We start from the raw sequence: 71782 nt of genomic DNA on the forward strand, positions 1-71782 counted from the left end.
ATCCTCCTTCCAGCCCTTCTTGCAGATGGGTGTCACATTTGCTAGCCTTCAGTCCACAGGGACCTCAATAATTAGCAAAGACAACTGAAAAATGATGGAGGGTGGCTTGGTGAGCACTTCTGATCACTACAATCATTGCTCAGTTCCCCTCTCTTCCATCTTCCTGGTTGAACTCTGTGATGGTTTGAAACTGTCTTTTTATTTTTTCCTTGCAAAGTTCAGAACAGAGAAAGTGAAAGAATGTAAATAAGTCACTATTGGGTGTAAGAAAGCAAAATAACGATTGTTCTAAACACTTCCATTGGATAGATAGAAATGTTTAAGAACTATTACCCAAAACAAAGTGGGCACTCTGCACATTCTGCGTCCTGCAGTCGGGGCAGTTGCTGGGCTGTCTGGCTGCTGTTTTCTTCTTCTTCTCTTCTGGCTGAAGATAACACACACTGACCTTGGCAGCTAAGTTAACAACTTTCTGTTCTAACTAACTCTGCTTTCTGTCCAAGGGGAGTCTGGGGGGGAGGCTCCTGGGAGAGGGAGGCCCCTTTGGGAAGGGTCCCCTTTGGGGGGAAGCAAAGGGAGATTGGTTGTGCCTTTCTGTTGATTGTATATATTTGTAAATGTTGTGAATTTTGTATATTTGTACATATTCACTGCATTTCATTGTAGATTGTAGACTCTGCTTGTAAATACAGCTTTCATTTGCTTCCAGACTGGGCTAGCCTGGTTATTGTTGGTGGGTGGGGGGGAATTTCAGCTCACACTGACACAAACTCTCTACATCTTCCTGCCCCTCTCCTCCAGGAACAAAACAAGGATCAAAAATCCACAACCAAAGGCCACTGAATTCCCCAATGAAGACGAATGGCAAACAAGCACAAGTGGATATGACAGAAAAGGAAAACACAGTTTACATAGGAAAACAAATCTGAAGTTTATAAGACTAAGAATTATATATTTTTTAAAAAGTAGAAGAGCACAATTTGTTTCTCTACCTACTAGAAAAAAATGAGTTGTTTTGGGATTCATAGACCTATGCTCAGATACTCAAAAGGGGTGAAGCAAAAGCTGCATTATCCCCAGGTTTTGACTCAAGTTCTGTATTTGGGTCATAAAAAAACCTGACAAATAGAAAACTTAGGTATGTCCTTGGGCATAGGATACACTGATTACAAGTGGATACCCGGTCACAGTTCTGTTTAAAACCGTTATCGATGATCTGGATGAGAGGATTGAGTGTACCCTCAGTAAGTTTGCAGATGACAATAAGCTGGATGGGAGTGTTGACAGGAGGAAGGCTCTGCAAAGGGACCTGAACAAGCTGGAATGATGGGCTAAGGCCAACTGTATGAGATTCAACAAGGCCAAGTGCTAGGTCACTTGGGTGACAACAACCCCATGCAACGCTATAGGCTTGGAGCAGAATGGCTGGAAAGTTGTCTAGCAGAGAAATACCTGGAAGTGTTACCTGCAGACAGCTGAATGTGCGCCAGCATGTGCCCAGGTGGCCAAGAAGGCCAAAAGCATCCTGGCCTGTACCAGGAATAGCGTGACCAGCAGGAGCAGGGCAGTGATTGTCCTGGACTCAGCCCTGGTGAGGCTACATCTCAAGTACAGTGATCAGTTTTGGGCCCCTCACCACAAGAAGAACACTGAGATGCTGGAGCATGTCCAGAAGACAGTGAAGCTGGTGAGGGGTCTGGAGGAGCAGCTGAGGAAAAGTGGGGCTTTTTAGTCTGGAGAAGAGAAGGCTGAGGAGAGATCTTCTCACTCCCTACAATCCCCTGAAAGAAGGTTGGAGTGAGGTGGGTGTTGGTCTCTTCTCCCTAGTATCAAGTAACAGAACAAGAAGAAATAGCCTCAATTTGTGCCAGCAGAGGTTTAAACTGGGTATTAGGAAAAAAATGTGTACTGAAAGAGTGGTCAGGCTTTGAAGCTGGCTGCCCAGGGAGCTGGTGGAGTCACCATCCCTGCAGGTGTTAAAAATACATACGGACATGGCACTTTGGGACATGGTTTAATGGCCATGGTAGTATTAGCTTGAAAGTTGGACTCAATCTTTGGTCTTTTCCAACCAAAACAATTCTATGAATAAGGCTTTTCCCATGACTGCAATAGTTAAGCCATGGTGGCCCAAAAGGTGCCCTGCAGTCAGCTCTTCTCATCACCTTTTAAGGAAGAAGGTCTTCTCAAGCTCAAGACAGAGCTCCTCAGAATTTTGTTCACACAGTCATTAGGCTCCATAGAAATGTTTCATGCCCTTGTACCTGTGCCACTGCTCAAACTGCACCCAGTGACAGTGGCAAGGCCTAAGCTCACCTCCTCTTTGGTGCTCTGGGTATAGGAAGTTAACCTGACACTGCTTGAAGAGTATTGCAAACTTGTGTTCCAGCAGCAGCGTGTCACAAAGGGTGTGCATCACCTCCTTGCAGTCTGTCAGGTATAAGCCCCTGTTTTTAAGGCTCTGGTGAGTTGAACCCAGCTGGATGTCAGGTGCCCTCCAAAGCTGCTCTACTGCTTGCCTCCTCAATTGGACAGGGAAGAGAAAATACAACAAAAGGCTTCAGTGTCAAAATAAGCATGCGGAGAGATCATTAACCAGTTACCATCGTGGGCAAAACAGACTCATCGTGGGGAAAAATTAATTTATTGCTAATCAAATCAGAGTAAAACAACGAGAAAGCAAGCCCATCAGTTGCAATGTAACTTGTGAGCACAAGCAGCTAGCAGCAGCTTCTATTGCTCCAAGTTTCTGTTATTTGGAGCAGTCAGAATCACACAGTCACAGAACACCAGAGGTTGGAAGGGACCTCGAGAGATCAAGTCCAACCCCGCCTGCCAAAACAGAAGCACCTAGGGTAGTTCACACAGGAATGCATCCAGGAGGGTTTTGAGTATCTCCAGCAGCTGCACCTCACTGGGCAGCCTGTTCCAGGGCTCCGTCACCCTCCTCATCAGCGAGAGCTGGGATACCAGGGTGGCAGAGGACAGGCTTGGTGTATGGCATAGTCACCATTTCCTGGACTCAAATCACATACGAGCCAGAAGTAACTCTTTGCATTTTGAGTGGGCTCTGCTGTTTGCTATTGAAAGCTGTCTATTCTTGCATTCACTGCAAGACAAGGTGTTGCAGTTTTAGGCTGATGCCTAGGAAATTTTCCACAGATCTTGAGTAGAAAGTGGCAGAATGTAAATAAATTACCATTGGATGTAAAGGGAAAATAATGATAAGGTCTAAATCATCCCATTGGTCTGATAACTAACATAAAGTTACTTGTATAAAATATTCTAACTCTTTTTCTTCTAACTAAAATATTCTAACTCTTTCCTCTAGCTGATACTAGCTGGTGGTTTTTGCTTGGCTGTTGCTGACCTTGGCTGCATTCTTATTGGGGCTACGTAACTAATAAGCTTCTCTCTGCTCTTCTCTCTTTTCCCTTGCACAGAGGGGAAGGCAGCAGAGAGTGGGAAGCTATTGGTAACCCCCTGGTTTTGTCCAGGGGGGTCCTTGTGTTGTTTATAAATTGTAAATATTGTATATTTTGTACATATGCATTGCATTTCATATTTCTAGATTTTAGTTTGCTTATACACACAGCTTCATTTGCTTCCATCCCAATCTGAGCTGGTCTGGCAATTTTGTTTTGGGGGGTAGTTCTCCAAATTAGTTGGGGGATAATTTCAACCCACTGCATAAGGTGTAACACAAATTTTTCACAGAAAAAAAAATGTATTTATTCTTCTTTAGTTGCTGCATAGTAGACACTTAGAGAGAGGGACATGGGAAATGGCACTGCAAAAGCTGTCACCAAAACTAGTAGGAAGTCAGGTCAGTCTGTTCTCTCAAATGTCTGGTTTCACATCCCCATTAAAAAAACAAAACAAAACAAAAAACCAAACACCATAAAACTACTCATCCTAAAAAAAAACAAATAAAAATTTAAAAAAAACCCTGAGCTTCATTCTTGCTTTGAGAACTGCAAAGCTCAGGCAAGCTTCTACCAGCAGGCAGAAGTTTCTCATGTATAGCAGAGACTGCAAAGTGAGTGGGTGAAAGCAGGCAGTGAGACACTGCTGAACCTCTAGGGGTCTTGGTCTTACATCAGCCTGTCAGACCACTGCATTGGTTTGGGAGTTTTTTTGCTTCTGCTAAAGCTCCAAAATTCCACAGATCACGATTAAGACTTCAGCTTACCGATTCTGAAGGCTGTTGCTTTTTCTCTGGAAAAAGTTGGTATCAGGTGCCAAGGAATTTTCCAAACCACACCTTGTAGCTTTTGCATGCTGTTTAGTATTCAGTTGCCCAAGATGAGTGTAGTGTATTGGATGAACCAATACAGTCTGAGAGCAGTTTCAGCCAGCTCCTCCAAGCAATTGGGTTTTGACCATTATTTCTCATATTAATAAGCAATGTGATACATGACAAAAGACATCTTTGCATGGCAATCTGGTAAAAAGTGTCTTGCAAGTAGACAGCATCATTCTGATAAACCCACTGAAGCTGCAATGCAGAAGGACACTTGGCTCAGGAGCTGTGACTCAGAAATAAACTCCGTATGTATAATAAATCACTTCAGGATAAAGATTATTTTGACAAATTACTTACATTTATTTGAAGTATAAATAAAAAGTGGAGGTCATCTCACAGAATCACAGAATCACAGAATCAACCAGGTTGGAAAAGACCTGAGAGATCACCAAGTCCAAACTATTACCTAATACCTAACACGTCCTGACAACTAAACCATGGCTCCAAGTGCCACATCCAAGCTTTTTTTGAACACCTCCAGGGACAGTGACTCTATCACCTCCCTGGGCAGCACATTCCAATGGCCAATTACTCTTTCTGTGAAGAACTTTCTCCTCACCTCAAGCCTAAACTTCCCCTGGTGCAGCTAGAGACCGTGTCCTCTTGTTCTGTCACTGGTTGCCTGGGAGAAGAGACCAACCCCTACCTGTCTACAACCTCTCTTCAGGTAGTTGTAGAGAGCAATAAGGTCTCCTGTGAGCCTGCTCTTCTCCAGGCTAAACAACCCCAGCTCCCTCAACCTCTCCTCATAGGGCTTATCCTTGAAACCTCTCCCCAGCCTCATTGCCCTTCTCTGGATATGTTCAAGTATCTCAATGTCCTTCTTAAATTGAGGAGCCCAGAACTGGACACAGTACTCAAGGTGTGGTCTAACCACTCTTGAGTACAGGGACAGAATGACTTCCCTGCTCCTGCCGGCCACACTGTTTCTGATACAGGCCAGGATGCCATTGGCACTACTGAGACAGAAGAATAGTGAAGAGGTGATTTGGTACAGTCAGCATGGCTTCACCAAGGGCAAATCCTGCCTGACAAATCTGGTGGCCTTCTATGACAAGGTCACAACATTAATAGATGAGGGGAGAGCAACTGATGTCATTTACCTGGACCTAAGCAAAGCCTTCGACACTGTCCCACACCACATCTTGGTCCCCAAACTGGTGACACATGGGTTTGATGGGTGGACCACCAGATGGATAAAGAACTGGCTTGATGGACGCACCCAAAGAGTGGCTGTGAATGGCTCCATGTCCCAGTGGAGGCCAGTGACAAGCAGAGTCCCTCAAGGATCAGTGCTGGGACCAGTCTTGTTCAACATCTTTGTTGGTGACATGGACAGTGGCATTGAGTGCACCCTCAGCAGGTTTGCTGATGACACCAAGCTGTGTGGTGCAGCAGACACGCTGGAGGGAAGGGATGGCATCCAGAGGGACTTTGACAGGCTGGAGAGGTGGGCACAAGCCAACCTCATGAGGTTCAACAAGACCAAGTGCAGGGTCCTATATCTGGGTCGAGGCAATCCCAAGCACAAATACAGGCTGGGCAGTGACTGGCCCTGAGGAGAGGGACTTAGGGGTGCTGGTGGACGAGAAGCTCAACATGAGCTGTCAATGTGCACTTGCAGCCCAGAAAGCCAACCAGATCCTGGGCTGCATCAAGAGAAGTGTGGCCAGTAGGTCGAGGGAAGTGATTCTCCCCCTCTACTCAGCTCTGGTGAGACCCCACCTGGAGTACTGCATCCAGTTCTGGAGCCCCTATTACAAGAGGGATATGGACATGCTGGAACGTGTCCAGAGGAGGGCCATCAGGATGATCAGAGGGCTGGAGCACCTCTCCTATGAGGACAGACTGAGAGAGTTGGGGCTGTTCAGTCTGGAGAAGAGAAGGCTCTGAGGTGACCTTATTGTGGCCTTCCAGTATCTGAAGGGGGCCTACAAGAAAGCTGGGGAGGGACTTTTTAGGATATCAGGTAGTGATAGAACTAGGGGGAATGGAATAAAGCTGAAAGTGGGGAGATTCAGGCTGGACGTGAGGAAGAAGTTCTTCACCATGAGAGTAGTGAGAGCCTGGAATGGGTTGTCCAGGGAGGTGGTTGAGGCCCCATCCCTGGAGGTGTTTAAGGCTAGGCTGGATGAGGCTCTGGCCAGCCTGATCTAGTGTGAGGTGTCCCTGCCCATGGCAGGGGAGTTGAAACTAGATGATCCTTGTGGTCCCTTCCAACCCTGACTGATTCTTGGCCACCTGGGCACACTGCTGGCTCATGTTCAGGCGGCTGTCAACCAGTACCCCCAGGTCCCTTTCCACCTGGCTGCTCTCCAGCCACTCCGACCCCAGCCTGTAGCTCTGCATGGGGTTGTTGTGGCCAAAGTGCAGAACCCGGCACTTGGACTTGTTGAATGCCATCATGTTGGATTCTGCCCTCCTAGCCTCCAAGAGATCGACACCTGCTCCCAACTTGGTGTCATCTGCAAACTTACTAATGGTGGACTCTATCTCCTTATCTAGATCAATAAAGATATTAAACAGGATTGGACCCAACACTGATCCCTGGGGAACACCAGTAGTGACTGGCTGCCACGTAGTCCTACCCCCTACAGGTTCACTTAGATCAGGTCGCATAAGAACACATCCAGGTGGATTTTTGAAGTCTGAAGAGACAGAGACCTCTAGCACCCTGAAAGGAAAGAAGTTTTTCTTTATGTACAAGTGAAATCTCCTGTGTTCTGCTTTATACCCATTGTTCCTTGTCCTATAAAAGGCACCACTGAAAAGAGCCTGGCTTTGTTCTGCTGAGGTCCACCTTTCAGATATTTATATGCATCGCTAGTCTTTAGTAAGCAACCAGCATTGCAAAGGCACTAAACATGCAAGGTTCATAGCTTAATACTGAAAACAGAAATATATAATGCATGTATGACCTTAGCTTTCAAGTTTTCTTTGCAGCCGCAATAATCCAAAAAGGTATTTTTTGCACTGAGGTTCTCTTCAGATAATGTGAAGTGAAAGCTAAAAGCCAAGACATAAAAAAGTGCAAAAAAAAAGAAAGGTTCTAGATAAAGAATCAGAAGCTTTGTTCCAGTTACAATGTCAACTCTTATCGGGACGTGATCAGTTTACCAGTCTTCTAGCAGCTGCAGGAGATTCTGGAGAGTATTCATCTGGTACACTGGAAACGCAGGGACCGAAGAATGAAGTGTCCTTCTTATGACCTGAAGAAAGTGCTAATTCAAAATCACATAGTAAGCCACTGAGTTTCTGTCTCTTGTGGAAGATCTGCAAGAGAAAAGGTAGCAGCAGCTCCTCTATGGCTAAATTCCTTCGGTTGCAATCCATTGTTGCTCAGCTCACAATGCAATTGCTTGCTTAAGACGTGAAGCAAAAGAAGAAAGAAAAACACACAGGTAAATTATGTCTTCTATTTTAGAAACTGAACTACTTATGCAACAGTACTGCAGACTTATGTGGTGGGTTGAGAATTCCCCCCACAACATTAACTTTGCCAGACCAGCTCAGTGGAAACAAACGAAAGCTGTATTTACAAGCAAAACTACAATCTACAATGGAATGCAATGAATATGCACAAAATATACAGTATTTACAATATTTACAAGTATTTACAATTAACAAAAGACCAGGGGAGCTGCAACAGCTTCTTCCCACCTTCCTCCTTCTTACCCCCCTGTACAAAAGGGAAGAGAGAGAAGCAGAGATATTAGACTTAGCCAAAATAAAAGCGATGCAGCCAAGGTCAAGCAGAAGCCAGCAGACGCACACAGTTAGTATCTCCCAGCGTGAAGGGAGAGGAGAGAGAAATTGTTTTGAGAACCAAACCTTATGGAAAATATCTCTCCAATGGAATTGTTTAGAATAATCATTACTTTCCTTTTTACACCCAATAGTGATTTATTTACACTTTTACTACTTTCTGCTCAAGATCTGTGAAAAATTTTAAAGGCGTAGTCTAAAACTACCACAACTTCAAATACTAGTGTGAAGATGAATTAACATATTGTTCACAAGATCCAAAGCAATCCAGTTATAGCAGCAGCTAAACGACCCACTGTATCCAACAGTCACTAGCTCTTCTACCAGAACTATCTGTTTACGGTTAGACCTTCCTCTGCAACTAGAACACATTAAGAGCATTTATCCCTTACTCCCAGCCCCTGCTAAGCAGCTGGTGACCTGTGAGGCTGTTCTGACCCCATGACTTTGGATCACACAATCAGGCACTTCAGACCTTTTATGCAAAGGTTCAGGTCTATAACCTTAATGTCAGCTGTGTACTATGCATGCACGTGATGTTGCTGCTGCTATTTCTTCCACAAAGTAACGCCAGATGCTTTTGGAGTCTTTCCTCTTTTGAGGAGTACAAAAAGAGCTCTGACTCAACAAACAAGGAAGCCCAAGATAAAGGGAAGTTACAGTGCAGGAAGTTAGAATCCAGCAAGCTCTAGACTACATGCCCAACTGAATGCACTGCATATAACATGCATTAATCCCTCAACAGGCTGATTTCCAGTACAGCACACACAGGACCCACTTCAGTTGGACTTGGAGGTCCTTTCCAACCTCAACAGTTCTGTGATACATTGGTGTTTGCATCTCGGTGCACACAGAGCAACAGTACAAGGGGAACCAATTGGATGTGCTCCATTTTGATAGCACTACCCCTCCCTTCCACTAGTCTCTAGCTCAGAACTGTTTCAACCCAAGATAAGATACCAGGAGGCAGTCTGGAAGAACAGCATATGGTGACACATGGTACTCATTTATGCAGACAAGATGAAAAAGAAAGATATCTCTATGGAGACATGGAACAGATCCTCCTAGATGCCATGCTGAGGTACATGGAAGACAGGAAGGTGATTCAATACAGCCAGCATGGCTTTACTAGGGGCAGCTCCTGCCTGACTAACCTTGTGGCTTTCTATGACAATGTGACTATGTCAGTAGATAAGGGACAATCCGTGAACATGATCTCTCTAGACTTCTGCAAGGCCTTTGACACAGTCCCCTACAACATCCTGCTTGCCAAATTGGAGAGATACAGATTTGATGGCTGGACTGCTCAGTGGATAAGGAATTGGCGGGATGGTCACATCCAGAGGGTGGTGCTTAATGGCTTGAAGTCCTGATGGAGAGCAGTGACAAGTGGTGTCCCTCGGTGGTGTACTGGGACCTGTACTGTTTAATATTTTTATCAATGACATAGACAGTGGAACTGAATGCACCAACAGCAAGTTTGCAGATGACACCAAGCTGTGTGGTGCTGTCAATACACCAGAGGGACAGGATGTCATCCAGGGGGACCTGGACAAGTTGGAGAGGTGAGCCTAGGCGAACCTCATGAGGTTCAACAAGAGCAAGTGCAGGGTTCTGCACCTGGGCCAGAACAATCCTCACTATCATTTCAGACTGGGGGATGTGTTACAAAGCAGCCCTGTAGAAAAGGACTTGGGGGTGCTGAAGGACAAGATGCTGGACATGAGCAGGCAGTGTGTGCTTACAGCCCAGAAAGCCAATCACATTCTGGGCTGCATCAAAAGATGCATTGCCAGTAGATCCAGATTAGTGATTCCACCACTTTACTCTGCTCTGGTGAGACCTCACCTGGAGTACTGTGTACAGGCCTGGAGTCCTCAATATAGGAATGATAGAGACCTGACGGAGAGGGTCCAGAGGAGGGCCAAGAAAATGATCAGGGGGTTGAAGCACCTCTGCTGAGGGAGTTGGGGTCGTTCAGCCTGGAGAACAGGCAGCTCCAGGGACACCTGATAGTAGCCTTCCACTATCTGAGGGGGGCCTACAGGAAGGATGGGGCGAGTCTGTGTACAAGGGCCTGCGGTGACAGGACAAGGGGCAATAGCTTCAAACTAGAGAAGGCAGATTTAGATTGGGTATCAGGAAGAAATTCTTCACTAGGTGGGTGGTGGAACACTGCAAGAGATTGTCCAGGGAGGTGGTTGAGGCTCCTTTCCTGGAGATACTCAAGGTGAGGCTCAATGAGGCCCTGGACAAGCTGACCTGGTTGGGAATGTCCCTGCTGACTGCAGGGAGGTCAGACTAAATGACCTTTAGAGGTCCCTTCTGGCATGGACCATTCCATGATTCTATAGTCTGGTTCTCAAAGTTCCTAGATAGGCCTGAAGTATTTTCTGATTCGTATCCTTAAAAACCTAAGCAGAAGCAGATTTGCCTCTTTACCCATGGCTGTCTTATGCCAGCTTGATGCCAAGACTAAAGAAGCTATCTTCAGGTGAAGACTGCTATTTGCTTGTGTCTATGCAGTGAGAGGGCCTGAAAATGAAATTACTTCTCTCCTCTCATTTTATAGCTCTGGTGCTAAGCATCAGGTTTCACACTCACCACACAATATGCAAAATGTTCTGTCCCCACACAGCTTGCAACAGCACCAGAGCTAGCACAGCTTCACCTAACATCCTGACATGATGTTGTCACAATCCAATGGTGGATAATTCGGCAGAAGTTAAACCCCCTTACTTTCTAGCTTGTCCTCAGGTATGAGAAGGGCTGTGGGTATTTGAGCTTAATTTCTGAGTGATGTCCATTTGGATCTTTTATTGTGACTAGCTTAACATTCTTGAGAACAGTACTAAGACTCAAAACAGAGTCAAGCACCAGACCACTTTACTTAACAGGCAACATGTATAGCTACCACGATGGCCTGATCTGTAGGGAGCACTATGGCAGGAACAGCAAGAGCCGGAACAGCAAGAGCAGGAACAGCAAGAGCCGGAACAGCAAGAGCCGGAACAGCAAGAGCAGGAACAGCAGCTGCTCAGAGATCACAGCAGCTCACTGGGAGGGTGATGGCAGCAGTGCTGCCTCACAGCAGATCTCCATCATTCCACGCAGCAGATTCCCAGCTGCCACACCAGATCTCCTGCAGCCCCATGCTGTGCAGATCTCTCACAGCTGCCCACTGCAGATTCTCCAGCAGCTTGGGCAACAGACTCTCTAGTCCAGCAGGTTCTTCTCCCCACCACACTGTGATGCCCTTTATAACTTCACACTGTGGCTAAAAATAGCAATGTCCCCTCAACCACGTGGTGGAATGCATGGCCAATACCATCGCTAGGGAGTCTCTAGGGTCCTTCAGTCAACCCCAAGCACCTTATTTCCCCTTACTCCTAATAGGCTTCCTGTTTCACAGACAGGAACTTTGCATTTTCTACAGATAAGGGCTCAGCAGGATTTGCTGCAATACTACCAGGTGCTCTGGAAGCCAAACAAGAGCAATAATTGCTCTCTTAACAAGGGCTTGACCTTGGTGTCTTCTTTGCTAGATTTGGCTACCTGAGTAAGACTTTTCACTATAAACAAAAGAAAGGTCCAATGATTACCACATCAAACCTATTAACTTTAACACTTTTGGGAATCCCAGCGTGGAACTAATTAGTAACAACAGTGAAACTGCTTAGCATTCCATAGCCTTCTCTACTCTAGAAAAATTCTATGGAAGCAGTATTCTGGTCTGGATGGATGATAGGCCAATGTAAGCTTTTGCCCATGCAGTTCATGAAAGGATAACCCTTATATTCTTCCATTATCAGATTTTGAGCAGGGCTGAGTTTACTTCAGTTCTCCACACAGATGTACAAGCAGCTGTGTGACCTCACATGCACTCTGGACTGCAGACAAGCCATAGAAAACAGTGTGAGACAGCAAAAACAGCTTTGGAGATACATAAATGGCAGTCTGTCATGCCCCTGTACAGAACTGATGACTGAGTGAAGGCTCTACCTAATCCATGGAACATGAAACAATTGTGAAACACTGCATCTCTGCAGCCAGAATTTCACTAATATCTTTAAGATGCAGTGTTGATCAACTATTATCCTTCATGGGGTAATCATCAGATTTCTCATTCCATGTGTCAGCCCTCAGGCCTGCTGATCTATTTAGCAGAGCTTTCCCATCATGGCCATGTAGGTTTAAAAAAAAAATAATCAGCAAATCGTGAGGGGAAAAAAAATCCACAAGTTAAGTAAACTCTGCATGTTTTACAATCAAAGAAAACACTGCTGCACACCTAATCAATGAAAAGAAAATCTTCAGTACTACACAATATCGCTCTACTTTGATATTGTATGGATTTGATGATCTTAGAGGTCTTCTACAGCCTTAATGATTATACGCTGTTCAGTTACATTGATAATTGACAAAGTAGAACTGCAGTTCAGCAATCTACCGACACAAATTCATACCTCCTTACTGACAGCACAGCCACTATAAGCCTTTATCACTTGTTAAGGCATGCAATAAAGCATAACTGCAAACATGAACAAGAAGTGTGTTATTAACACTAGTAACTTCTAATAATATGGTTTTAAAACTGTCTGCATTGGTCAGTCTTCTGAAGACTTTCATCACAAACATCTAGCACAGAATACACATGCCCATGCCCATCACACACACACCCCTTCCCTCCTAATAATCCTTGCTCTGGTTTCTACTTGAGCAAAAAGGGGTCCGGATCATACACAATTTGGCCCAACACTGCCACTTGCAGCCTCTGTGCTAGTCTGCACACTCTCCTGAGACACACAGAGCTTCACCCTCACATACCTTCATTAATGTGGGTCAGAGTTCCTCAAGTGCTATCCATTTACACCTTCTCCACCCTGGGTCATTCCTGCAAGCACAACAGAATTCTGGAGTTCACAATGCTCTCCTCTCTCTGGCCCAGATGGATCAATAGTGATCTGCCTGAGAGCTGGCCATTTGATCATTGTCAATAATAATGCTGACCAATATCATCTGCCCCCATGCAGCTATCATGCAACACTTCCCCTCTCTCCTCATACCCAACTCCACACTGGCCCTGATATTCATTACAGACACCAAGAACAAAGGGCACTAAGCACTCATGGTGCAATCCATAACTTCACATCAAAAAGTCTTCGGAAAAACATCAAAACAGAAAATGACCACTGCATAACACAGCACTTACCTCCATTTATACCACAGTCATCTCCACACTTGTCCAGCAAGATGCTGTTCTCCTCAAGGGTGTCTGGAGAGAGATCAGAAAACAACATTAGCCCCGTTTTACTCAGATTCAAGGTAATTCCTATTGTGCAAGTAGCTACAACTCGAAACCTTGCCAGCATCAGCTAAACACTAGAAAGCCAATACCTTTCCCCAAGAACACCTCCCGACCACAAGAGACACTCACCTCCATTACTTACACCACAGTCAGCTGTACTCCGAGACCTCTGGGGTCTGTTCTCCTGAATAAATCCTGGAAAAAAAAGACACCACAGAAGGTATATCTCACTGCTTTGCTTCACTTCACTGTAGTACAACTCATTGCTTTGAGACCAGCTACAATTCTTAAGATTCCCAGAAGCACTCAGGTTCCTTGTTTATTCCTTTACAGGCGACACAGTAGTAGAAGCTCCTTTCACTGTCCTGGTCATGACATCATTGTTAAATACATGAACAATTTTCCTAAATTCCTCCACTGCAGTCAGCCCCTGCCTCCACACTTGGCATAAGCTATTTTTGCACTCAAGCTCTCTCAGGATCTCCCTCCTTAGTCAAGATGATCTTCTGACTGGTCTGCTGTTCTCATGCTTGGAGAAAGTCCACCTTAAAGACCTGATGGCTCTCTTGAACTCCTCTCCTCTTTGCAACTGTCTTGCAGTAGATCCTGCCTGGCTGCTATCTTCCTGAGTAAGTGGAAATTTGCCCTGCTAAGCTGCAGGGCATGTACTCTGGTGCTTGCTTTCCTCGCTCCTGCCAGGAGCTGGAGCTGTTTGTTGGTCACCATAGCCAAGGCAGCCATTTGTGACTACATCCCCACCCAGTCCTCCTCAATCAGTGAGCAGCACATACAGCTGCACATCAGCCCTTGTTGGCACATATGCTAACCTGCCTGAATTTGTACCTGATACTGCCCAGAAGCCTTCTAGACTGCTTGAGTTGTTGCACTGCTTTTCCAGCAGATGCCAGAGAACTTAAAAGATACACACACAGAGAGTACTGTCTTTCACCACAGACAAGGAAGAACAGCCTGACTTCGCTACACAGAGTGGAAATCTTTCAAACCAAGCTCCGTATTGGCCACGTCAACTCTTGCTCTTCATTTAAGTGCTTTATATGCACACACTGGGAGACTTGAGGCCTCCTTGCAGAGATCTTCCAACAGGCAGCATCAGCCGAAAGACTTGAAGGCAGCACTTCAGCAGGGACTGCTACTTGACCACTATTTGCATCTCACTCTGACTGGGATTATTTAAGTTAATTTTTAAACCCCCAGTGATCTCCAGAACACGTTCTTCACGTTCATATGCTCTGATGGGGTCCCAATGGTGGTAACAACAAAACTCACTCTGCCCTTAACTACAGCCCGAGTTCTGGCTCCACCTGCTCCTGAAAGCCCTGCACAAAGGACAGGTATTCAGCATGCATGGCACAAACACCCCCACTGCCTCCAGTGAGAAGGATTACACAGAAGTTGCTCTGAACCTTTAAGTCCAAGTGCTCCTGGACAGTTGGTCTTCTGGGTCATTATCACTGCTCCACAGAACACTTACCGTTCTGATTCACACCGTTTTTCATCCTGTGCTGGTCTATTACAGGACCATTCTCCTGGTCCAATTCATTGTCTGAAAAGAGGCAAATGACAAAAGCTGTTCTAAACCCATTATAACTCATACACAATAAGGGGCAAAATCCTGGGTCTTCTAGATTTCCTTTTCCTTATTGCCATCATTGGCAACTTTTTCCATAAGCAGGAAAAACTTCTGCCTTCTCCAACTCCCTTATTATCATGTGCATGAGAAAAATGGTGGTAAAGTTAGTAAGTGAATGAATCCTAGGTTTAACAGCCTGGGCAAAATAAAAACCCAATGCTACATTTTTTGCTGACTTCATCTATAATGTTCCTAATTCACAGCCCCTCTGGAGTAAAAAGCTTCTAGAAAAAAAATACAGGCCCCTGACTTTTCTTGACATTTACACTGACTGCACCAAGAAAACAAACCTGGGACTTCGCTTTTTGCTTCAGCTGCCTGATGAATGCAGTCAAAAGGCCTTCCTGGACCAGAAAGCAAGCAGAAGATATCACATCCAGAAATGCTGCTTCTCTAAGGTCAAAAGAGGCTTGGTGTCTCTCCCAAATTAGCATTTTGCAATGTTGAGGCTCAGATCAATCTGCCATCAATATAAACAATACTGCCTCTGAAGCTGCAGTATTTTATTTTCTTGGGTCCTGCTCAGGGGTTTTTCCACAAAGAAAGCAAAAATCAGCCACACATGATGACATCCTATGAAAACACTCCTGCACTCTCTTGCATGCAAATAAAGCTAACATTAGACAAAATGGTGATTAGCTTATTTACTACAAAAATGAGTTCCCTCATATACGCTTAGTTCTTCCTCCCACAGATGATGATTTGCAAATGCAGCATGCAGCATCATTCTCATCATTCTCAGGAGTGATGCAGAAGCCCCAAGAAAGTATTTGCTCAGTGCTGTTTAACAAGCAAGGATTCAGGTCTTTTTGACTTCTTGTCTAGTGATCTACCCATCAACATTTACTGTTCCTAAGGCAACAGGTCTTTCTAACCAACAGGGGAATGATAATCTCTACACTCAGCACATGCTAATGTGGTTTGGACTTCAAAAGGCAAAATTTATTCTGTGATTCTGTGAATTATTTATTATTCTGTGCAAAATTTATTCCCCCCTTTAAGTCTCTTTTAGAAATTATTATGGAGGTACAGAAGAGTCTACAAAATGTGCAACTCAGCCTTACAGAGACTGTTTCCCTGTACTCTTAGCAGAAACTCCTGAGTAGTATCTTATGACACCTTAGCGTCATCATTTCCACTTCAACCTCCCTCCAGCAACCACTCAAGGTCCCAGAGCATAACCAACATTATCTATACTTATGCCTACAGCTTTACAAAATCTCTCTGAAGTGGGTTTACTTGAGGAGATAAAAGTTGCAGATTTGCCATAAAAAGACAGAGACAGCTGAGAAGACAAGTACTACCTGCCTTTTTTTTTCACTTCATTTATGTGCCACACTAACAGTGTGAGTTTAAACCACTTCTCTTCACAGATCTTAAAGAATGTCTAATACAAACATAGGCCATTCTAGTGTAAATTTCAATGCACTACCAAAAAAGGGGGGCTTGGGCTGTCTGTTGAGGGCTTTTTTTGGTCCTTCTCCTTTTTTACCTCCAAACCCACTTGTTGTCTCTTAGCTTCAGTGATCTCTAAATCAAGGGCTAGACCCACAGCTTTAACAACTATACTGAAATATCAAAAGAAAACTCAGGTTTTTTACATAGCACAGAGAAAAGGATTTGTCCCCATCTTTAGCTACTCAAGCTAAAGAGTGATTCACCACACCACAACACACACACTCAGAAGCCAGAGAACTGAGCGACCTTATTAGAACGGACAGCAGAAGCACAAGTGGACATCTGGACAGGAAGACAGGAATGCAGACAACCCTGAGAATCTGTACTGCCTGCAGAAAGACATCACAAACAGGTGAGAAGCAGACTGGTAATCAATGGAAAGAGGTAAGAAGTTCCTTCACTGTCTCCTTCTCTCATTTGGATAGTTACAAGGAGAAGACAGGCCTGCCAAACACAGCAAGAGGTGCTGCTAAGACATTTTTTTCCTGAAGCAACTGAAGCACGTTAGAAAAAGAAAAGCAGACAGTTGCAGACACTTGACCCACAGGACATAAACGTACACTGGTCTCATACACTAAAAGCAAGGACCAGAGTTCTGCACATCACACCAGCAGCCTGCCTGTCTTCACAAGTCCTTGAATGGATTATCAAGATATTACCAAGGTAAACTAATAGATCCACTAACAGCAGGTGCCCATGATTATCCAATATAGGGCCTCGAATGAGGCTTTCAGGCTGCATGTGCACACACTGAAAATTAATTCAAAAGCTTAGAGCCCACAAAAAAAAAAAAAGGCATGATCAAACACCTTGCTTCAACCAACAGCAGACGTTTACAAACATTTGCACCCCAAGACAGGTTTCTTACCTCTGTTTGAGTCAGTTTGGTTTGGCCTTTCCACAGAAGACGGTAAGGGACATTTTCCTGTAAAAACATTTATTTTAGAAAGTGTGTATTAATTTGCACTGGTTGACAGCTGGCTGAACATGAGCCAGCATGTGCCTAGACGGCCAAGAAGGCCACAGCATCCTGGCCAGCATCAGGAACAATCTGGCCAGCAGAACTAGCAAAGTCGTTGTCTCCTGTTACAGTGTGGAGAGCTGGAATTCTCCTCCCACACTGACAATAACCAGGCTAACTCAGTTCGGAAGCAGATGAAGCTGTATTTACAGGCAAAACTACAACCTATAATGAAACACAACGAATATGTACAAACATGCACTATTCACAACATTTACAAATATGTACAATCGACAGAAAAACACAACAAAGCTCCCTGGCCCCAGATGGGCCATGCTTCTTTCCCCCGACTCCTTCCCAGAGCTGGCAAAAGGGAAGAAAGCGAAGAAGCAGAAAGGTTTGTTAAAGTTAGCTTGTCAGAGTCAGTATGCAGGTGTGTGTGTTATCCAGACAGAAGAGAAACGCAGAAACGGACAGACTGAGAGACTGCCTGTACCTTGTTTCAAGTACTGACTCTTAAACATTTCTGTCTCTCCAATGGAAGTGTTTAAAATAATAATTATTTTGCTTTCTTACACCAAATTGTGATTTGTTTACATTCTTTTACCTTTCTGTTCGAATTCTGTGAGAAAAAAAATTAAAGACAGCCTTAAAACCATCACATCCCCCTCTGCTAGGCTGCACCTAGCTTTGAGCCTCTCACTGTAAGGAAGACATTGCATGGCTGGGCCATGTCCAGAAAAGGGCAACAAAGCTGGTGAAGGGACTGGAGAACAGGTCTTGTGAGGAGTGGCTGAGGGAACTGGGGCTGTTCACTCTGGAGAAGAGCAGGCTAAGGAGAGACCCCACCCCTGACAACGCTCAGAAAGGACTTTGTAGCTAGGTGTGGGCACACTCCATTCTCTCAAGTAACAAGTGATTGAACAGGAGGAAAAGGCCTCAGGTTGCAGCAAGGGAAAGTTAGGCTGCAATTCAGGGAAAATTTCATCACCTATAGGGTTGCCAAGCACGGGAACAGACTGCCCAGAGAAAGTGGTAGAGTCATAATTCCTGGAACTATGTAAAAAATGGTGTGGTGCTAAGGGAGCATGTTTTAGTTCTGGACCTAGCAGTGCTAGCTTAATGGTTTGATTTTGTGATCTTTAAGGTCTTTTCCAATCAGAACAGTTCTATCATTCTATGTGAATGTACTCCTTTCCCTCTCCAACGAAAGATTGTACTGCCACTGAGAACAAAATTTACATCTTCTCTTTGATGTTACCCATGTAGTGCTTATCTTCCTAAGGTATAATTTTTTTTTTTTTTTTGCTATCATGGTCATTCTTTTACCTTTCTGCTCGAACTCTGTGAGAAAAAATTAAAGACAATGGCTGGAAATTGCTGAAGTGAAATATCCAACAGAAGCAAGCAAAATTTTGGGACATGGTGGTGTTGGGCTGACAGTGGGACTTGATGATCTTAGAGGTCTTTTCTAATGTTACTGATTCTGTGAAAATATTCTTTGCCTCAAAGATGATTCAATACTTCTACACATGCTGAAAGAGGTTGGGGGAATTTCCACCCTTGGAATTATCCGCAGTTTGACTAGACAAGGCCCTGAACAACCTGATCTAGCTTTGATATTGTTCCTGCTTTAAGCAGCAAATTGGATTAAATCTCCAGAGAGTCCTTCTCACCTAGTTTATTTTCAGATTCATGCCACCACGCCCACAAACTAAATGGAGAATGAATGGGAAAGCATAGGGTCCAAATGCAATATACATTTATGTATGCTCTCATCAGAGCCTCCCTCCAGAATACCATCAATCAGTCCTTCCCAGATAGGAGATGCCCCTTATGCTCTTCACCATACAGACATCCACAAATGGTAACCCCATCTGGAAGCCACCAGGAATTTTCCATGTAGATGAGTCCTAGGATGAGGCAATGTATTCCTGGTTTGGACTCTCTCAAAACACAAAGAGAAGAGGTGGTGTTCACCTCTTTTGAAAACAGAATACAATTGGATATATTAACCTCAAAATGTGGCAGCAGAAGATAGCTAAGAAGTTCCTCCTCATGCCGAGGTGGAACCTCCCCCATGCTGTAGTTTGTATCCATTGCCCCTTGTCCTATCACAGGGTGCAACTAAGAAGAGCCTGTCCTCTCTCTCTTGAATCCCACCCCTCAGATATTTATAAATATTTATTAAATCCCCTCTCAGTCTTCTCTTCTCCAGACCAAAAAAGCCCAGACTCAGCATAAAGTATTTAACGGGCCCCAGTAAGAGCCTGTCCCAACAGTAAATCTGATTGTGAGAGCAGCTTCAAAAAAGCAGCTCTCAAAAAAGGCAGTGAAAACACACTCAAGTAGGAGAGACCATAGATACCTGCTAATTAGAAACACAGTAAGTTAAACACACAATCTAAGGGAGAAACATGCAAATACAAACTACAGTGTTTCCTTCTACACAGAGCCCAGCGTCCAAGTGCAAGAAAATTCAGGATAATCTTCAAGTATTAGGTTTTGCCTAAGTGGTACTTGTTTCTACCACAGTGTTTACAATACATCCCATGGTCAGAAACTTTCATACATTCTACAGAACTTCAATCAGCATTAACATGTTAAGGTCAATTAGAAAATACTATACATACCTCTTTTGTATTGGAGTATCGGTACTCCTATGACTATTAGAGTTACAATAATTACGGCAACAAGAGCCACAGTAAGACTGGGGCTGCCGGCTCCTTGAAAACAAGCAAACAAAAAAAAGATTGGTTAGTGTGCTGGTTTAAGGCCAGACAGATCCTCTCTTGCCCCGAAGGGACAAAAGAATGACAGTCACACAACTGGACTGAAGAGCGATGGAAAGTTTAAATGGAAAAGCAATTGGTGAAACTACAAAACTACAAGCATAGTGGCAAGAATATCCCAAAGTGTACAGAGTCCCTTATATAACACTCAAAGGCCTCCCAACTCTTCCCTTCTCCCCACCTGAGGGTCTACCCAAAGACCCCCAGGGATCTTTCTTCCCCCCCCCCCCTCCCCCCACTGCTAGGCTAGTCTCAGGCTGGCCAGGTCTGAGACTACCCCCCCTCTTTCTCTTCCTGGCATTATGTCTAGACAGGCCTAAGAGGCCTTGAGATACTCCCCCACCATTACCCGATAGAGAGCATCTCCCACAGGAGCAGAGAAGAAAGAGGAAGAGAATGACTTTGCAGGTGGATTTATAGGGTGCAGGATTTATGGGTAGAAATACACCCTTTCCCGTGTCCACCTTATTGGGTTGGACATGCAGGACACCAGAGGTGTAATTTATGTGGCAGTAGTGTTAGGCAACCAGCCTAAACTACCACAGTTAGTTAACAAGCAACTGTGTGATGATAGACCACTTCAGGAGACGTATAACCCTGAGCATGTTTCACATATGTTTTTTTAAAAAAGTAACCACCAGAAATTCATGCACCAGAGTCAGCTGTTAGCAAAGCCCTAAGCCAGCTCCAGGAAAATGACACATTAAGTCCCTTAGTTCAGTGAAGGCCCACAACTATTTGAAAGCCAGAGGCTTTCCACTTTTCAGCCTATGAAAGGCTGAGGCAGATCTTGACCAAATGAAATTTTAGCTGCTGTCTTGTACTGGGTGCGCATGGCAAAGTTTCAGAAGCAAGGGGGCTGCAGGAGTGGCTTCAGTAAGAAAATGCCACAAGCTGCCCCCATGTTGGACAAAGATGGTTCTTCTGCCTCCAAAACAGACCTGCTGCTGGCCAACACTGAGCCCTTCGGTGACAGTGGTAGCACCTTTACAACAACATACTTAAGAAGAGGTAAAAAACTGCTGCACAACAGCAGCTGGGAGAGAGGAGTAAGAATATGTGAGAGCAACAAGTCTGTAGACACCAAGGTCAGTGAAGAAAGAGGAAGGTGTTCGAGCAGAGATTCTCCTACAGCACATAGCAAAAATATGGTGAGGCAAGATGTCCCACTGTAGCCCATGGAGATTAATGATGAAACAGCACTTGGGAGGACCCCACACCAAAACAGGTGGCTGTGCCTAAAGGAAATTGTGACCCCATGGGAAGCCCATGCTGGAACAAGCTCCTGACAGGACCAGTGAATCCACAGAAAGAGAAGTCCACAGGCTGGAGGAGGTTTTCTATCCAGACTTATGATCCCCTGGGGATCCATGCTGGAGTTCATGAATGACTGCAACCTGTAGAAAGGACAGCAGCTGTTACACAACCTGGGCTTGCCAAAGACCCAGTAAAGATCAGGGCTTCACAGCCATTAAAAGTTGGTTACTTTGCTTCAGGCTCTTAGCTTACTTTTGTCGTGAATTAACTAGAATTACCACACTTCAGACTCCACTAGAGCATAAAATGAAGCCAATGAAGCCCCACTGAAGAGCCAATTTGAGCAGCAGCTGGTCTGCAGTCAAGGATCTGGATGCTGCCCAAGGAAATTTCCCAGGACTGGGTGAACTATCACTCCCCTCTTTTGGCAGGTGAATGCTTCTTCTGGATAGATACAAACAGAGAGATGTGTATCTCTATATATAGATATATCCTTGAGTGAGTCCTTGGCAGGGTGTTTTATATTTGTTCTTGTTTCTCATTATCCTACTGCAATTTTGATTGACAGTGAATGAATGTTCCCCAAGTCAAGTCTGTTTTGCCCGTGATTGTATCTGCTGAGTGATCTCCCTGTCTTTATCTCAAACCAGGAGGCTTTTGTCATTTTTTCTCCCCCATTCCATTGAGGAGGGGCCATGCTAAGAACAACTTCGCAGGTACATGGTGGCCAGCCAAGATCAATGCTGCATTTCCAACAAGTCTCTAACACATAATGCCAGTGAAAGAGAAAAAATTCTATACTGGTAAACCATGGAAATTACTTTTGCACAGAATTGGGAAATTCTGTCAGTTAGGGACTGCTCTACACATCTTACAAAGCAGATAGATACAAAAAGGAGAAAAGAAATTTTCCTGTTTCTTATTGCATGTTTGGAACTATCTGTGAAGGAGGCAATGAGACATGCTTATTAACTCATGCACACGCTAGATGGGAAATTTTATCTAACAGGTGCTAGACAACTCACTTGAAATGACTGGAGACTTTCACTCCAGTTCATGGCAAGCAGTACAGCAGTCATTACTTTAAATTACACCAGGCCAAAAGGTTCAGGAGAGATCTAAGTGCATCTCCCTCTTTATTATTAAGCATTTCAAATAACAGTGGAAGGTTTTGTCTGTTGAAATCCCTACAAAAAGTTATCTTTCCAGAGAAGAATCAAACTGTTAACCTCATACCTTTCACCAACCTTAAACACTCCTAGAGGACAAATGACTTCTGATGCTTTTTACTCATTAAATTCAGCTTCCTGAGAAGTCAGTAGAAACTTTACAGTCTAAGTTCATGCTGCTTCCCAACCTAGCCTCTCAGACTTGCATATATAACCTGAACTGTTCATTACCTTCTTCAGCTTGCGAGCATTGAGCCAAACTGATTTGAGAGCTCTTCTCTGTTTGAGAGGGTTTAACGGAACACGTAACTGTTGTGGAAGGACCATAATTCTTAGGGATGGAAATTTCTGGGTCGTGACTAGGTTGTGTCTCACTACCAATCTTCCACATGTAATTCACAGGCAGACGGAAATCCGTTGTACATCTTAAGTTAATAACATCAGTGATGTTGCAACTTATTTCAGGTTCTGAAGGGGGATCTAAAAGGAGAAAAAAATATTCTGCATTACTTTGGTTATACACAGCCTTCAGTTCTAGCACAGGACAAGGGCTGGAGCAACAAAAGCAGCAGGGTAGTGTACATATGAAGATGTAAGTTGCATGTGTGTGTACGCAGCAAATGTATTTCTAAAAGTGGCTGTTTGTTGTCCCTGCAGTGTCTCATTCAAGACCCCTCATGGCTCACTCTCAATAGGACTAATATACACACTGGTCAAATATACTTCACAAAGACCACACCACAACAATAGATCTGCACAGATACCATGGAAGACATAGATCCCCAAGCATCTGTAATATGCCTGCAGAAACACCTCCAGCAGGTATCCGCTCCCTGGGATAACTCAGTCCAGTCGCTCAAAGAGCCTGGTCATCTGCTTGAACATACATTCTGGAAGTCATTCCAAGGTGACTAATGACAGGCACACAGGATGCCACCTCTGAAAAACTTTTTAAAGTGCCTAAGAAAGTTAACAAGAGAGCCAAAGAACAGCCCCCTGTTTCTGTTTGCTTTCCTGACAATAATCCCCTTTCTAGCCTTCTTAAAGTGAACAAAGTAGTGCAAAATAATCATGTAGTTCTTCCATTACTTACCTAGGACAATAAGTTCATGGGTTTTGTAGTAACTTCCTTTTTCAAAATCTACATACTCCAATACATATTCGCCCGCATCAGACTTTTCCAAGTGATGTATAGTCAACCACCCATTTTCCTTGTTAAGTGAGCCTCTGTCCCAGAAGTATGTCACTTGGTCTTGCCCTTCCCATTCAGCCACCTTATTCTTGTCTTTCTTCCAAATAATTTCAAATGGTTTTTGGTATAATTCCTCTTTAAAAGTAAAATTTTCTCCTAGGATGCCAAATTGCCTCTCACAGCAGATGAGTTCTACAGGAGAAAAAAAAAAAGAAGTTGTTACTTTATAAAACTACTGTTTGATTAATCTTGTATGCACTATCAGATACTGATGACACACTCTGTCTTCATCAAGGTCATCAATAAAAATGTTAAACGGAAGTGGGGTCCCAACACTGAGCCCTGAGGAACACCACTTGTGACCAGCTGCAAGCTGGATTTAACCCCATTGACCACCACTCTTTGGGCCTGTTCTCCCAGCCAGTGCTTTATCCAACAGACTGTGTGCTCATCCAAGCCATGAGCAGCCAGTTTGTCCACAAGAATTCTGTGAGAAAGGGTGTTAAAGACTTTTTTGGAAGTCTAGGTAGACAATATCCACAGCCTTTTCCTCATCCAACAGTCAGGTCATCTTGTCATAAAAGGAGATCAGGCTGGTCAGGCAGGACCTACCCTTCACAAACCCATGCTGACTCGGCCTGATCCCCTGGTTGTTCTCTATATGGTGTGTAATAGCACTTGAGATGACCTGCTCCATGATCTTCCCTGGTACAGAGGTCAGACTGACAGGTCTATAGTTTCCCAGATCCTCCTTTCTTCCTTTCTTGTAAATGGGTGTTACATTTGCTACTCTCCAGTCCATTGGGACCTGCCCAGTTAGCCAGGACTTCAGGTAAATAACAGAAAGTGGCCTGGTGAGCCACACATCTGCCAACTCCCTCAGCACCCTTGGGTGTAGCCCATCTGGCCCCATAGACCTGTGTGTGTCTAAGTGGCATAAGCAGGTCAGTGACCACTTCCTCATTTATTGTGATGACTTCATTCTGATTCCCCTCCCTGACTCCTAGTTCATGAGGTTGGGTGTCCAGGGAACTGCTGGAACCACTGCTAAAGACTGAGGCAAAGTAGGCAATGAGCACCTCAGCTTTCTCCTCATCCTTAGTCACTATGTTTCCCTCTGCATCCAACAAAGGATGGAGATTTTCCCTAGTCCTCCTTTTGTTATTAATGAATTTATAGAAACATTTTTTATTATCCTCAATGGCTGTAGCTCTGTTGAGCTCTGCTTTGGCTCTAATTTTCTCCCTGCATAGCTTTACTACATCTTTATAGTCCTGATGAGAGACCTGTCCCCTCTTCCAGAGGCCATAGACTCTCCTTTTGTTCTTGAGGTCCAGCCATAGGTCCCTATTCAGCCAGGCCAGACACCTTCCCTGCTGACTCATTTTTCAGAGCACGGGGACAGCCTGCTCCTGTGCCTTTAAAACCTTCCTCAATTATCACTCCCACATCTTTCCAACACAACTCACCTGCCTTTCTTTGTCTCCTGTCCTGTTTAGACAGTTTTAAACATCTCACTTACTCCTACTACTCCAGTGTGAACATCTTTTTCCAGCTATCTCAACTAGTAATTTCTAAAATTAAAAGAACCCAGAAACTCCAACATCGGTGCTTCGAGACCATAAAAAAGCAGGATGCTGGCCAAGACGAAACATTGTTCTGATCTGATGAAGTTTGGAGCCTTATTAAGAGATTTTTGTTTCATAAAGACGCTTTCTAGAGTGTCTTTTCCTCCAGAAGTCATCCCTCTTTGCCTAGGGATCTGTAGTATGCAATTTCTTTTTTCAGAAGGCTACAAATAAGAATGATATTTCTCTGCTTTCTCCCTCTCTTTATTGTACCCAGTTATTCCAAGACAAAATTTATACAACGAAGTAGTGCTACAATAAAGCCACTCTAACAGCCTCTACAGAAATCATGACTACCTGTTTCTGTATCTCCTTTAACCAACTCCAAATTCTTTCCTATGTCACGTCTTCTATCCTTCCAAACCATTAACATAATGAAACTGTTACTAATAAAGAGAAGCTAACATTGTGACACTAACGCCTCTTCTTAAAACGCATCATCTCATCTCAGAGCTACAGGCGTGGGGACAGCTGGAGAGACAGGGGTGAGGCCGGGACACACAGCTACTGCCATGCCACTTCTCTCACTCAGCACACCTTGGGGCGGCAACAGCCAGCCCAGCCCACCCATCCGAGGAGGGACAGTGAGAGGTGCTCCTCCGTGCCGCTGAATGGAGCCAGGCGGCACGGGGAGGGAAAAACAAGAGGGCTCGGGATGGGTCTCCACTGCCACCCCCTCACGACTTACCCAGGAAAGGCACAGAGAACCTCCACAGACAAATCAGCAACTTCATGCCTACTCGCAAAAAAAAAAAAAAAAAAGCCCAAAGATTGAAGCTACTCCCGACAGTGCCCGTGCGCCCCATTCCGATGGAGGGCACCACGCTTCTGCAGGAGACGGCAAGGAGGGACCAACACCTGTGTAAGTGGAAAAGCCACTGACGCGGGATCTCCTCAAAAGACACCACCACACTTAAGCTTTCCCCCTATCCTCCTCAGCCTCATCCCTACTGACAGTGAAGGCTTCATTGCACGTGGGTGCCAGCCAGGGTATGAACAAAGCCTAAAGGTTAAACTAGAGGCCCCTTGAAAGTTTCACTGGAGAGAAGGGGGAATTGCAATTCATCTTGTCTGGGTATTTTGTTCTGTGATACTATATGGTTTATTATGGGTTCTGGACAATCTCAGGATAAAGGGATTTTGAAAAACAGCCCTGTGGGTTGTATACTAAGACACTGGAAAGATCTGGAGGGAGACCCATTAATGCAAAAACAGATAACTGAATACTGTAATAATTGGTAGCTGATGTATAAATCAGAGGATCAAGAAAAACAGAGAAAAAAAAAACCTGAAGTGAACTGTTAATATCTTGATAATGTGAACTGTGAATAATAATATGTATATATCAGACTGAAATGTGTTAGTGATGGTAAATGAGCTCATGATGGTAATTCCTGATTAACATCTGACAGGATCAGGGATGCAGATATTTGCAGTGATGCTAATATACGGTACTAATTAATAATGTTGGCCATGTGCAAAATGCATTGTTCTTACCAGGAGGGTAGGAACTGTCTGGGAAGATGGGGGATGTATTAGTTTCGGTTAAATTAACGAGGCGGGAATTATAAAATAGTTATTTTTATTTTCCCAAAACCCCACCCCAAAACTACATACAAAACTGATAGAACTATTTACAGGTTCTATTTGGTTGTGAATTCTTCCAGGATGCTTATGGCAATTTTGATACAATTTAGAGAGTTCAGAGACTGGAAAAAGCTATGACACAAATAGCTTCACCCACTTATAAACCAAAGACCAACCAATAACCCTTAGGAAGATACCAGCAGGCCAGGGTTTACTCCCAAGGATCAGAGTAGGAATTTGGACATGGTCCCTAGCTGGCTCGCTTTGCTGACAGGCTCCAGAAACTGTCGGTTTGTAATCCAGTTCGAGGCTCAGGCTTTATCCCAGGGCTATGGACCAGACGCTCAAAGCAAGGCAGGACACTCGAGACGACGAGGCTTGAAGTGAGGCGAGGCTTCAGCAGATGTGAGCAAGGCAGATTTGAGCGAGGTGGATCTGAGCACAGCAGATCTGAGCAGCAGCCCCTAGGCTCCCTATCCACTTGTATATATACAAAATGCCAGAGGTCACTTGGTCCAATGGGGCAATAAAGCTAACATGTAGCTGCCCAATGGAAAGTGTTCTGCCAGGTTATGACCATAAAAAGCAGAGGCCAGGACCTCATATCTGGGGAAGCTTACGTGCTCTGACCCCAGATGGGCATCTTGTTTACCAGATAGGCAAGGTCCTGTCCCCTTTGTTCCTTTTCCTGCATTGCCCTGTTGTTGTGGCAGGAAGGAGGGGAGAGAAAGGACCTGTCTAGAAATCTTGAGGCCTGTCTGGATTGGTACTGGGCCATGTGTCATCGCCTACCACCACAAGGGGGTGGGGGAAGGGCAGCACAGCCTCTCCACCATCCTCAGCTCTGCTGTATTAACAGTCTTGTGTGTTTTGGTTTGTGGGTTGCTGGTTTGGTTTTTTTTTTCCTGTATTCTGCTCCATCTGTCTCTTGTTTTCTAGGTGATGTTTGGCATGATTTGAGGATTGAGTAGCATGGGGGTGTAAACTTTGGCATTCCTTTTGCAGAGAATTGGGTGAAATTTCTTGTTTGGGCACTATGGCCTGCAAAATCTGTTTTAGGACTGTTGTTTTAGATTTGCTTCAGTAGTTTTGGTGAAACAGGACTGCTTTCAACTGCTGGTACTTCCTTTCCTACCCAATACAGACAGTATTAAAATCCTTTTGTGGCACAGTGGGGGAAGAAATGGAACCTGCTGACAGTCCAGTGTTGAGAAGAACTCAGGGAAACTAGTGTCTATGCATACATAGTACTGTTAAAACTGTAATGATTTACAGGCCTACACTGAGAAGATATAGAGACTCTGCTGGAATTTGTTCCTGGGATAAAGCAGCAGAGAAAGAGTGACTCAGAAGCATTGACTTATATCTCAAAAGGGAGGATATGAAATGAAGCTCTGAAATTGGAGAGTAGAAAAATTTAAAAAAAATAATCATTCTGCATGAAATTTAAATTGGACTAGAAAAAAATTGCTTAAATTGTATGAAGGCAAGGAAATTGTTCAAGGTAGCTCAGGACAGTCTTGAATCCAGAGGATGCTAGCAAGTATGAAACTACTTAGTATGTTGTTTATTGGTTAGTTGGTGTCAGAAAAGAAGAAGAAACTGCAGAAAGTAGATGGAGCAGCAGTTGCATAGGAAAAGGTGAAGTTAGAAGTCAGGATGAGTAAAGCTGCAGAAAGAAACAGAAGTGTCTGAGAATGATCAAGACTCAAAGGTAGAGGTCATGGAGGGAACGTCGGTTGTGCTTACTGTAGAAAAAGGGAACCTTGGAAAAGAGAATGCCCATGTCTTTTGGGTGGTCAAGAGAACAGAGGAAGCAGTTGAAATGAAGGCAGGAATTGCATTCGATTGAAGGGGAGCAGAAGAATTTAGTAAAGTCTCCCAGCTAATCCTCTGGTTCTAGCTAAGCTGGGGAATGAAATAATAAAATTTCAATTGATTGAATTAAAAGAGCTACTCATTTAGTAAAAAATAAGTTTTAAGGGACCTACAGGAAAAATAAATATTGTTGGTGCCACAGGGGTAGAAACTCTAGACCATTTTTACAGCCTATGAAATTTTCAGTTGGAGAATTGTGCAAATTATCTTGAATATAAAATTAAATAAAAAGTAAACCAAGTTAGAACTATACTGCAAAGCCAAGATCTACAGGCCACCCTCAGATCCACACGAGACGAGACCAGACAGGAAAGAGCAAATGCCTCCAAAAAGAGGTGGATCCCAATAGAACTTAGGTACAAGCAAGACGATGAAAACTTCAGCTATGACAAGGACTATGCAATCCTGGTAACTTCCAAGGAAATGAGGAATGAAGAAAACAGAAGATTAAAACATCAGCTCCACAGAAATAAAAGTGCCACCAGGGCCAGATGCCAGCTGACTTTGATAGTACAATTGAGAGGAAAGTACAAATCTCCAACAACTTTTGTAAGTTTTGTGGGTTTGGGGCTTTTTGGTTTGTTTTTACAACAGCCTGAATTTTCAGTTCCGCTGCCTTGTTCCCACTTACATCTCTTCCGCATGCTGAATCTCACAGACCTCTCTAGCTGCTTCCACCCTGCTTCCTACCCAAACCTCTTCCATTCCCCTTGTCTTCTGATTACTTGTCCAGTCTTACTCTCCCCCTTGCTGGCTGTGGCCACTGCTACCATGCACTTGTGTACTAGGTCTGCTTGGGAGGGAGTTTGTTTTCTTCACAGCAGCCTGTACAGTGCTGCGTTTTAGATCCATGACCAAAACGGTGTTGGTAACACACCAATGTTTTAGCTTCCACAGAACAGTGCTTCAACAGCCTCAGGACCTTCTCTTTCTCACTCTTCCCAATTCTAGGAGTAGACTGGGGACAGGCAAGAGGTTGTGAAGGGGACACAGCCCTGAGAAGTGCCCTGAACTCAGAGTTATTCCCTACCCTATGTCCTACTCAGCAATAAGTAGCCATTGTTCAAAGAAGACCACTGATGGGAAGAGGTAGGTGATTGCCTTTGCATTACTTCATTCTCCCCTTCATTTTACCCCTCCATGTATTGTCTCTCTTGACCCAGGAGTTTTTCTTGCCTTTACCCTCCCAACCCTTTACCCCAGTATCCTGAGGAGGAGTGAATGAATGACTAGATTGGGCTTCACAACTTGTTTCCAGATTTCTACCCACCTCTGACTTTCCTGTGAGGCAGGAGGATCTGATTCACAACCACATACCTGAAATCCTGGTGTCTGCTTTTGAATTAAGGATAGAATATGTCCAATCCAAAATTTTGCAGCTCAGATCTATTTCTTCAAAGATCCAATATGGAAGTTCTGAGCCCAGTGTGGTGCCCATCTCGACATGGATCTCTGGCAAATTTTCTTAAGCTTTACAATTTTTAATATAAAAGCAACTTTGATGAGATACCTCTTAATGAGCTTCATATTGGAAGTATCCACTGAGCTATAATTCCAAGTAGGAGAAGACACTCCTCTCTCTGAATGTAAATGTGCAGGCACTTGCTTTTGTGGCACCTTCTGGACTTGTCTGGATTCTTTTTGCCAAATCGTTGCTTTAGAACTAAAGTTCTAGGTAAGTCTGTTCATTTTATACTGCACAAACATCAACAAAAATATTCCAACTCAATTTGCTCATACACCAGGACAAAGGTATATTTACAGCCTCACCAGAGTCACACCAAATGTAGCAGCAAAAGTTTCACAAAGATAGCAGAGCATCTCTGCCTTTCAAGTACCATGGCAGAATGGCTAGGACATTGGTCAACCAGCACTCACGTCTTACTTGGTTACGTTGCGCCCCCTTAACAGCAAGGGGACACTGGTGATTTAACAGCCAAGATACACACAACATTATTAGCAAACATTACCTGCTCACAACTGTCATCATTGTCCTAAATCAAGTAGAGTTTTTCCTTTTACTAAGGAAACCACGTGCAGTTTGTCATGCTGCTTTTTATTCCCCTTTTTGCACAAAATTGAATTCAACTCCATCACTTCTATCACTTGGACAATAATACAGCCTTATAACCTAAGGATTTTAGCCTTATGTAGTCCTTCTGTCTTCTGGGCCTCACACTCCAGAAATTACCTCTGAGCATTATGATGACCTGATTAATAAATTGTCCAGTCAGTTACTCTGATCATTTATTTAACCTATCTTACTATAAAAGACTATGGAAGCAAAGGCATTCTCTAGGAGGCAAAGAAAGAGTGGTGCCTGTCTTTACAAGACTCTTTCCTACATGCTGTTCTACAGCAAGGAAACTTCATCTGTGCTGCAGTCCACACACAGAGCACTGTTCCAGGGAATTCACCATACAAAACAGAGGTTATTGCAGGACCATGGTTTCGTAATGTTTTTTACTATGATGGCCACTCTATGGGCCACTGGTGGGAAGAGAGCCCATTAAACCACACAAGTACGTTCTGTGGTTATAGCATGACAGGCTCTGAGTATACAAACTTAAGATAACCTAATCACCTAACTCCTGCTTCAGGTTTATATAGGAGACTATAACTGACAGTACTTTGAGACAACCTACATTCAGCTGGTTTTCCTGCCAAGAACATAAGCAACAAGGCCCTTCTTCAGGTCACAGACAGGAGCAGGCTGCAATGTGCGAACTCGTATACCAAAAATCTTCTGCCCTATGCCCCAGACAGTTGAGTAGCTCAAGGCAACTGAATGAACAACAGAATCCATTCACTCCACCCTCCCTGCTCTCCTGCTTTTGCAGTATCAGGGTCTTGCTCTGTTGGCACATTCTCTGGATTAAGCCACCACCAGTCAATAACTTCATAGGGTTTTTTTCTGATCACTAACACAAAGAGCTAAAAATCAGTGAATGGCCAGGACAGTACATGGCAGCATGAAGTGAGGGAATCCTCACTTTTGTTAATGATCACTGTCCTGCAGGATTTTGGTTCTTTTTGATCTCTAAGCTTTCCTTGGGAAGAGAAATGGGTTGCATTTAAGGCTATGATGGACAACTAGAATGAAAAAAGCAATTCAAATCCTCAGGCCACCCCGCTCCAGTTCTCAGCATCTTACACCTACTTTCCTCTCCCAGACCCGATTCTCTTTTAAAAAGCAGATGTAACAGGTCCTGCCTCAGGGACATCCAGGAAACTCCCAATGTAACAGAAAAGTCACCTAGAAATCTTCAAAGTAGAGGAGTGATAGGGAAGTCTGTATTCAGTCAGTTATGCTGCTTGGCTCATCTAGCATTTGTGACATCATTTAAATCCTGCTATTAAATGCGGGAGGAAGGAAGCTGTCTGCTTCCACCTACTACCATTCGGGCCAGAAAATAAGCACCCAGGGACAGCCCATTCTTAGCCTGATGCTCGAAGCCTCCAGCTTGGGAACAGCCAAGCCCAGGGAGGCACGGGGGCAGCTCCCCCAGGCCGCAGCTGCCAAACCCAAATAACCACTGCTATGCCCTCACTTTGCACGCCCTAAGGCAGCAGCAGCCAGCCAGGCCACCCGGGAAGGGACGGTGAGAGGTGCCCCACTTCCCATTTCTGCTCCCTCCAACCTGGCACCACTGAGGAGAGCCAGGTGACAGAGAGGGAAGAAAAGCAGAGAGCTCAGGAAGGGTCACTACTGCCACCCCTCCTCACAACTTACTCAGGAAAAGCACAGAGAACAGGAGCCAAGCCTGCTGTGTCAGCAGCGTCATGGCTACTAGCCTAATTTGCAGGCAAGTAAATGAAGCTGAAAGATGAACACTGCTGCCTGCTCTGGTGGCAGCTGCATCTCACTGCTGCCAGCTATGCTCAGACAGAAACACCCTGCCTGCACACCCCCACTCTTCATTTCTCTCGCACTGCACCATGCCAGAAGTGAGCATCTTATTTTCCCCCTCCACCATAGGCATCCTGTGGCCACTCTCTTTCCCCTGCTTTTGACACTGTCTCCCACAGCATTCTCCTTCAGAAACTCATGACATAAGGCTTGGGTAAGTGCACTCTGCACTGGATGAAAAACTGGCAGGATGGCCAGGCCCAAAGAATGGTGGTGAATGGAGTTAAGTCTGGCTGGCATCCAGTCACTAGTGGTGTGCCCCAGTGTTCAGTACTGGGGCCTGTCCTCTTTAATACCTTTATCAATGATCAGGATGAGGGGATTGAATGCACCCTCAGTAAGTTTGGAGATAACACCAAGCTGGGTGGCTGTGTTGATCTGCTAGAGGGTAGAGGATCTTTACAGTGGGGTCTGGACTGATGGTGTCACAGTCCAACAGTGGGTAATTTGGCAGAAGTTAAACCCCCTTGCACTCCCTTGCTGGTGCTGGGTACAGCTGAGCTTAACTCCTGATTTATGCCCAGCTGGACCTTAAATGTGACTAACTTTACATTCTGAGGAACAGAATTAAGACTCAAACAGCGTCAAGTGCCTAAAAGGGTTTATTTGGCTGACTGCAAATAAATACCGCAGTGGCTGAGCAACGATGACACAAACAGGGGGTGGGAGTGGGGCCAGACTGGAAGGTAGCTATCTGCCTCTCTCTGAGGCAGCTTTTCTCTCAGGCACACACCAGGGCAGGAAGACAGGACACGCAGGCAGATACAGGCAGGCAGTGCAGGTACAACAGGCAGCGGCTCCTCACAGCAGGTAGCAACCGCTCCTTCTCCCAGCAGACAGTTCTCAAGCAGTTCCCCCAAGCAGCTCCCTAAGCAGCCGCTTAAGCAGTCTCCTAAGCAGTCTTTTACAGTTTCACACCCTGCTGCCAAGCAGTTGCCACCTGCCCTGACTGGTCAGCGGAGCGCACACCTAAAGCCATCTCCAGGGCTTCAAAACCTGCCCCTGTCTCCAGGTGTTTCTGCCACCTTCACCGCCAGGGAGCCCTCAGGGTCCTAAGTATCACCAGGGGGTCTCCCAAGTTCAAAGCCCCTTATTTGACCTCAGGTGGCCAAGTGCCAAACTCCCATATACAAAACTATTATCCCAAATGATTCTTCCAAACGATGCTGAGCCATAAATATGTTTCTGGTCTCTTACAGATCGGACAAGGCTAATTGTATGACGTTTAACAAGGCCAAGTACCACCTCCTTCACTTGGGTCATAACAACCCCATGGTAAACTAGAGACTTGGGGATGTGTGGTTGGAAAGTTGCAACTTGGAGAGGGACCTGGGTGCACTGCTGGATAGTCAGCTGAACATGAGTTAGCAGTGCGCCCAGGTGGACAAGAAAGCCAATGGCATCCTGGCTCGGATCAGTGTGAGCCTAAGCAGAGAGATAACCTAACTCCTCAGATCCATCTGCTTATTAAAACTGAGTTCCATTAGGATGAGTGCAATGAGGACAGGCTGGAAATCATAACTAAGGAGATACCCTACAGTGCAAACAAACTGGCAGAATTACAAGAGAAATACAGCTGGCTCCCTTGGGAGCATGAGACTGAGTACGTGTGGACGGTCCCTCTTGCCTGGGGAGACAGGATAAAGCTGACTGAGGATGAAGCCCAGGGCTATTAGGATCCAGGTGTATGTCTGACAGTGAAGGATAAGCGTGCACCCCAGTACCTGACTCAGTGAGCAGCTTATTGGGCTGGAGGGATGGGCCCCCTGGAAAGGGAAAACACAGTAGCCATCCCCACTTCAGGTTTAAATTAGTTTAACTGAAAGTGTGCAGAAAGCAGCTTGCCTTCAACTAATGCAAGAACCATAGCTGATTCTACAGCAGCGCTCCCTGATGCTGCTAAAGGCTACCCCAGATTGAATGACACTGCTGATAAGAAGCTTTCCTGACTCTTTCCAATTGTGTGTCATCCAAATTCAGTATCACCTGAGGGCTGCACCCTCAGTTTCAGCCACGGGGCAGAGAGGATCCTCTACAGCAGCAAGGATTTTGGATTCTTTGCTCACCTGGGTGGGGGAGCCCAAGACTTAATCTGCTATAGTCAGTTTGAAGGGATACCAGTAGGAAACTTCTAAGAGCAAGGCTCTAATCAGGAAAGCAAAATTGGATGGGAGGTTTACAAAATGCCCTAAAAAATTCTCAGGCCCGGCAACTTATAGGAACTAACTCTGCAAGGCAGGCCTAGGTAAGGGGATACTAAAGAGGTGATAGATGGCCTTTCCCTTCCTAATTTGCAGTTGTTGATGAGGACATGGAAGGGACCAGACAAAGATTTTGAGACACAGTGGGATAGCTCACGACTGGCATGTGGTGATGGACAACTATGTGCTTTCTAGGAAGGACAGGCTGACAAGGCAAGGTGGTGGAGTTGCTCTTTATGTGAGTAAGCAATTAGAATGCATTAAGCTTACCCCAGGGTGAGACAATGAAAGTGCTGAAAGCTTATGGGTAAGAGCTAGGGGACACACAAACATGGGAGATACTGTTGTGTGCGTCTACTACAGACCACGTAACCAAGAAGTTGTCGACAAGGCCTTCTACAGGCAACTGGAAGTAGCCTCAAGATGAAGTGCCTTGGTGCTCATGGGCAACTTCAATCACCCTGATATTAATTGGAAGGTTCACACAGCCAGACATAACCAGTCTAAAACGTTCCTGCAGTGTGTTGATGACAAGTTTCTGCTGCAGGTGGTTGAAAAATCAACAAGGAGAGATGTGATGCTGGACCAACAAAGACCTGGTCACAGAAGTTAAGGTTGGGGGCAGTCTTGGCTGTAGTGACCGTGACATGTTAGAGTTTAGTATTGTTAGGGAAAGAAGCAGGGCAATAAGTAGAATTTCTACCATGGACTTTAAGAGGGCTGTGTCCTCTTCAAAGACCTACTTAGAAGTATCCCATGGGTTAGGGCTCTAGAGGGTAGGGGTGCCCAAGAGAGCTGGTTAATATTCAAACACTACCTCCTCCAAGCTCAGGACAGGTGTATTCCCTTAAAAAAAATAAATTAAAAATATCAAGTAGAGGATGCAGGGCCCTGCACATGGATAAGCAAGGAACACCTAAACAAACTCAAACAGAAGAGCACAGGAACAGGCTGCCCAGAGAGGTTGTGGAGTCTCCTTCTCTGGAGACTTTCAAAGCCAACCTGGACATGTTCCTGCATGGCCTGCCCTAGGTGATCTTGTTTTGACAGTGGGGATGGACCTAATGATCTCTGGAAGGCCCTTCCAACCCCTAACATCCTATGATTCTGTGATTTGGGGAAAAGAAAGTTTCTGCTAACTTCCTCTCACAATGGGGATAAGTCAGCATAAGCCCATCCCCACTAAGTGAGCCAGAGTGGGGGGCAGTGGATTTATCTTCGAAGGCTCACTGAAAACTCCAAAGGACAACTCCCTAAGATGGGACAAGTTATCTTGACATTGAAAAGTCCCCTGAATATATATGCTTGAGTAGCCACTGACACAGAACCAATACTCTTGTTCCCTCTTTCTAGGGCTGGTCCAAGGAGGGGTCGAGTTTTTGTTCTTCCCCTTGCAGGAAAAAAGGGTCAACGGTCACCAGCCAAGAGCTGAGGGAAGGATATGGGCCTTTCCCACTCGCCGTGGCGCGGGTGAGAAGGCAGGGCGCGACCGCGGGCCGGCTAATCCCGCTGGTTGAAGATGGCGTCACCGCCGCGCCCGGGGAACCACCACCGCAGGCTCTCTCAAAGGGCCACGCCAAGCCCCCACCTTCCCACGTTCCTCCTCGGCCTGATCTTTCCTGACGGGCCGCCCGACCACCACCACCACCTTCCCGCTCCGCCCAAGGACAGCCTGCCTTAGCCTGATGCTCAGAAACACAGGAGTGCAGACGGCCACGCGGGGTGCGATTCCCTCCGGGCCGGGCCGGGCCGGGCCGAGCCAGGCCGCAGCTGCCAAACGCGAACCGCCACTGCCATATTGCTGAACTCACTCCGCACACCGAGGCGGCATCAGACAGCCAGGCCGCCCGGGAAGGGACGGTGAGAGGTGCCCCTCTTCACGCCATCACCGCTTCCTCTGCCCCGGCACCGCTGAAAGATGCCAGGCAGCAGGGTGGAAGAAAAGCAGAGGGCTCGGGGAGGGTCGCCCCCGCCATTGCCGCCCCTCTCACGACTTACCCGGGAAAGCCAAAAAGAACAGAGGCAGCCAAGGACAGGTTGGCAGCTTCATGGCCGCTCGACCGACGTGCCGGCACGCAAACGAAGACGAACTTGACGACCACTGCCGGCTCCCGATCACTGTCTTATAATGCCAAGATGGGACGCCACGCCCCGGGGCCGCCCCGCCCCGCCCCGCCCCGCAGGGACCACAGTCTCATAATGCCAAGATGGGACGCCACGCCCCGAGCCCGCCCCGGCCCGCAGGGACCGCACTCTCGTCTTCTCGCACTTTGCCGAAGAAGGCTTCTTATATTTCCCCTCCACCACAGGAGTCCTATGACCGCTGTCCCCTTCCTGTCCCGCCCTCTTCCCCCGCGCCGGGCACCGAGATTGGAGGCCTCACAGAATCACGGAATGGTAGGAGGTGGAAGCGACCTCTGTGGAACATCCGGTCCCATCCCTGCGCTAAAGCAGGATCACCTCATCACGCAGGAACACATCTAGGCAGGTTTTAGATGCCTCTCTTATGTCACTCTCTGCAACCTGCACTGCACTGCTTCTGGTATCAATGAACAATTTTCCAATCTGAGTGAATTTTCCTGTGGCTGCACTTCCTCTTGACTACTGGGCATTTGCAGTGCATATGTGCCTCTGCCAGCTCTTGCTTTGTGGGTAGGGAGATGACATTTTCAGCTGAGTGGGATACATTCAGCATTTGCTTAAATGCACAGCCAGAGCAGTCTTTCCAATTTCATTTAACGAATCCATATATAAAATAAAGTTTGTTTGCTTTAGTAACCCTGACTCATTTTCAAGTAAACTGTGCTTTGTGATTGGATGCCGTAAGGAACTGTTAAAAGAATGTGGTTTGAAAGTCTCTGCTACAGTATTCCATTGCAATTATAATCACTCCCATTGGGAAGCAAAATAAGTGGCACTAACAATTTTTCTGTACTAATAGAAGTGTAGTTACTGATGATGGACTCAATTTCCTTGTCGAGATCATCAATAAAGACACTGAACAGAATCATTTAGAAAATTATCCTTGAGACATTTTGTCATCAGCAATGTCCTAGCTATTTCTGCATTTCTGATACCTGCCAGGGGGGCAGGGTGGCGACATCCACGGGATGGCTGAATTTTCCATTTCATGAACATGGAGGGGGGAGGGGGTAGCATACCAGGATGTTGTTTAACAACTCTGCAAATACATAGAGCAATGCAAAACTAAATCAGATCCACACCTCTTGGCCAAAGGTTTGTTTTGCATCCTGTAGCAAATAATAGATTTTATTACTATAATTTTTGATTTAAAATGGAAAGAAGCGTTCACTGAATTTCTTTCAGTGCTCCTATTTGGTTTAGTCGAAGAAATTTGTCATTTTCAATTGTCATTTTCAATTTGTCATTTGTCATTTTCACAATTACATTGTGGCTCTAGAGGCTCATATGGAAATGTCACTGCCTACTGGTATGATTTCACCAGTTTATTCCTTTCTTGATTCAGAGATGTATCCAGATTGGTGGAATTTGTGAATGTAATAAAGAAGTAGGTCCATTGCAGGGCTTACAATCTGTGAATCAATGAGTCTAGTGCTGGAGTTAGAAAGACGAAGAGTGGTGTGAAAGCCAAGGCTTCGCTACTCATGTTGCAGTCTTGGAGAACTTATTGCATTGACAAACTCAACTGCATATTTGAAGACACAGTACGAACCTACCCATAGCATCATTTACATTGGAAATACTTTGCAGGCAATGAGACAGCTTGATCATGAAGTGAGTTATTTCAGGATCAGAATTCATCTGTATGTGTGTCCATGGGAGGATGTGGATGCGGCAGAGCTTCAGTAATGCTCCAGGCCAGGCAGCTGATGCTGCCTAACTTGCCTCTGAGAAGTGGAGAAACTTTTCCCAGGAGAGATTAGGAAATATACAAGATTTTCTACCTAAAACAGCCCCAAAGACAAACCACAGATCAACCAGGCTGGAAGAGACCTCCAAGATCATCAAGTCCAACCAATCACCCAACCCTAACTAATCAACTAGACCACGGCACCAAGTACTTCATCCAGTCTTTTCTTAAACACCTCCAGCTGACACCACCACCTCCCTGGGCAGTCCATTCCAATGGGCTTGAGACTGTGTCCTCTTGTTCTATCACTGGTTGTCTGGGAGAAGAGACCAATCCCCACCTGGCTGCAACCTCCCTTCAGGTAGTTGTAGACAGCAATGAGGTCTCCTCTGAGCCTCCTCTTCTCCAGGCTAAACAACCCCAGCTCCCTCAGCCTCTCCTCATAGGGCTTGTGCTCCAGAACCCTCACCAGCTTTGTTGCCCTTCACTGGACACGTTCCAGCAACTCAAAATCTTCCTTGAATTGAAGGGCCCAGACATGGACACAGTACTCAAGATGTGGCCTAACCAGTGCTGAGTACAGGAGCAGAATAACTTCCCTGCTCCTGCTGGTCACACTATTTCTGATGCAGGCCAGGATGCCATTGGCACGCGGGGGCGGGGGCAGTGTGGGGGCAAGCTCTCTCAAAACGCCATGCCAAGCCCCTTCCTTCCCACATTCCCCCTCGGCCTGATCTTTCCTGATGGGCTGCCTGACCAACACCTTCCCGCTCTGCTCTTCAGTGATAATTTTATGCCCGCTTTTGCCTCTCAGCCCCGTTCTTTCTTAACATGAGAATGCAATAGGTGCAGCTTCAGGGACATCCAGGAAACTCACCATGCAACGGAAAAGTCACCTAGAAATTGTCAAAGTAGAGGAACGACACAGAAGTCTGTATTCAGCCTGTTATGCTGCTTGCCCCATCTAGCAAGAGCAACTACTTGTAACATAATTTAAATCCTTCTATTAAATGTGAGAGGAAGGAAGCTGTCTGCTTCTACCTACTCCCTCAGTCTCTCCACATAGGGCTTGTGCTCCAGACCCCTCACCAGCTTTGTTGGCCTTCGCTGGACACATTCCAGCAACTCAACATCTTTCTTGAATTGTGGGGCCCAGAACTGGACACAGTACTCAAGGTGTGGCCTGACCAGTGCTGAGTAGAGTGGCACAATGACTTCCCTGCTCCTGCTGATCACACTGTTCCTGATGCCGGCCAGGATGCCATTGGCCTTCTTGGCCACCTGGGCACACTGCTGGCTCATGTTCAGCCTGCTGTCAATCAGTACCCCCAGGTCCCTTTCTGTCTGGCTGCTCTCCAGCCACACTGTCCCCAACCCCAGCACTGCATGGGGTTGTTGTGGCCAATGTGTAGAACCCAGCACTTAGATGTGTTAAATCTCATTCTGTTGGATTCTGCCTATCTGTCCAGCCTGTTGAGGTCCCTCTGCAGAACCCTCCTACTCTCTAACAGATCAACTCCTGCTCCCAGCTTGGTGTCATCTGCAAATTTACTGATGATGGACTCAATCCTCTCATCCATATCATCAATAAAGATATTGAACAGGATGAGGCCCAACACTGATCCCTGGGGGACACCACTAGTGACTGGCTGCCAACTGGAAGTGGCATCATTCACCACCACTCTCTGGGCCCAGCCCTCCAGCCAGTTCTTAACCCAGTGAAGAGTGCTCCTGTCCAAGCCGTGGGCTGCTAGCTTGGCCAGGAGTTTGTTATGGGGGATGTTTCAAAGGCCTTGTTGAAGTCCAGGTAGACTACATCCACAGCCTTCCCCACATCCACCAGGTGGTCACTTGGTCATAAAAGGAGGTCAGGCTGGTCAGGCTGGGCCTGATCCCGTGGCCATCCTGTAGATGCTGTGTGATTGCACTCAAGATGACCTGTTCCATAATCTTGCCTGGCACTGAGGTCAGGCTGACAGGCCTGTAATTCCCTGGCTCCTCCTTCCGGCCCTTCTTGTGGATGGGCATCACATTGGCCAGCTTCCAGTCATCAGGGACCTCACCAGTGAGCCAGGACTGTTGAAAAATGATGGAGAGTGGCTTGGCAAGATCATCTGCCAGCTCCCTCATTACCCTAGGATGGATCCCATCTGGCCCCATAGACTTGTGGTGATCCAAGTGGCTCAGCAGGTCTCTTACTGCTTCCTCCAGGATTACAGGGGAACTATACTGGCCCCTGACTCCATCTGCCAGCCCAGGTGGCCAGTTGTCCTGAAGACAACCTATCTGTGATGGTTTGAAACTGTCTTTTTAATTTTTCCTTGCAAAGTTCAGAACAGAGAAAGTGAAAGAATGTAAATAAGTCACTATTGGGTGTAAGAAAGCAAAATACTGATTGTTCTAAACACTTCCATTGGATAGATAGAAATGTTTAAGAACTATTACCCAAAACAAAGTGGGCACTCTGCACATTCTGCGTTCGGCAGTGGGGGCAGTTGCTGGGCTGTCTGGCTGCTGTTTCTTCTTCTCTTCTGGCTGACGATAACACACTGACCTTGGCAGCTAAGTTAACAACTTTCTGTTTAACTAACTCTGCTTCTCTCTCCAGGGAGGTCTGGGGGGAAGCTCCTGGGAGAGAGAGAGAGGCCCCTTTGGGAGGGCCCCCTTGGGGGGAAGCAAAGGGAGATCGGTTGTGCTTTTCTGTTGATTGTATATATATTGTAAATGTTGTGAATTTTGTATATTTGTACATATTCATTGCATTTCATCGTAGATTTTAGACTCTGCTTGTAAATACAGCCTTCATTTGCTTCCAGACTGGGCTAGCCTGGTTATTGTTGGTGGGGGGGGAATTTCAGCTCACACCGACACACTTTTTATTTTTGGCGCTCCAACTCGGGGCTCGATTGCTTGTATGATTTATTCCTGCTCAGATTAAGAAGCAAAATGAAGCTGTTTTGGATTCTGAGTCATTCTATTTCATCTGTTATCGGTGCAATTGTCTACAGATGGGCCATTTCCTGCATGATAGACAAGATTGTGAGATATGTGGCATATAAGTAGTTTCTTTGGGTTAAGAACAAGTTACTGAATATTGGTGAATTCTGTTGTGGTCTTATTGGGCTAAGAAGCTATGGTAACTCAACTATGGATCTGCTAGCAGACACATATGAGTTTGTTACTCCTCTTACAACTACAGAGGGTCTTTGGAACCAGTGGTACCCTAGATATCTTGTGCTAGCCTTAATTTTGTTGCTTCTTGGAATAATCATATGGCTACTGATAGCACTGTGTCAAGAAAGACATAAGGCTACTTGCTCTTCCAACTCTGCTGTGAATGTGAAAACCAAGCCAGTAAATTTGGTGGTCACTGTAACCAGAAAGCGTAAAGGAGATGCAGATGCTGCAGGAGATGGTGCAGATGGAGATGAGGGTCCTTCTGCTCAGGGTCCCTCTGTTAAGAAAGATCCTTCTGGTGAGGAAGAGAGGGTTAGCCTTAAAACTCTGGTAGACTTCTTGAGACCCCACATGGATGATGGAGATGTAGGTCAGGATGTAGACCCTGGTAGATTAGCAACTGCTGGCAGAGCCTCTGTACTCAAGGAAATTCAACGGAGGATTACAACAGGATTATGGGGACAGTGACCTCAGGATGATGATGATGATGATGAGGATGACATACAGTCAGCTAATGCACCCAGACAGGAAATTAGACATGTGAGGAAGGATTACATCAGAGGAGATAATGAGCCAATCCTGTCTTGGCTAGCCAGGTGTTTTGATATGGGAGCCCCAGCATTGGTGGTAGGCGACAAGTCGGCCTCTCAGTTGGGGATGCTCTCAAAGGATACAGGCATAGACAGGCACCTAGGCAAGTGCATTGGTAAAGTTTCTCTGTGGGCACGCCTCCTACTGGCAGTCTCGCTGAGGTACCCCAGCAGAGATGATTTACCATGGAACCCTAAGCCTTGGACCACAATAGCTGAGGGAATCAAGCGTCTGAGAGAGTTTGCTGTGAGAGAAGTAATGTATGGAGATCATAAGACTCTGAATCCTGATGAAATTCCTGTTGGAACAGGCCTTGCCAAAAAGCTCATTAAGCTTGCTCCTCCTAATTATGCTACTATTCTGGCAAGCAGGATTGTGGCAAGAAATTATGGTGGAGTGCCTCCCACTGTTGGCCATTTCACTGACCAAATGAGGCAGTTGGAGGATAGTCTCGCACGTACTTCTTTGGTTTCAGCCATTGAAACTCTGTCTGGAGAAATAAAGAATTGCATGAAAGACCTGAAGGAGGAACTTAAAACCTCCATATCCAACTTGATGAAGGGGGATGATTCTGATTCCTCTTCCTCCAGATGGATACAAGTTTCAGCTGTTAGGAACAGACGTGCTCCAAGAAGGCCATTCCAGAATAGGTCAAACCAAAACAGACAGCAGAGGCAATCACGTGGCAGTATCTGGATAACTCTGCGTGATCAGTTTGGTGAGAACATGAACAGATGGGATGGTCAACCAACTTCTGATCTTTTCAAGAGGTTACGGGAGCTGCAGAGGGGCAGATCCCGAGGTAGCAATACCAGGAGGGTAGCTGTCGCTTCCTCAGTTTCCCAGAACAACTCTGATAGCTCCAACAGTGATCCTAATTCTGATGCTGGACATTGTGCCAGCTGTACATGTGGAGGTAATCCCCACCATTAGGGGTGCCCTGCCTTCCGCCAGGGGGAGGTAAGGGATAATGGAGATAACAGAATCTATTGGGATGTGTACATCCAGTGGCCTGGCACTTCAAAATTTCAGAAGTACAGGGCCTTGGTTGACACAGGAGCTCAGTGCACCATAATACCATCAAATTATCAAGGGGGAGAATCTATAACTATTCAGGGAGTCACTGGTGGATCTCAAGAGTTGTTTAAGATAGAGGTTGACATAAGTTTAACTGGGAAGCAGTGGAAGAAACATACTATTGTAACAGGTCCTAATGCACCTTGTATTTTGGGAATTGACTTTCTGAGAGAAGGGCGTTTTAAAGACCCTAAGGGTTACAAATGGGCTTTTGGAATAGCAACTGTAGAAATTGATGGAGGAAAATTGAAGTTGTCCATTAGACCTGAGCTTTCAGATGAATCTGCAGTTGTGGGACAACATGAGATAGAGGATGTAAAGCTGCCGGTTGCTTCTCAAACTGTGCATCACAGACAATACAGAACCAACCGTGACTCTTTGGTGCCCATTCAAAACTTGATTCGTCAGTTGGAGAGTCAGAAGGTCATCAGCAAAACTCATTCACCTTTCAACAGTCCAATCTGGCCTGTGAGAAAGCAGAATGGAGAGTGGCGTCTGACAGTTGATTTCCGTGCCTTGAATGAAGTAACTCCACCCATGAGTGCAGCTGTACCAGACATGATGGAACTCCAATATGAGCTGGAATCCAAGCAGGCCAAATGGTATGCTACCATAGACATTGCTAATGCTTTCTTCTCTATTCCCATAGCAGAGGAATGCAGGCCTCAGTTTGCTTTCACCTGGAGAGGCATTCAGTACACATTCAATCGTTTGCCCCAGGGGTGGATTCACAGTTCAACCATCTGCCATGCAGTGATCCATGATGCTTTGGAGAAAGGTGGAGCTCCAGAACACATTCAGTTCATCGATGACATCATCGTCTGGGGTGAGACTGCTGAAGAAGTCTTCGAGAAAGGTAACAAAATCCTTGACATTCTCTTGCAAGCTGGTTTCGCTATCAAGCGAGACAAGGTGAAAGGACCTGCCAGAGAAATCCAGTTTCTGGGAGTGCGGTGGCAAGATGGTCGCCGTCACATCCCAATGGATGTGATAAACAGAGTCTCCACCATGGCAAATCCCATCAACAAGAAAGAAACTCTGCGTTTCTTAGGCATAGTGGGATTTTGGAGACTGCACATTCCTGGATACAGTCAGATTGTGAAACCTCTCTATGATGTGACTCGAAAGAGAAACAGTTTCCAATGGGGTCCTGAGCAACAAGCAGCCTTTGACCAGATCAAGCGAGAGGTAGTCCAAGCAATGGGTCTGGGACCTGTCCGAACTGGTCCAGACATTAAGAACATTCTGTACACGGCCGCGAGTGACAATGGTCCAACCTGGTGCTTATGGCAAAGAGCTCCAGGGGAGACACGAGGACGTCCTCTTGGTTTCTGGGGTCGTGGCTACAGAGGCTCAGAGGCAAACTACACTCCAACAGAGAAAGAGATTTTAGCTGCTTATGAAGGAGTGAAAGCTGCTTCTGAAGTGATTGGAACTGAGTCACAACTTCTTCTAGCTCCTAGATTGCCAGTTCTGAATTGGATGTTCAAAGGCAAAGGTTCTTCACCACATCATGCAACAGATGCTACCTGGTCTAAGTGGATGGCTCTGATAACACAGAGAGCTCGAATGGGAAATCTCGAAAGGCCTGGTTTGGTGGAGGTGATCACAAACTGGCCAGAAGGCACAAGCTGTGCTAAACCTCCAGAGGAGAGAGTAACTCGTGCTGAGGAAGCTCCTCCTTACAGTGATCTGTCTGATGATGAAAAGAGATATGCTTTGTTCACAGACGGTTCCTGTCGTCTTGTTGGGAACAAGCGAGATGGAAATCTGCAGTGTGGAGCCCAACGCGCAGAGTTGCAGAAGCGAGAGATGGAGAAGGAGAATCCAGTCAATTCGCAGAGGTAAAAGCTGTCCAGCTAGCTCTTAACGTAGCTGAACGTGAGAGATGGCCAAAGCTTTATCTCTACACCGACTCGTGGATGGTAGCCAATGCCTTGTGGGGTTGGCTGAAAGACTGGAAGAAGAATGGATGGCAGAGAAATGGAAAGCCAATCTGGGCTGCAGATCTGTGGCAAGACATTGCTGCTTGCATGGAGAGAATCCCAGAGAAAGTGAGACACATCGATGCTCACATTCCTAAGAGCAAAGCTACTGAGGAACAACAACACAACCATCAGGCAGATCTAGCTGCAAGAGTTTCCCAGGTGGACACAAACTCTGATCCTGATCCTGATCTTGACTGGAAACACCGAGGTGAGCTGTTCTTAGCTCGGTGGGCCCATGACTCGTCAGGACATCAAGGCAGAGATGCAACCTACCGATGGGCTCGTGACAGATCCATTGACATTTCCATGGATGCTATCACACAAGTCATCCATGACTGTGACATTTGTGCTGCTATTAAGCAGGCAAAGCGGATCAAGCCCTTGTGGTACGGTGACCATGGTCCAAGTACAAGTATGGTGAAGCCTGGCAGATTGACTACATCACTCTACCTCGTTCTCCATCTGGTAAGCAGTATGTGCTGACTATGGTAGAGGCAAGCACTGGATGGCTGGAAACTTATCCAGTTCCTCATGCAACTGCACGTAACACCATTCTTGGCCTGGAGAGACAAATCCTGTGGAGACACGGAACTCCAGAGAGGATTGAGTCAGACAACGGAACTCATTTCAAGAACAATCTTGTAAAAAACTGGGCCAAAGAGCACGGCATCGAGTGGATATTCCACATTCCCTACTATGCACCAGCTGCAGGGAAGATCGAACGCTACAATGGTTTGCTGAAAACCACTCTCAAAGCCATGGGGGGTGGATCTTTGAAAAACTGGGAGAAACATTTAGCACAAGCAACCTGGTTGGTGAATAGTAGAGGTTCAGTGAATCGAGCTGGACCTGCCCAATCAGATTTGTTGTGAAAGGAGGAAGGTGATAGAGTTCCTGTTATCAGAGAAAAGAATCTGTTAGGCAAAACTGTTTGGGTATTTTCTCCTTCAGGAGAGGCCAAACCTGTCCGAGGGGTGGTTTCTGCTGAAGGTCCTGGTCACACCTATTGGGTGATGCAAGAAAATGGTGAAATTCAGTGTATTCCACAAAGAAATCTAACTTTGGCTGAGAGAGGTTAAATTCAGAGTGTTGCGCAGATACAGCATCGCGCCCAAGAGGAGAGTCCATGAGATCTACAGTGCACGAACCCTGAGAGCCCTGAGTCACCTGAGAGTCCCTGTTCCTTCCTTCGCTCCATCTGTGAGGAAACAAGCTGTTTGCTGTTTTTCCTGTGATTTGACTCTTTTGAATCATCTACATCTGAGATAGCTGGAATGGACTTTATTCACCTAGTGTTGTAGATATTATTTTAGATTAGATAAATGATAGTAGCAGCCAATGGAATTGTTTAGAAGGGGTGGACTGTGATGGTTTGAAACTGTCTTTTTAATTTTTCCTTGCAAAGTTCAGAACAGAGAAAGTGAAAGAATGTAAATAAGTCACTATTGGGTGTAAGAAAGCAAAATAACGATTGTTCTAAACACTTCCATTGGATAGATAGAAATGTTTAAGAACTATTACCCAAAACAAAGTGGGCACTCTGCACATTCTGCGTTCGGCAGTGGGGGCAGTTGCTGGGCTGTCTGGCTGCTGTTTCTTCTTCTCTTCTGGCTGAAGATAACACGTACTGACCTTGGCAGCTAAGTTAACAACTTTCTGTTTAACTAACTCTGCTTCTCTCTCCAGGGAGGTCTGGGGGGAAGCTCCTGGGAGAGAGAGAGGCCCCTTTGGGAGGGCCCCTTGGGGGGAAGCAAAGGGAGATCGGTTGTGCTTTTCTGTTGATTGTATATATATTGTAAATGTTGTGAATTTTGTATATTTGTACATATTCATTGCATTTCATCGTAGATTTTAGACTCTGCTTGTAAATACAGCCTTCATTTGCTTCCAGACTGGGCTAGCCTGGTTATTGTCAGTGGGGGGGGAATTTCAGCTCACACCGATACACTATCCTATTATTGAAAATCGAGACAAAGAAGGCATTAAGTAGCTCTGTCTTTTCCTCATCTTTTGTTACTATATTCCCTTCCACATCCGATAAAGAGTGGAGGTTGTCCTTTCCCCTCCTTTTGCCATTAATATATTCTAATAGCAGTTCTTAACAGATCCCCCCCGCTAGCTGATTCTTCCTAGAAGCCCCTGCAGAGTTCTCCTAGCAGCTGCAGCAGGAGCCCAAGCCCAGCAGATCTCTCTCACAGCCAATTCTTAGCAGATCCTAGCAGATTCTTCCCCTAGAAGTCCCTCCAGCCCATAACAGAATCCCTACCAGCTCCAGCAGACTTCTGCCTGTCGATTCCCAGTCTACCTCCCCACTATAGTGTGATACCCTTTATGGGTTCAAACTGTTGATAAAAATAGCCATACCCCCTCCCACTCGGCAGTGGAAGGCATGCCTGCTGCTGCCAGGAGTCTCTAAGGTCCTGAAGCCCCTCGGTTGGCTGCAGGAGACTAATGCCAGGCTCCCCGTGTCTCAGACAATTCTCCCAACAATGTTGAGCCACATCTATGATTTCTGATCTCTTACAGCTACTGAATATGAAATTCTCCACCTAGGGAGGTATAAAGCCTAATTTTAATGAACATGGGATGCATGATGGGGAACAAGGGGTGGGGGGTGGGAGGGCAGAGAGCGGGTTATACATGTAAGGCAGAAACGTAGAATTGTAGAATTGTTAGGGTTGGAAGGGACATCAAAGATCACCCAGTTCCAACCCTGCTGCCATAGGCAGGGACACCTCATAGTAGATCAGATTGCTCAGAGCCACATCCAGCCTGGCCTTAAAAACCTTCAGGGATAGGGCTTCTACGACCTCCCTGGGCAACCTGTTCAAGTGTCTCACCACCCTCATGGTGAAGAGCTTCTTCCTAACATCCAATCTGAATCTACCCATTTCTGGGTTTGCTCCATTCCCCCTAGTCCTATCATGACCTGACCCCCTAAAAAGTCCCTCACCAGCTTTCTTGTAGGCCCCCTTAAGATACTGGAATGCCTCCTCAGAGCCTTCTCTTCTCCAGACTGAACAGCACCAACTCTCTCAATCTGTCTTCATAGGGGAGGTGCTCCAGCCCTCTGATCATCCTTGTGGCACTTCTCTGGACACGTTCCAGCACATAGCAGGTGGTCCCAGATGTCTGTACACTCTGAGTACCTCAGCCACTGGGGAAATGCAGAAAGTCACTTGCAGACAGGAAATTAGGACAAAAGGAGGTTGCGATCTCCAGTGATTTGAGAGACCCCACAGAGATCTGCCCTGTGGACTCTCCCTTTAGTAGAATAAAGGTTTACAGGACTCTTCTGTCTCCTATATACCTGTGTCTACACCTCTAGCAATGGAAGTTTTCCATACAAAGGAAAAGTAATGGATTATTTATGAAGTGAGGAGAAAGGTTAAAATTAAATTCAGGGCCATATTGCCATAATACACTCAAACTGTACAGTTCTTGTACAGGGTGAGGACTCCATTTTTCCTTTGGAGACTGCATTTCAGATAATATGGGAGATAAAAGGGTGATATCAGCAACACACCAAACAGATTTTTAAATACAAAAACTTTACCACTTTGGTGTAAACAGATGGAGAAGCATAAGTGCACAACCAAGCATGTAGCCAGGAGCTTGTCACACGACATTCATGAGATGGTGATACTGTCTCCCTGTCTGCATTAGACTTTCAAGTAGGGGCACACCACTTTACTAAGTCTGGTTGGTGCATCTTGGTCCTTCTTGCAGAAGAAGAAAGCATTAAAGGAGCATTCTTTGTCCAGGCACTATTCTTTGTCTGCTTTATCTAAACAACAAAATTAAGAGATTGCTTCAGTCTGATGAGAAAGATGACCAAAGACTTCTCCAAAAGCATCAGATATTATTTTCCTTTACAATCATTGGCAACATCAGTCATTTCCTTACCACAGCTTGCTGCAGCCAAAGGCTTTGGGGCTGTTTTAGGCAGAAAATCTTTTATATTTCCAAATCTCTCCTGAGAAAAATTTCTCCACTTCTCAGAGGGAAGGGTGGTTGTAGCCAGGTGGGCATTGGTCTCTTCTCCTAGGCAACCAGTGACAGAACGAGAAGACACAGTCTCAAGCTGTGCAGCTGGAAGTTTAGGCTTGATCTTAGAAAGAAGTTCTTCACAGAAAGAGTGATTGCCCATTGGAATGGACTGCCCAGGGAGGTGGTGTTTCAAAAAAAAATGGATGAAGGACTTAGTGCCATGGTCTAGTTGATTAGTTAGGGTTGGGTGATTGGTTAGACTTGATGGTTTTGGAGGTCTCTTCCAGCCTGTAATATACTGTAGAACTGCTGAGGAAGATGTGCTGAGACAAGTCTGTCGAGGACTGCTGAGAGAAGCTGCTGAAAGGAATCTGCCACAGGCTGCTGCTAGAACTGCGGAAGAGAACTGCTGCTGGTGATCTCTGCTAGCTGCTGCCACCCCAGAGATGCACCACCATCCCCCCGGAGAGTCGTTGTCCTGCCTGCCACTCCTGCCTGCCGCTCCTGCCTATTCTTCCCATTCACGCTGTTCCTACTCACGCGGTTTTGACACAGTGCTCCCTGCAGATCAGATCACTGTAGCAGCTGTACTTGTTGCCTGTTAAGTAAAGGCACTTGGCTGAGTTTGAGTCTTAATTCTGTTCCCGAGAATGTTAAGCTAGTGATGCTAAAGATCTAATTGGACATCACTCAGGAGGTAAGCTCAGCTGCCCCCAGCCCCTCTGACCCGAGGACAAGCTGGAAAGCAGGGGCGTTTAACTTCTGCCAAAGTATCCACCACTGGATCATGACAGTAGCCTATTAAGCCTGTACACTATCCTAAAAGTTCAGGTTGTGCCCAGTTGCTCCTGGTTCCTGCTGCCTTTGAAGGACACCTTGCTAATTCATGGAGACATCAGTGATGAGGATTGTGAGAAATTGTCATACTTGGCTTTTGTATTGGGAAGGTGGGTGCCAGGTGTTGCTGGGGACCACGGGGTTTGGCTCTTAAGCTGTTTGGCTGGTTGTACTAGGATGTGTATTGGGAGAGGAATGGAGGGCGGGAAATGTCAGAGACTGTCTAGCCACAGAGATCGCCAAGAATGACGAGGTCAAGAGTACAAACCCCCATTTCAGCCCTGACGCTACCGCCACCAATGACAGCGCTGTTTGCAGAGGGGCAAACTGGAACTGAGGGATGGGAGCATGCTTGGGAAATGTAAAGGGATTCATGGAGGTATATGAATATGTATGAGTCTGGCATAATCCTGTTGCTATATAAATTCAACTTGTGTTACTATGGCATGCACCTAGCGACTTTGCTATGCACCCAGTGCTGTTTGCCTTTATTTTATAATACACTGTTTATACTTAAAAATTAGCAGTGAGTTTGTTTGTAACCCGAGGTTAAATATTTAGGACAATGGTTAAATAATGGAGCTAGGAAAATAGATCCCGAAAGAGTAAAAGGGATTGTATCTCTTCAAGCCCCCAAAACAAAGAAACAAGTCAGAAAATAATTAGGATTATTAGGATATTGTAGATTATGGATTGAGGGATATAGTCAGTTAGTTAAGTTTTTATATGAAAAATTAGTAAGTTCCTTTGGACAGAAGAAGATGAAGGGAAATTTGAAACAATTAAAAAGGCTTTGACTACTGCTCCAGTTCTGAGCCTCCATTCTCTGAATATACTATTCAAGCTTTTTGTTAACGTGGAGGGAGGGGTGGCTTACGGAATGCTGACTCAAGAATGGGGAGGGTCATGTAAGCCAGTAATATACTTATCAAAGTCATTAGATCCGGTAAGCTGAGGCTGGCTGTTGTGCACTCAAGAAGTGGCAGCCACAGCACTAATGGTGGAAGAAAGTAGAAAATTAACTTTAGGGGGAAAATTGGAAGTATATACTCCCCATTCAGTAAGAAATATATTGAACCAAAAAGCAGAAAAATGGCTGATTCTAGAATTTTAAAACATGAAGCAATTTTGATTGATGGCTGAGATTGTTAAATCTCCACTAGCCAAAGTTTAAATCTGGCTCAATTTTTATATGGGGAACCTACTGAGCCTTTAGCACATGACTGTCTGGAAGTTATCCAATACCAGACAAAAACAAGGGAAGATTTATTTGAACAGGAATTACCAGAAGGGGAGAAATATTTTGTGGATTGGTCCTCGTGGAAACGCTTATCGGGGTATATAGTGAATATATGTGAATTATATGCACTGAATCAGGGTTTGCACCTTTTAACCATTTATACAGATTCTAAGTATGCTTTTGGAGTAGTTCATACTTTCGGAAAGATTTGGGAAGAAAGGGGGATGTTAAATTCGAAAAGGAAAAATCTGATTCCTGAAGCACTAATCAGGGAAGTCTTAGAAGCATTAAAATTACCAGAAGAAATAGAGGTGGTTCATGTAAAAGGACATCAGTAGGGAACATCACTAATCATTAGGGGAAACAACTTAGCTGACAGTGAAGCATAGCAAGTAGCAGAGGTAGGAGAGGAAAGGTTTCTCCATGTGAGGCTAATGACACAAGATGAACAGGAAGAATTATCAGTATTCATTCCTATGAAGGCACAGGCACTTCAAAAGATAGGGGGAAGGAAAGATGATAAATGGGTCTGGAAATTGGAGGATGGGAGACAATTGATTTCAAAAGCCTTAGCTCAAAAAGTCCTCGAGCAGTTACATCTTAACACCCATTGGGGGACAAGAGCTTTGTGTGATCACTTCTTATGGGATTATGGCTGTACTGGAGTTTACAAGATAGCTAGGCAAGTAACTAGTAAATGCCTAGTATGTCAAAAAGTAAATAAGAGAGTTATGAGACAGGTTCCGTTGGGGGGATGTACCATATCCTTACACCCATTCCAAGCCATTCAAGTAGATTTTACTGAATTACCTCAAGTTAACAGAAGGAAATACCTCCTAGTTCTAGTGGATCATTTGACACATTGTGTAGAAGCTGTGCCGGCCTCTAGAGCAACTGCCAATGTAGTAACTAAAATGATTTAGAAGAAATAATTCCTAGATATGGGTTGGTGTACTGGATAGATTCTGATTGAGGCACTCATTTTACGTCAAAGGTGGTCCAACAACTAATGGACAGTTTGGGTATACACTGGGAAATTCATACCCCCTGGGATCCACAGAGCTCAGGGAGGGTAGAAAGAATGAACCAAACACTGAAACAAACCTTCACCAAATTAAGATTGAACCCAGATGACATGGGTTAAGTGCCTATCTTTGGCCCTGCTCCATATCAGGACACAGCTGAGATCCGATGTTGGTGTATCACCCTATGAAATGATGTTTGGGTTACCTTACTTACAAGGTGGGAGGGAATTTTATTTTTTTTATTTTTATTTATTTAATTAATTTTGAATTGGGGGACAAAAACATTAGAAATTATGTGATGACAATTGGGAGAATTTTACAACATTTACATGCTCAAGGGATGTCATCTCAGTCAGTTCCTCTAGTTTTCCAAATCCACGAGTTTGAACCAGGAGATTGGGTTATGGCAAAAATGTGGAAAGAACAAACACTTACACCTCAATGGGAAGGTCTGTTTCAGGTCTTGCTTACCACAGAAACTGCAATACGGACAGCCAAGAAAGGGTGGACACACGCAGCCAGAGTTAAAGGACCTGTGAATCCACCCACCGAATGGACTGTGGTACCCCAAAGGGAGGACCTAAAGGTGATCATGAGACAAGTTCCAGTATCAAGATAGGAGCAGTAATGATCCTTGCCTGAAAACATAACAAACTAAAAAGAAGAAGGGTTGAGATAGTCTGGGAAGGGAAATTGGTAAAACCTCCCTGGATCTTTGTCCAGGGACATAATCTGATCAGAGTATTGGTGAGGATTGAAGGAGGCAAGACTGGGTAGACCTCTGTAATTGCCATGAAGAAGATCTAGAACCATGGCCGTGGGCAATGACCCCATAGGCCATATGAGTGGAATTGCAAGTCAAACTGGACTCCTAATTTTCAGGATTTTATTAATCCCCTCACCTGGACTGGGAGACCAATGTAATTTCACTGTCGTGAATCAAGCATGGGGATGACAAAATTGGGGAACAATTGGATATTTGGGCTCCAGGAACAACAGTACGCATTAAAGTAAGGGAGGAAATGTTCTCAGGTAAGGAACATGAGTTATTACTGCTTTTACCAGGAGCACTGTGGACAAAATGATGTGTTATGTGGCTTAGCCAATTAATCCAAAAATGTGGTGAATCGCATGCAAGTTATCACTGTGACTTCACCTAATGGAGTAGAGTCTTGTTACAGAATTGTTAGCCAAGTTATGTAACTGTTTCCCACCCCACTTTTGAACATGTGTGTAACTTTGGGAAGGGGGGGAGCTAAAAGGCATCCTTTTGGGAGGAGTAATCTTATGTTATTAATAATCCCTTATGGCTCAAGTCAAATGTAGTAGAAAGAAGGGGAGGGATTGTGAGAAATTGTCCTATTTGGCTTTCACATGGGGAAGGTGGGTGGCAGGCATTGCCGGGGGCCACAGGGTTTGGCCCTTAAGCTGATTGGCTGGTTGTACTAGGATGTGTATTGGCAGAGAAATGGAGGGGGTGAAATGTCAGAGACTGTCTAGCCACAGAGATTGCCAGGAATGAAAGAAGGGGAGGGATTGTGAGAAATTGTCCTATTTGGCTTTCACATGGGGAAGGTGGGTGGCAGGCATTGCTGGGGGCCACAGGGTTTGGCCCTTAAGCTGATTGGCTGGTTGTACTAGGATGTGTATTGGCAGAGAAATGGAGGGGGTGAAATGTCAGAGACTGTCTAGCCACAGAGATTGCCAGGAATGACGGAGGTGAGGAGTACAAACCCCTGTTTCAGCCCTGATGCGACTGCCACCAACCACAGCGCTGTTTGCAGAGGGACTGGGACTGAGGGGTGGGAACGTGCTTGGGAAATGTAGAGGGATTCGTGGAGGTATATGAATATGTATGAGTCTGGCACAATCCTGTTGCTATATAAGTTCAACTCGTGTTACTGTGGCGCGCACCTAGTGACTTTGCTGTGTGCCTTTATTTTATAATACACTGTTTATACTTAAAAATTAGCAATCAGTGTGTTTCTCACAAGGATGCAGAGACTTTTTGTTATTTGCAGGTAAAATGGTCAAATTGCTGAGATTCATAGTCTGGTCCTCTCTTTGTTACCTTAAGTTTCATCTAGCAGCATCCTCATTTGTAAAGACATATTCTACCTCAGTTCTATCACCTTCTTTGGGCAGTTAAGGCAACATGACCAAAAGCAGAACTAAAGGGAAGAATCACCAATGCAGTGGGTAAATACACAGATGCAAAGCTGGTAAGAATGTTCTTGTCATGGCTTTACTGTGAAGGCTTGTGATAACTTAAGTTTCTAGTCAGAATTTGGCAGACAGACCTAGAGGGCAAGGATAAATAAAGCACTCTAACTCTGCCACTTGCTGGAACTGGTTCACTGGCTGATTTCCAAAGTGAGAATTTGCCATGAGGAGGGACTGGTAGCATCTTTTTTTTAAAAGAAGCAGCCAGTGAATTCCTCTGCTGACAAAGACTTTGTCTAATGGTCAAATAAAGGTAAAGGTTCCTCAAAAGAACACAGGCCTTATTGATTTTTGTTATGTGAAATGAGGGCTACATTTAATAAGAGATGAATCTCCCTGCGTTCTAACCAGCCCTCAGAGATCCAACAGGCTAGGAGCAGTTTATCTCTTAATAGGTCTGCCAATTAAGATGTGTTGCTGTAGGTCCAATAGCAGACACACCAACAGCCTGATTTTGCTGTAGGTCCAGTTGCATTTCAGCAGTCATGTTGTGAATATTATTACAATATTCATGGAGAAATATGTGATTTGTGTCAAGTGAAGAGTTAAGTTCAGTGAATTTCTTTTGGAAGATCGTAAAAAGCTGTTTTCAAGGGGCTCGATTTCACCTCTTACCAGACAGACCATAGATAAAGGCGGCCTTGCCTGGCTCTGCCGTGCAATGTGTGTGTCAGATAAGAATGTGGGAGGCCCTTCAGCGTTCTGTGAGAAAGATTGTCTTACTCTCTGATCCTGTTTTTTTCTCCCGAGCACTTCAGAACATTGTCATATCCCTGCCTTCTATTTAACATAAGCCTGTTTATGTAAATGAGGTAGCTATATAAGAAGGAAAAAAAAGCTATTGCCTTTGCTGTATTTTCGTCCCTTTTTCTCAGACCAGCATGCTGTTTCCTTGCTTGCTTCTTTACTCCCAATAAAATTTTAAAAGACATTTTTGGCTAGTTTATTCACTACAAGTCAGATGCATGAACAAGACAGGTTATTTACACCTGCAACACAGACAGATTCCTTAAGGTTGCCGGTGATAAGCACTAAGCTGCAGAAATCACTGTATAGCTCTAAGTAAATACAACTGCAATTACAAGCCTAATTACCTGGGGTAATACACACACTCAGCACAGCTGTGGCAGTGAATCTCACCAAAATCTGTTCCTCCTGATATGGGTGAGGAGGACAAAGCCTGTCCATCTCTCTCTACGGCTTTGGTCTCAAATTCTCTACAAACTGGTGCCCAAAAGGGCTAACGCTTATACTTCAGTGTGTTAAGTAGGGAGATGGGACTGCAGCCAAATCATTAAGTGGGCTTTTCAGTTGCACAAACATTCCTTGGTGGGTCTTTTAGCCTTGATGTCTTCTGCTCAGAAAAATCAGCTTCTGTCAGTAACTGCAGCTATAAGCAGGAGAAAAGGAAGCTAGGGAATCACACTTGGCACCAGTCCACATTCTCCTTGATGTCATCACAACACAGACAACTGGGTCTTCACGCAGCCTCAGTGTCTGTTCTAGACCTGGATGCTTATCAGCAGTTAGGAGCTTTCCTATTTTCAATATTTGTGCTTTCAACAATCATTAAACAGAGAGAAGCTAAGGGAAAACCCACCACGGCTTGTAGTGGACTAACAGGAAAATGGTTCGGGATCTGAAGAGAAAGCCGTTCGCTGTTGTTGCTGTCCTCTGGCTGCTCAGCTCAGCACAAGCAGGTAAGAAAAACATGAGTGTTTGGCCAGAGATTGCAGGTTTTACATAGCAGGACCTGAATTCAGTTATCCTTAAATAACTTGTTTGTCAAGAGGTCCTTGTTAAAATCTAGTTAGGTGCCAGGAGAAAGTGGAAAACAAGAATGATCCTTGCTTCTCCTGTCTCAGTGATTTAATTCCACTAATCTGATTTAAAAGAATGATTCAGGTTTATCCTGGAAGTATAAGGAAGCAGAAGAGGAACCACTTGACCTCTGGCACTGGCATCTCTTGCTTTCAAAGCTTAGCAAGTGTAATCTGTAGTAGTCGAGGGGAAATAAACAAGACTCCACACTTCCATTTCTTTAATTGCACTGTCAACAAAATGGCTTTTGTGATCACCACTGCAGTCCCACATCACCTGCAGCTTCCCAGCAGTGCACCTCCTGCGTCACCTTTACTCAAAATCCCCCTTGTCTTATGCCATTTGTGACATGCACCATGCTTGCACTGAACCTACTTTTGCTAGTTAAGATGGCTCAGGAGCTCTGGTTTTGCTGAATGGATCTCAGAGAACATCTCCTTCTCTCTTGCCTTCAGGTAAGGTTTAGTAACATCTTGCAAGTAGGAATCTGAATGTTGAACCTCACTCCTTTGTGCTAACCTTTAGGCCAGTTCTGCCTAGTTAGCGTAAAGTACCTTCTGTGGGAACAGCCAGCAGTTAGAAAGCTGGTTGGTTTTTTAAATTTATTTTATTTTTTTTATTTTATTGCACATGCAGGTGCCAAGGTGTTTCACTTCCTCCAGTCCAGCAAAGGGAAGGTGCATGTATTTCCATTGCGGCTGGATGCTGCAATACCTGTTCAAAAAGTAACCCTTTCGAGGTCAGAAGGGATTGTTAGACCAATTATTTGGCTTCCTGCTCATTGTAGGTGAATAAATTTCACCCTGTTAATCCTTCAGTAAATACATGATCTTAGCTTCAACAAGCCTTCAAAATAGCAGCCAGTCCTTTCAAATGACAAAAGGCAGAGAATGCCCCTCTTCTGTAGGTAACTTAGCTAAACATTCTGCTAAACTTCTATACTTGCTTTCTAGATTAAATTTCCTCAGTTTCTTACTAGCTACACATTTGAGATTTTTTTTTTTGTCCAGACCAAAGTGCCTTCCAGTATCTGCCTGCCTTTCCATAAAGCATTTTTATCCAGTAAATGAATCAATCAGGAAATTATCATTGACACATTTTGTTATCAGCAATGTCCTGTCTATTTCTTGATTTGATACAATTGAAAATTAGATTCGTACCTTCCAGCCAGTGCTAGAATTCCATCAAAGGACAGAAAGAACTTTACCAGACAGGTGAAGTTTCCAAAATAGGCTGATTTGAAAGTATGGTTTTAATCTTTATGAATAGAAGCAAGACTGCTACATTCATATTCCTGATGAATGAGTTTGTGGGTTTTTTCCATTGCACAGTCACCAACTAAATATGCTGTTCACTCTCTTTCATTGCAGGGAATGCAGACACACTCTCAGGGTATCACTGTACTGACTTCCAGACAGCAAATTTTCTACGGGGCAGTAAACTTAAGGTCCAGTTTCTCCTGTTCACCTCCTCAAGCCCCAGCTGCGGGGAGCTGATTTCAGCTGATGATGACATCAAGAACTGCAACTTCAATAGTAGCCTGGGAACCAAGATCATAATTCATGGCTTCAGGTGAAAGAAGGAAGAGCACTATGACTAAGCATTTACTGCTAAGTCGAGCATTGCTGAAGGAGTGGTGGGGCATTCCTAAGCACTGGGTGGGGCTGACATGGAAATCTGATTGGCTGACCTTCTTAGTATACCCAGAAGGTGCTTCTTGCAAAAAAACTGCCTAAGAACTGTCAGAAGTGCTCAGCCCCAAACTGAACCTGTGAATTTTCTGGCACGCTGTTGGCTGTGCTACAGGCATGGAAAATGTTGCTGACAGCCCTCATTACAACACACTTTGAAGTCCTTTAGTTTGTGAACAGCTGCTTGTTTTGTCTGTGGTTTATGGTTTTTGGAGCCTTAAGGCAAGTTAAGGAATTAGAGTATTTCTTTCTCTTGCTCTCTCATGCTCTTGTTCATTTGCAAATGTTCTCCTCCTTTACCTCTTTCCTTTTCTTCTCTAACCCTTTCTATTTTATAAGTCTTTTCTTCAAGATTGTTGTCCTTTCAAATTTTCTTCTTGGAGTACATGTCCTGATTTATCAACAGACTGCATTAGTCAGCCATTTAGAAGCCCTACCAGACACATTATGCTTCTGTTCTTGAAACTGTAGGGATTTGCATTGTTGTTGTTGTTTTGTTCCTTTGTTCGTTCATTTGTTGGGTATTTTGTTTGTTTGCTTGTTTTTAAGCTGTCACTATTTTGGGAACTATTTTACTGTGCCAGTTTTCAGCCATGTGTGACCATGTAGCATTGTTTAGTTTGATGTGCAAAAGCCTGAATGGAAAGTGCATGGAAGACCAGGATGATACCATAGAAGATGTTGCAGGGTCTTTTCAGAAAAGTAGCTGTTGCCCTCATGTGACATTATACACTCCTCACCAGGTGGTATTAGGGGAAGTGGTTAGAACACAGCCTCCTCAGTTTACCTTGGAATTTTTTGTATATATTTTTCTTACTTATTTTTTATTCTTTATAATTAAATGAAAACGTAGCAGTCAAAGACTAGGTGATTTGGCCAAGGAATTTCTGCCAGTTGGTAGCAGAGCAGTGTCCAGATCTTCCTCATTAGCTCACTTACTCCAGGTGGGTTCTGTGGTGGCTAACTGAAGCACCACAGCAAGTCTGAGATCTGAGCCCTACTAGTGCCTCATTCATTGAAGTATCTGCTTCTCTTCTGAATCAGCCCATTCTGGAAAGTGTTACTATACCACCACAAATAAATGCCAGATATGTCTGGCACCAGAAAAAAACTTTCAGGAACCGTCTAGCAACCTCCTCTGAGACATGGGAGGCTCCAGCATCAGTGAAAAACATACTGGCACGTCTTGCCTTGGAAGACACCTAACATAGTTGTTTCTGATGATTCCACAGGGCTTTGGGTACCAAACCTTCCTGGATTGAAGGACTTGTCAATGCCATACTGCACACAAGCCAGGTGAACGTGATTGCAGTAGACTGGGTTTATGGGTCTACAGGAGCCTATCCCTCTGCAGTGGAAAATGTCACACAGCTCGCCCTCTCCATCTCAAAATTCATCAGCAACCTCCTGGTAAGCTACTGTGTGCTTCCAGCAGTGGGGAGCACGGCCAGAGAACATTGTTCATGCAAGCAATCCAGAGAACGGCTCACAACCTGCTGTCTCCAGGAGTTGGACAAGCAGGCTTTTTATTCTAGATTGATCATTGCGTAGCACTAAAGAGATTTCCTTTTTCCCTTTCTCTCAGTCTAGGCTTGAGAATGCCACTGGTTTTCTTCTTTCTCCTGAGATTTTACTTTTTCTGGAAAAACATCCCAATTGTTAGCTGCCTCTTCAGAACAGGACAAAGCTGAAGATGCCTTGGGTTTTCTCAAGTTCATGCTTCACTAGACAAGTCTTTTTCCTCTGCCTGGAAATTTTGTCCAGGGAGCTTGGGGCTGAGGGTATTTTATATTTGCTTTGGGTGTCAGATATACTTTCTAGTTGCTGGAAGTCCCCAGAGATGTCTCAGTTCATTTGTGCACAGTACAGCTGAACAGCACACAATGAAGGTGACATCTTTGTGTTAATCAGCCATGTGTAAACTCTCCATGTGATGCTTGCACTGCTGACCCAGGCTGCACAGCATGTGAGTTCCTGGATTCCTGCACCATATTGTGCACAGTCATGATTCTCTATCCAGAAATATGGCAACAGGGTTGGCAGAGCACTGGAACAGGCTGCCCAGACAGGTTGTGGAGTCTCCTTCTCTGGAGACATTCGAAACCCACCTGTAACAGAACCCTCACTTTGGACTTTCGGAGGGCAAACTTCAGGTTGTTCAGGCAACTTATTCGGAAAGTTCCCTGGGTAACATCCCTTAAGAAGAAAGGGATCCAGGATGGTTGGACCTACTTCAAACAGGAGCTCCTAAAGGCACAGGAACTGGCAGTTCCCACATGCCGTAACATGAGCCGGCGGGGAAGACGACCGGCCTGGATGAGCAAGGAGCTCCTGAAGGATTTAAGGGAAAAAAAGAGGGTTTATCGCCTTTGGAAAGGGGGGGAGGCAACTAGTGATATGTTTAAGGATGTTGCTAGATCATGTAGAAGAAAAATTAGAGAGGCAAAAGCACAGTTAGAAATTAAACTGGCCGCTTTCGTGAAGGACAACAAAAAGCATTTTTATAAATGCTAAAAAGAGGGGCAAGAGGAGCCTCCACTCTTTATTGGACGTGGAGGGTAACATTGTAACTAAGGGTGAGGAGAAGGCTGAGATTCTAAATACCTTCTTTGCCTCCATTTTCAACAGTAAGGCAGGAGGACTTCAGGATAACTGGCCTCCTGAGCTGGTCGATGGGGTCAAGGAGCAGTGTTGTACTCCTGAAATCCATGTGGAATTAGTTCGAGACTTTTTGAGTCACTTGGATATTCACGAGTCCATTGGGCCCTGATGGGATTCATCCTAGGGTGCTGAAAGAGCTGGCAGATGAGCTAGCCAAGCCTCTGTCCATCATTTTCCACCAGTCCTGGCTCACTGGAGAGGTCCCAGAAGACTGGAAACTGGCCAATGTGACACCCATCCACAAGAAGGAACGGACAGAAGAACCTGGGAACTACAGGCCTGTCAGCCTGACCTCAGTGCCAGGGAAAATCATGGAGCAGATTGTCGTGGGGGCAATCACTGCACACCTGAAGGATAGCCAAGGAATCAGGCCCAGCCAACATGGATTTAGGAAGGGCAGGTCCTGCCTCACCAACCTGATCTCCTTCTATGATCAGGTGACCACCGCCTGGTGGATGTGGGAAAGGCTGTGGATGTAGTCTACCTGGACTTCAGCAAGGCCTTTGACACTGTCCCCCACAGCAAACTCTTGGCCAAACTGGCAGCTTGTGGCTTGGACAGCAGCACTCTGCACTGGGTTAGGAACTGGCTGGAGGGCCGAGCCCAGAGAGTGGTGGTGAATGGTGCCACATCCAGCTGGCAGCCTGTCACTAGTGGTGACCCCCAGGGATCAGTGCTGGGCTCCATCCTGTTCAATATCTTTATTGATGATCTGGATGAGGGGATTGAGTCCATCATCAGTAAATTTGCAGATGACACCAAGCTGGGAGCAGGTGTTGATCTGTTAGAAGGTAGAAGGGCTCTGCAGAGGGACCTTGACAGGCTGGACAGATGGGCAGAGTCCAACAGGATGGCATTCAACAAATCCAAGTGCCGGGTGCTGCACTTTGGCCACAACAACCCCATGCAGAGCTACAGGCTGGGGTCAGAGTGGCTGGAGAGCAGCCAGGTGGAAAGGGACCTGGGGGTACTGGTTGACAGCCACCTGAACATGAGCCAGCAGTGTGCCCAGGTGGCCAAAAGAGCCAATGGCATCCTGGCCTGCATCAGGCATAGTGTGGCCAGCAGGAAAAGGGAGGTCATTGTACCCCTGTACACAGCACTGGTTAGGCCACACCTTGAGTACTGTGTCCAGTTCTGGGCTCCTCAGTTTAGGAAAGATGTTGAATTGCTGGAGCATGTCCAGAGAAGGGCAACGAGGCTGGTGAGAGGCCTTGAGCACAAGCCCTATGAGGAGAGGCTGAGGGAGCTGGGACTGTTTAGCCTGGAGAAGAGGAGGCTCAGGGGTGACCTCATTGCTGTCTACAACTACCTGAAGGGAGGTTGTAGCCAGGAGGGGTTTGGTCTCTTCTCCCAGGCAACCAGCACCAGAACAAGAGGACACAGTCTCAAGCTGCGCCAGGGGAGGTTTAGGCTGGAGGTGAGGAGAAAGTTCTTCACGGAGAGAGTGGTTGGCCATTGGAATGTGCTGCCCAGGGAGGTGGTGGAGTCGCCATCCCTGGAGGTGTTCAAGAGGGGATTGGATGTGGCACTTGGTGCCATGGTTTAGATAGTCATGAGGTTTAGGGTGACAGGTTGGACTCGATGATCTTTGAGGTCTCTTCCAGCCTTCTTGATTCTATGATTCTATGACATGTTCCTATGTTACCTATTCTAGGTGATCCTGCTCTAGCAGGGAGGTTGGACTAAATGATCTTTCAAAGTTCTTTCCAACCCCTAAATATTCTGTGGTTCAGTAACTCTTGGAGCTGCTATGTCATTAGAAGGATGGAATGGGGGCTAGCAGGGAGGGGGAAAGGATGGTCACCCCTCATTACTTATTACTACAGTGAACAAATGACTGAGCTGGACAGTGTCCCCACCACCCATTTATTGTCTTTTCTGAGCTGTAGTCCAGCTTTTCCTTCAGTACTACACCACAAAAGACTATATTCTTTTCTCATAAGCCTCAGTATTGTTCCAGGATATAGAATTAAAGAACCATAGAATCATTTCAGTTGGAAAAGATCTTTAAGATCATTGAGTCCAACCATTATCGAACACTACCAGGTCTAGTGCTAAGCTATGTCCCCCAGCACCACATCTCTGAGTCTTTCAAACACCTCCAGGGATGTGGATTTAACCAACTCCTGGGGAGCCTATTCCAGCACTTCAGAATCCCTTCACTGAAAAAGTTTCTTCTAATATCCAACCTAAACCTCCCCTGGTGCAACTCCAGGCCATTTCCTCTTATCACTTGTCACTAGGAAGAAGAGACTGACACCCATCTCACTCCAACGTCCTTTCAGGGAGTTGTAAAGAGTGAGAAGATCTCCCTTCAACCTCCTTAAAACCAAACAACCCCAGTTCTCTCAGCTGCTCATCACAAGACCTATTCTCCAGACTCTTTACCAGCTTCATTGTCCTTCTTTAGACCTGCTCCAGCACCTTGCCTCATACATTTCAGTCAGGACTTTTCTTCTTGCCTCATCCATTGTATAGTACTGAGTCATGCAGACCAGCCTGCAGGCAGCTAAATTCCCATGGATGTGGACATCTCACATCAGGTCTATGTGGCTGTGTTTTACTTGGCAGTTCAGCCCCTGGATAAATCCTTAATCTCTGAAAATAAAACACTAATCAGGATATTGGTACAATGGTGGTATAAAAGTTGGAAAAAATAATTTCTCTACTTTCCTGAGAAGGAGATTATTTGCATGGTGAACATGGGACAAGCTGAAGGAGAAGCTATGGCTATGGGCTATGTGGTTATGGACAGGAGCATCTGACTAACATAGGTACAGTTGGGTTTGCATTTGGAGACCTGAAGAAAGACTCTGAAACAGAAAAAGGGCATACCCATTATTCCCACATCTGTTTGGTTCTCTCCACGCACCTCAAAAGCAATCCCTGCTGCTGTGTGGGGTGGGACAGGGAATTTCACTCTTCTGCTACACAAACATTGATTTTTATTTCTGCAGGCCCTGGGAATCCCAAGGGCATCCATCCACATCATTGGTGTAAGCCTTGGTGCACATGTCGGGGGCCTAGTGGGGCACTTCCATGGCGGTCAGCTGGGACGGATAACAGGTATGAGAAATCTGATTCTTGGGACCTCACCCACTCTTCAACAGAAAGAATAGAAGAGCAAGGAAGTGAGTCATCCCTAGTCATCTTTTAATTGCATAAAAGCTCATTAGGTCGAAGCTTATGTAAATTCTTCTTAGGTGCCAGCAATTAGTCCCCTCCATATTTCCAAAAGAATGCATGTATTTGCAAAAGGGTCCTTCCAAATATGCTCTATTCTTCAAACTGGTGATAGGTTAAAACAATATGAGGTCCTGTGACTAATGTAAAGCCATAAGACCCACGTGCTTGTCACAGAGTCATAGAATGGCTTAGGTTGGAACAGACCTTAGAGTTATCTACTTCAACCTCCCCACTATGGGCCGGGATGCCCTTGCAACTAGACTCAGCTGCTCAAGGCCTCATCTAACCTGGCCTTGAACACCCCCAGGGAGGAAGCATCCACAACCTCCCTGGGCAGCCTGTTCCAGAGTTCCACCACCTTTGTATTGAAGAATTACTTCCGAAAATCCAGTCTAAACCTACTCTCCCTCAGCTTAAAACCATTCCCTCTTGTTGCTAGACACCCTTACGAAGAGTCCCTTTCCAGCATTCGCGTAGGATCCCTTCAGATATTGGAAGGCAGATATAAGGTCCCCCCAGAGTCTTCTCTTCTGGGCTGAACAACCCCAGCTCCTTCAGCCTATACTCAGAGGTGTTCCAGCTCCTGGAACTTTATAGCATGTGTACCTCTGTGGTTCTTAAAGCCCATGAAGCATGTTGCTGTGAGGAAGCAGCAAAATGAGCTGCTCTGCAGGAAAAGTGAGCTGAGAGTCAAGAGGACAGCAAGGTAGGCAGGGACATGGGCCTCACTGACATGGGACACAATTTGTTTTAGTACTTGCAGAGGAAATGAAAAAGCCTGAAGAGATTCAGTTGCATATAATACAGCTTCAGTGAATAGTGTTCTTAGCTGTTGCTGATGTACATCTCAATGGAGTGTATGCAGCATGTGCTTACAGGAGGTAGGCATAGGGAATAGAAATGCGACGGCCTCAGAGCAGTGCTGGAATTGACTGCTGTTCATAGTAAGGGTTTCTCTCTCCTCAGAATAAACTGAATAACACTTTTCAGTATCTCTTAAAGCATTAAACTAAAACTCGGTCTGTAGAAGTGGGTGGGAAACATCTCAGATTTTTGTGTCAAGATTTAAAAAAAAAGGAAGGAACATTAAAGCAGGAAATTCTCTTGACCACGTGTCACATTATTAGCTTTTATTTATAGAAAGAACAGGAAAGGATTCATTTTCCTTCTTTACCTCTCTCCTTTCCCTGCACCTCCCTTCCTGCAAATGCAGACACAACAGATTGTATATTGTCAATATTGCCTTTTCCATGAAGAATTAATATGACTGAGTCCAAGGCAGTGGCACATGGAGCAGAGCTGCTACTTAAATAATTTTTACTGCATCAAGAGTGAAAACAATCTTGTGAGATTATTTTTTATGAAAAAGTGACCAGGATAAACCTCATCCAGAAGAAAAAAAATAATACTCCTTAACCTGTTCTTTGATATTACCAAAGATAACTCTGTGTATCCATTTGGCTTCCCTGAAGTTGCTCTAGGAGCAAATTTTAGACTAAAATATATGTGGCTGCTTACAGAGTTGATTTTATTTTGAGAGGAGGGGGCTCAGACACCTCTTGGTTTCAAGGATTTTTGATGTTATCAAACCTTTACAATATTTGGACTGGTTAATGCCTAGGATGCTGAAATCACCTAACTGATGATCTTCAGTGATATTTCTCTGACAGTAGTGCTAATGCAGATGTCAAAACAGGGGAAGGAGTTACAAATTTGACTCTCTTTCAGCCAAAATCCAAAAGACACTCTGCGCTTACTCTGCCAGAGCTATTTAAAGCTCAGTCATAGCTTTTCAGCGTAGAACCTGGAGATACAGAAGTGCTAAAGAGAAGTGGAACAATGGAGAACAAAGTAAGGCAGCTGTGGCAGAAGTTAGTGGGGCCAGAAACCGTTCTAGAGCACAATGAGTGTGATGTGAGAATAATTTATTACTTCTGCCTAGTAACATTGAAAAAGTTTTGGATAAAATAACTGGTCCAGAAATGGGAAAGAGCAGGGCTGGAGAGCACTTTTTGAGACATTTGATTTTGTTACAGGCCTGGATCCTGCAGGCCCTAAGTACACCAGAGCTAGCCCTGAGGAACGCTTGGATCCTGGAGATGCCCTCTTTGTGGAAGCCATTCACACTGATGCTGACAGTAAGCTGGCTTCCATCTTCTTTGGCCTGTCCCTCTGTTCTTCCTGCTGTTGTTATTGCTAGGGGTGTGTAGGTCATTGTGCCCTTTATGCCAGATCAGCATGAGTTCAGGTTCATTCTGGGGATGCCTCTTATTAGACAGGCTTTAATGATGAATTCGTTGTCATACATCTGTATCCCCGAGCACTTCAGAGTGACAGTGGAGATTAGACAGAGGGCAATCTTCCAGCAAATAATTGCTTCCTTAACCTTGCTGCAGCAGAGCAAGTTAATGCAGAAGCAGCTCAGCAAGGCTTTTACCACATGGAAGCATGTCTGCTCATACTTTACTATGTCCAACCTTAACTAAGAAGGGTGCTAGTGGAAGGTGACAGAATAAAACCAACAGCTGATGCAACGAAAGAGTAACTTTTTCAAAGGACTTAGGGTCTAATTAGGCAGAGTCTGTGCTAAAGAATAATGTGCCTTTGAGCTGAAGGTCACAAAAATTTCTACCAACAAAACTCAATCATGCCTCATAATCCCCCATTAAGGCTGAGATCCACTTTGTTCTCCATTATATAGAATTAAGAACCTGAGCCACAGAGGTGGTGGTTAAACCACCGTGCCCAGTCATTTTGATGGCAGGGCCTGGAGCACTCTATGCCCTCTGCAGCAAAACCTGCACAATGAAGGCATGTAGGAACAGGAAATCTGTCCTCACTGTCTCCAGCACTAAAAATGTTCAACCAGTTATTTGGGTCTATCATACACCGTGCAGAGTAAAGCCTACAGAAGAACCAAGTGTAAGAATCATAGAATTGTTTGGGGTAGGAAAAGATCTTTAAGATCATCTAGTCCAACCATTACCTAACTCTACCTAATCTGGTGGGTGCTAAACCATATCCCTTAGTGCCACATCTCTGCATCTTTGAAACACCTCCAGGGATGGGGATTCAAATCACCTCACTGGGAGCCTATTCCAGTGTTTGAGAACCCTTTCAGTGAAGAAGTTTCTTTAAATATCAAATCTAAACCTCCTCTGAGGCAACTTGAGGCCATTTGCTCTCATTCTATCACTTACTATGAAGTGGCATTTCACCTCCTTTCAGATTTTGGGATCCGGATTCCTGTAGGCCACATCGATTATTTTGTTAATGGAGGCAGAGATCAGCCTGGATGCCCTCGATTCATCTCTGCAGGTAAGAACACTCTGTGGCAAAGAAAAGGACTTTCAAGGCTCTTTAGCAGCCTGTGAAAATAACATTTGGCAACCAGGTCCCCTGTCACTTGTTAGGGCAGACATCAGAGTGAAACATCATGTATCTCTAAAGACACATGGCAGCAGAGATTCATCACTCACTTCCCCTCTCAGCTGTACAGCAAGCAACTAAGATTAAAATCACGTACAGGTCAAGTGTCTCCTATCAAAATATAATTTTGGTGACACGTCTGTATGAGCTAAAACCCTAGCAATTACAGAATTTGTATCAAAAAAGAAAATATTTTTGCCAGAAAGGCTCTTACCTACTACAGCTGCAAGCTGTGTCTACACTTAGACAGCTTGTATGGTTACTGCCTTTTCCCTCTGAAGAATAGGGCTTTACATAGTAAGTGGTGTGGCTAAATATTCAGATATGTTCTGGATGAGCAGCTGCATTGAGGGTCAGGTTTCAGGGGACACTTATGGTACCTCACTTTACACAGCTGAGTCAAAGATACTCTTACAGAGAGCTTGGGGCCTCGTCAGTGGTACACTGATGGGAGAAATGGCAGCCCTGTGGTCCTCTCTCCTCTGAGGGACTCTGTTAGTCTGGGAGATACTCTTCTAGCTTCTTGCATAACTCCACCTGCAATTTGGTCTGGGCTTGTAGCTGCAAAGATACTCTACGAAATGTTCTTAATGGGAAAGGGAAGGCTGTAGAATCAAAGTGATTCCTAGCTCTCAGTTCCTTGGGAACATATCAAAAAGCTGAAGCCATGGGAATGGCTTATGGCTGCTTATCTCTGGGTGCATTTTTTTTTTCTTGCAGGATACAAGTATCTGATCTGTGATCACATGAGGGCAGTACATCTCTATGTCAGTGCCTTGGAACATTCCTGTCCAGTCATAGCATTTCCCTGTGCAAGTCATGAAGATTTTTTAAACGGTCATTGCCTGGACTGCGTTGACCCCTTCCTGTTCTCCTGTCCCAGAATAGGTACAGTACCAGCATGAAAGCTTCCTAGAGTAGATGATATATTCCTGATGGGTGTTCCCTGCAGAGCACTGTACACATGGTTCAGATTCCTCTGTGCAGGATTTCCTTTGGATCTCTTTGGGCATAGTGAGAAACTTTAGTTTTCAGGCTTCTATTAGAGATGCTTTAAAAGACGCTTTGTTGACTGGGGCAGAACACCAGCATCCTGAACATTTCTAATCTTTAAATATTTAATAGGACCCACAAATGAGTGGAGTCTTCAGAACAAGTGGAGACCTAGCTTAGAAGGTGTCTTGTTTAGAGAAGCACCTGGAAATATTAGCCCAAGCCTGAAGTCATATTCTTCTACATACCACTTGCTTTTGCCAAGTCACCTCCTTCTCATAAATTTCTGCATGGCCACCCAAAAGATAAACTCCCTGGACTGGGAGAAGGTAATAGTTGCCTCATTTAGGCTGCAGGCTGTGACATGAGGAGATGCTATTCACAGTCTGGTACCAGATGAACACAATGAGAGAGGCCTCTTGATATGTGTGCTCTCAGATCAGCCACCTCTTCCCCATCTCACCAAGCCACATTTGACAGCACGCAGGTGCCTCAAGTGGTCTCATTTGATCTAGAAATCCAGTTTCCTAACACTTTGTGTTTGCATTGTCATTTACACCTCCACTAAGATTTCTGGTAACTAAAGACCTGCTGGTCTTTAGTCCCACTTGTTTTGCACAAGGTGTAACTGATGACACAGTTTGTTAGCAGAGGAATGCAACAAAGCCATCAAGAGGTACTCTGATGATGATTACCTGAGGTAGCTAAAATATTTTTTCTGAGGGGTTGTTAACCTGTCAGACATGACACCACAAACATGGGCTTCCTCTCATTTGCAATGGTTTAAAGAATGGGTTCCTCTGAGACAGTGGAGTTGGGCAGGATGAGTGGAGGTGACCTGGAATGAAATACCTTTCTGCTCTGGGTCATTTATGGCTTTCCCTGCACTGGCTTTATTTTCTCCTGCAGGTCTGCTGGAGCAGGCAGGTATCAACATGAGAAAGCTGCCCAAGGAAGTGAAGGTTTATTTAATGACCAGTCCCTCAGCCCCATTCTGTGGTAAGTAGTAATGAGACAAAACAAGGCAGAAGGAAGCTGACCAAATAAAGCAAATTTTCTGGGGAGACTAGATACCTACAACCTACCACCCCCATCAGAATCAGCTGGTGTGGCTCAGACTGTCTGAAACACACAGATGAAGAGCAATAACCCTACACATCTTCCCCATAAAGCTCTTTCTGACAGGTTTATTTGTGTGGGCACAGCTCTGGATTAAGACAGCCACATGGCTTTGGGGTTGAAGTAAAGGGCAGTAGAAATTCCTATCTGTTTACCCTGGACTGTGCAGACCTGCCCACTGTGCCTCTCATACCACAGAGATTAGTTTCTTTCCTATGTCTATCTAATCTTCTTTATGCTGGTGGGCCTAAGGAATGAGTGCTAGAGGCATTTTTTTGAGGAGTAAATCCAGCTGAAAGTACCTGCCCTCACTCCCCACATACTTTGCTCAGTCCATCACAGCCTTGTTGAGTTCCACCTTCAGAAGAAAAGAAACAAAGTCACCAGCATTGAGATCACTTTCTCCAGCAACAGCACCCAGGACACAGCGAAGATCACCATGTGAGTGACAGTGCATGCTGCTGGCTTGTTTTATCTCAGCTTTGTGTGTAAGGATGCTTATACCAGTCCAGGAACGGCACAATATCTTACCTCTTTGAGTGCAGACACCGTACAATGAACAACTTTGCCTCTTGAGTCCCTCCACCCTAAATGCTCTCCACAATCAGGCACATGTAACCATTATTTGGTAACTCTGGCTAGGTCCACTTCTTCCATGAGCATGCAAAGCAGTAGGTGTACTGTGGAGTCCCCAAATCTGCATACTTCTTGTGTTGCTAGGACGGTTCCTTTTCTACACCATACCCGTGCTTAGTGCCAATTCAAACTGCAATCACTGCCAGATAGCATCTCTACTCTGCCAGAAAGACTGCAAGACCCCATCCAGTAGAGGTTCCAGCCTGACAGACTTGGTCGCTTAGACATTTCTCTTGATGCCCAACAGGACTGCAGTTGCAAAGAGGAGACAAGTGCATCTCTCCACAGTCAGAAATGTGTTCAGTAGCTTGTTGCCTCTGTGTTAATGCAGCAGAGCACCCAGGCTCCCTTGCAGGGAGAAGTCCAGAGGGCCACATGTGTAGACAGATCTCTCTTGAAATCATTACCCTCCTCCAAACAGTATCTGAATTAAATGACCAGACTCAGACTCCTGTTCCACAGCCCTTACCACAAGGGATCTTCCCAGCACACAGAACTTTCCTAGGAGGTCTTCCTCACTTCTTCTTACACTTCCCTGCCTGCTGCTGTGGGCTGGGAACCACAACGCAGACATGTAGCTCAGCACATGCTGCTGGCTGCCTCATGAAGCAGAAGAGTCTGCTAAAGAGCCCAAGACAGCTCTCCTAGAATCACAGGGTTCCAGTGCTGGCTCACACACAGTCCTTACTCCTAAGCCAAAAGATTGTGACATGAAGATCATTGTGTCACTGCTTCAGATTGCTGGCCAGCAGTGCACTTTGAATTTTGTACTCCAGCCTGGTGGAGCTCAGTCTGTTCAACCCCTGGTTGGCTGAGAATTCAGGTCTGCCTTTTCCAAAGATGTAGGAGGGAGGAAATAGTTACACCTAGGTCAAGTCATGGCCCTTGATCTACTCTGAAAAGTATGCAGACGCTTCCTTTTGCAGTTGTCAGACGCAGGGTGTGATAGGTGTCCCATGGGAGGCATGTGAGCACTGGAGAGAAAGGTTGCCTGGGGAATTGAGACAAGCAGGCAATCCTCAGGCTTTGCTGTACCCTTGTTTTAATGAGACAGTAGAGTTATGGCAGGGTAACCTATCCAGAGATACCCTTGCCCTGGAAGAACAGCAGCTGTGTTTCATTTCAATGCCTTCCTAAGAAGCACAAGGTTAAACTGAAAGGTTTGCTCACAGCAATAATCCTACAGAGTTGAGATGCCTG

General features: G+C 45.2%; 2 protein-coding genes across 2 annotated transcripts in view; one reads left to right on the forward strand and one right to left on the reverse strand.

The window, feature by feature from the left end:
- Positions 1 to 12930: 12930 nt before the first annotated feature.
- On the reverse strand, positions 12931 to 32737 carry LOC128972059 (lymphocyte function-associated antigen 3-like). The gene is made up of 7 exons (XM_054387893.1): positions 32686 to 32737; positions 23761 to 24051; positions 22899 to 23147; positions 14872 to 14943; positions 13509 to 13574; positions 13284 to 13346; positions 12931 to 12965 (listed from the first exon to the last, which is right to left on the reverse strand). Exons 1-7 carry the CDS (start codon positions 32735 to 32737, stop codon positions 12931 to 12933), a joined length of 828 nt encoding a protein of 275 aa, XP_054243868.1.
- A 23933-nt stretch (positions 32738 to 56670) lies between these two features.
- The window catches only part of PLA1A (phospholipase A1 member A), an 18289-nt gene continuing 3177 nt past the window's right edge, over positions 56671 to 71782 (forward strand). Inside the window, exons 1-9 of the mRNA XM_054385359.1 lie at positions 56671 to 56743; positions 58235 to 58436; positions 59788 to 59965; positions 64177 to 64285; positions 66442 to 66543; positions 67634 to 67723; positions 68555 to 68722; positions 69737 to 69826; positions 70279 to 70387. Of these exons, the coding sequence (XP_054241334.1) occupies positions 56671 to 56743; positions 58235 to 58436; positions 59788 to 59965; positions 64177 to 64285; positions 66442 to 66543; positions 67634 to 67723; positions 68555 to 68722; positions 69737 to 69826; positions 70279 to 70387 (1121 nt within the window). The remainder of the gene's footprint in view (positions 56744 to 58234; positions 58437 to 59787; positions 59966 to 64176; positions 64286 to 66441; positions 66544 to 67633; positions 67724 to 68554; positions 68723 to 69736; positions 69827 to 70278; positions 70388 to 71782) is intronic.

The sequence above is a fragment of the Indicator indicator genome, chromosome 1 (assembly GCF_027791375.1).
Source record: "Indicator indicator isolate 239-I01 chromosome 1, UM_Iind_1.1, whole genome shotgun sequence".
In the NCBI taxonomy this organism is placed as follows: domain Eukaryota; kingdom Metazoa; phylum Chordata; class Aves; order Piciformes; family Indicatoridae; genus Indicator; species Indicator indicator.

What these genes read in the sequence shown, in the direction of transcription:
- LOC128972059 (XM_054387893.1), bottom strand. Translation starts at nt 32,737, where the DNA reads ATGACGCTGCTGACACAGCAGGCTTGGCTCCTGTTCTCTGTGCTTTTC. An exon ending in CCATGAACTTATTGTCCTAG is followed by an intron (nt 23,148 to 23,760) that starts GTAAGTAATGGA and finishes TTCTCCTTTTAG; the next exon opens with ATCCCCCTTCAGAACCTGAA. An exon ending in CTGTGGTGTAAGTAATGGAG is followed by an intron (nt 13,347 to 13,508) that starts GTGAGTGTCTCT and finishes ATCTCTCTCCAG; the next exon opens with ACACCCTTGAGGAGAACAGC.